Genomic DNA, 72,089 nt, shown 5'->3' on the forward strand with positions numbered 1-72,089 from the left:
GGATGGATTGGCCAGCATATTCGCCTGACTTGGCCCCAATAGAGCACGCCTGGGACGAATTAGGCAGGAGAGTTCGGGATCACCATGCCCCTCCGGCCAACCTTCATGATCTGGGTCAACTTCTTATGGCAGAGTGGCAGGCCATTCCCCAAGAGTTCTTCAGACGTCTGATCAACAGCATGAGGCAATGATGTGTCGAGTGTATTCGCGCCAGGGGTGGATTCACACATTATTAAACGAATGTTCTAATGTGTAAAATCCATGTTTGACAACGTTCAACTTTGACAGCATGTCATGTGACTTTCTTGTATACAGTGACGTTTATTTGTGTTTTTTTGTAAATATGGAACAATAAATAAAAAATTTGGTGTAGTTTACATCATCAATCTAATACACTCTGAAACTTATTTGGTTATAAATTTTTGACCCTTAAATTCTTTTGAGTAGTATATATATAAATGTAGGAAACACTAACGTTAGATAGCATAAGGTACACTGAGTTGTACGATACCAGGTAAGAGTAACTTCTATTGTTTTCTAAATTTATATATGGGAAAGAAAACAAGGCGTATTTAATAGAAAACATAGTTTATTGCAAATAGACCTAATAATTGGAGGGGTGGGACTGGCCTGAGGTTACAGTCATTGTAAGAAGGTTCCTACTAACAGAGCGACTAACATTACATATTCAATACATTTTCTTGTTTAGAATACCAATGTTTGTTTATCCACTGTGTGTGTGGTAGTATTCTAATGGATATAGCAGTCATTTATCATTTTTCATATATGTTTTAGAACATACGAAATTATTGTATGGTAAAATCTGGTTTGGACAACTACACACATTTAAACTAGAACAAACACTTTGTTTATACAGATACTAATATTCTAAACAGGAAAATATTTTTAATACGTAATTTTAGTTATCACAAATGATCTGTTAGTCGTAAACACATTACACTAGTAGCAAACTCTAGGTAGTTTCTTTAATAAATAATAAAAATAGTTGAGTGCTCGTTTTTCAACCAACGAGGTTTCTCCTAATTATGTACAGCCTAATATCGGTGAATGCAATTATATTCAAGCAAGAAACATTAAATTGATTTTAAGGTGAAATAATAAAACGGAGGAGAAAATGAAAGTAACATCTACGCAGATTTGATTTATGACATATTATTTTAATTACGTTATCACTGCATAATATATTAATATTTACAAACTATTTTCTTTTATATTAGTTTTGCATTGAAACGTATAAAGATAAATGCAACATTCTGTCATCATATTCTTAAATTTATTTTTGTAATATTTGATATTGCAGGTAAACCACAATGAATTGCTGTACTGGAGTTCTTTTGGCTATCTGCATATCTGTGATTTGCATAAGCAGTCAAGGTTTGTACGTTACGAATCCTTTTGAACCTTATAGATATATAATTAGTTTTTAAAGAGAATGGAAGTGGAGCTTCTTTCTCAAAACATGTTTCGATAGAAATTAAGATAATTATACAGATTTCACTTAGTGTCTCCCCTTAGAATAAAATTTAAAATGGTGTCACTCTATATATGTGTATCCTTCTGAGTTTGTCTGGTGTGGCGTGCTGTGGTGGTAATGATGGTGGTGGTGTATATGTGTGCGTGCTCACACGTGTGTGTGTGTGTGTGTGTGTGTGTGTGTGTGTGTGTGTGTGCACTTGCGTACATGTGTTATTTTGACATCTAGTTGCCTATTCTAGGGATTATGCTCACTAAAAGGAGTTCTGTTCGAAAACATGCTTAGTGAATGGTGGCAATAAATAAAGGGAATTAAACATAAATAGAAAGTTGGTGTTATGTGGGGTTGGAGTTCAATCAAGGGCAGTAACTCGAGGGCATACTGCCAGATCTCATACAATTTGACTTTTTCCACATTGACATTTTAACACATTTGTATATTTTGGTTAAAACTTAATTCACGTTTTACGATGGCTTTTAATGTAAGGAAATTACTATATATGTGCAAACTACTGAAGATTGATATCACACGAACTCCCTGACTTGAAATATACACTGTATGTATGTTTCTCGTCAGATAACTCTTGCTTAAATAGCTAACATTAGTTAAAAATTAACGATTTGTTTTTGTTTTATTTATGGCTACATTGTATTGCATGTCATTCCATGTAGCGAATTTAATTTATTCTGTTACATTTTAATAGAACATTTATGATTAACTCGAACTATAAGTTCACATAAGCTAATAAATGTTTTTTATGGTTTTGTCTTATTTTAGCTGCCGCAGATAAATGCCAGGTATGTTACCATATATTAACACTAATAATACACCCACTAGCGTTCTGAAGTTACACACCACACAAAATATTATTCATTAATTTACATTGTTATATCGCTTAGCTCCCCCGCCTCCCTCCCCATCCCCCCCTCTCTCTCTCTCTCTCTCTCTCTCTCTCTCTCTCTCTCTCTCTCTAATTTTGTAAAATTATAATTATGCAAACAGTATAGGGTATCTTTTGTTTAAGACATAATTATATTTAACCCTTAATCAATAATCTACATGAAAATCATACTCGTACTAAATTACAAATTACATTCATAAATGTACATAGCAAAGTGTGTAGTTGTAGTCATTGTTTTATTTCTTATTTCTCATTATATATTCCGGAGTATTTATCTCGAGCCAATTGAATAAATTAATGATTAATTGTACTTAATTGAGTATCTAGCGTGTATTAATTCGATATTAAAACAACAGCCTCCTGGTATCCATACATGTTTATTGCAATTTCCACAGCTAATTGAAAAACAAAATGCCCCTGTAGACTGATGTGCTTATGGGAAACTATGTTGTAACCATTGGAATTGACAGAAGATTAATCTACTCCATGTAATATATTTGGGTCATTAAACAATTAATTTTCGAAAAAATAATTTGAAGTTTTTTAATGTAAAGCATTTTATCAATAGATATATCATGGATTTCCTTTCCAGTTAAATAAAATTTGCTTAGTGGTGGGAAAAAGATGTTAAGGGAGAAATTATTGAAGGCAAACCTCTGTAATGAATATTAGAATGATCACAACTGCTGTGATTAAACATATAGTTCATTTATGTGATAAGGAAGAAAATATAAGATTATGTTATCAGGTGGAAAAGGTTATATTGACTGAAATAATTAAGTACAAACTCAGAAACGTCTTTAGTGACATTAGTGACATGTTTTGTTTAACAGTGAAAACTGCATCACTTTATGGGTTAGTATAGTTACAGAGTCATCGGGTAATATTGCTAACCAATCCGCCATCAGGCAATAGTTTTAACTTGTATATAACCTCGGCAATATATATAATAATGTATCAATGCATTATGTTGCAGGAAAAGTCGTGTCATGGCGGTAAAACTTGCAAACAGATCTGCGTGTCCTCCAAGTCAGGTAGGTTTATAGGGTGTATACTACCGAATCAAATCCCATAGATGACAATAGTAACATACGTGGCTAAAACTACTACCTGCAGCGTATCAATCGACATAAACGCCACGTATATAAATACTACCACCTCTCACCCTTAAAGTGAATTAGAAAAAATGGGGGTCAAGCTGCTCATTTCTGAGATAACGGGTAGTGTCTACCCTAGTTCTGCACAAAATTCGAATACTTTTTTACAGGTACCCCGTACATGTTTCAAGCACAAGGTTACTTGACACAGTGATACTAGATGAAATATAATTGCATACATTTTTTGCACAGATTGAACTATTTGTTTTTACAACCAATACACTCACATTTATCACCAATCACAGGACTTCCGGCGTTCACTTCTCTATCAAAAGTGCACCTCGAACTTTGACCCAGCCGGAAGTTATTTGGTTTAGTACTACCAGTAATGATCGTCTACAAACACACACATTCGCACGCACACACACACGTTGTAAGTAAAGTTTTAAATGAATACATACACACATGCATCGATATATATTTACCCACGTGCGTACACACAAACACACGCGCGCGCGCGCGCACACACACACACACACACACACACACACACACGACTTGACATTTAAAAAATTAGGGGAGTGCTTAATTGTTCCCATAATTTAGAATATGGGGATCCATTTAAGATATCATATTGATGCCATATGCTAAAGGGGGATAAAACATTACTCTCCTTGAATGTTTTGGTAGAGCAAGAGTAATAGCTCCCCTTAAACGTCGATGTCCGACATATCTACCTACGTACTTACATATCGAAGTGCATACCTAAATATATAGATGATTCACATGCAAACACACATGCACCCCCACCCCCTACACACACACCGTGAGGTTTGTTGCTATTTTTGTTGGATCGACGTACATGGTCGGTTAAAGGAATTAATGTGTCAATGAGCTTTCAGGGGTGGAGTTTACTCGCACGGGTACTGTGGGTACTAGTATAGTGAAACAATCAACAGGGACATGGATTCATGCAATGTGAAAACGGAAAACATGCATATGGAAACGTAGCCCGAGTACTCAGACCGTAAGAGAGCAAGACTGACATTTAGACAGTTGTAACGCTCTGTTTACTACTGAGTTATAACTGTCTAAATGTCCATCCTACTCTCTTACTGTCATGGGGCGGGACGTAGCCCAGTGGTAAGGCGCTCGCTCGATGCGTGGTCGGTGTGGGTTCGATCCCTGTCGGTGGGCCCATTGGGCTATTTCTCGTTCCAGCCAGTGCACAACGATTGATATATCAAAGGTCGTAGTATGTACTACTCTGTCTGTGGGATGATGCATATAAAAGATCCCTTGCTGCAAATCGAAAAGAGTAGCCCATGAAGTGGCGACAGTGGGTTTACTCTCTCAATATCTGTATGGTCCTTAACCATATGTCTGACACCATATAACCGGATATAAAATGTGTTGAGTGCGTCGTTATATAAAACATTTCTTTTTTTCTCTTACTGTTAGAGTACTCGGGCTAATGAAAACGTAGCTTTTACTCAGTTTTAAAATCTTCTAGGTAGTTTATGACACCATGTATACTTTTTTCATTATTTTATTATTATTCTTTTCTTTTTTTAAATATATTTTTATATATTTTATTTTATTTTATTTTATTAATTGTATTACAGTGTGTACAGAGTCCCGGGACGCTGGTCCATGTTTTGCTGCCTTCCGTCGGTTCTACTACAATCGCGTGACCAAGTCGTGCGAGGAATTCATCTGGGGAGGATGTCAAGAGAACGGGAACAACTTCGAAACTCGAGCCGAATGTTTCTTGACATGTGTCGACTAAAACTAAAGTTGAACAGCAATGTTAAACATTTCAACAAAACATTACATTTATTTATTCCTACAGCTTAACTAGCATTAATACAGGCTTAAGGCCCATCAATCTGATGTAAGGCAAAAAGAACGGTGTAAAACAAAAGAGTTAATTGCTTGTAATTATTGAATCTTTTAATGGACGATTTTCGAATTAGCAAACATTTTCACCTAGAGATTATCTTGATACTACCATCAAGACTATAGGGCAAGGCAGACATTTAATAATAAACGGAAAGAAATAAGATTGTTTGAAACATATTATATTGGACCTCGACATCCGGTTCTCAAAATGCTGCTGAAAAGTAATAGCAGGATTTTTAACAAAAACTGTTAATATGCTTATCCTCATCGGTTTTTGAACATAATCAGAGATCTTCTTCTTCTTCTTCTTCTTCTTATTATTATTATTATTTTAAAAGCAAATTATCACTTTAACCTATTGTACTATTATTGTCTATCATTAAAACATTACTAGTAGTGTTTTTGTTTTTGTTGTTGATAGTGATGGCTAGTTTTACATTGTTTATAGCCTAGTGTGCTCAGACTATCTGGTAGTACACTAAATGTAATTACAAATAAAAAATAAGAAAAACACACAAAAAACCTTCATAATTTCCCCTCCCCAAAAGTGCAAATATAACTACTAACTAAAATGTAGGATTAAAAATTAGAGCCGTGGCATATTGGGGTTGGGGTCACAGCACTATTTATTGTGCTGTGAAATTTAGGATTAGAAACATCTGTTATCTTTATAAAATGGTCATTTTGTCTTAAGATGTGTCTTGACTAACAATAAATGTAAATAATTTGTTGTCACCCGCAGTACATTTGAATGTAATACCATACATGTATAAAAATGAATTCCATGACCCGTATAAATCATGTTGCATACGTGTTTAACAGAAAACAAAGTAAAAACAACGAAGTCGGTAAAAGCATTTTGCTACAATTTGTTTTGCGATTTCTTTATAACCACGTATTACAGAATATTCTATATACAGCTAAATACATACAGTAATATATTGCGAAACGTCAAAATGAAACCATTTGTATTACCACCATTTTAAAAAATGTATTTGTTTAATACATTTGAAAACCTTTTTTTCTGCAAATATTATTTTGGTAATAATACGTTCTTCAAATATTAACTAAACAGGTTTGTGATATTCAGTTTTCCCAAAAGAAAACTCAACATGTGAATGAAATGCATGATGTAACATCTGGTGACAAAATGACCTAGCCGCATAACTGACAGTTTTATAAATACAAGCATGCTATGTGGTGTTCAGAGGCCTAATTCACACAGCTCTCCTAGGCTCGCTAAAGCAACATCACATTGTCTTTGCAAGTCCTTTTTGAAAAAGTTGCAGGAGTTTAGTGAATTGGGCCTCAGCGCAATAAATATAAGATCTGACATTTTGAACAGCACATATTATTATATTGCACAATGAGTCTTTGTTCTGTCTACCAACAAGTCAAGCTAGGTAAATTATTTCAATTTCCAGGTGTGAGTGCAGTCCAACCAATACGTTTGCTTATTATGTCATGTCTACATTTGGCTCTCGTTGTGCCGTTAGTGAATGAATGAATGAATGAATGAATGAATGAATGAATGAATGTTTAACGACACCCCAGCACAAAAAATACATCGGCTATTGGGTGTCAAACTATGGTAATGCAAATAAATAAAGTGATGATCAACATCAATATAAAAATTCAAGGTTTAAACAAAAACAGTGTAAAGAACTGTGCAAAAATACAAATACAAATATTACAGAATTTTACGGACACTGAATTTTACTCTAAACTTCAATTTGTGCTGTATTGGCCATTCTCAAAGAGAATGTTACACCCCTGCACCACAGTGAGGTTACAGCACGCGCAGGGGTGCCGTTGGTGAATGAAATATGTGGGCAGGGCACATTCTTTAAACATTTTGGCCTGGCATCTCACATCTGGACTAGTATATTGATTGGTATCAACATGTTACCAAAGGATGCACAGAGTATTCATAATATTGTTCAAATATTGATACAATGCTGATGACATCTGGGCTTGTGATCATCCCATCGCTGGAAGTAACCTGAATATTTAGTGAAATCAAGTGCACCACCATCTCCCTTGATTGATGCAATATTCTGTTCACATATTGGACAGATGAGAACTCCCATTTCGTTGTCTACACACTGAGGTGACCATATCTCTTGAGATGGACTGGGATCCAGAGAGTATCACAGGCCTGGTTAAAAACTGGCCCGTCATACTGAGCACACGTAAACAGGAATACACAATTCCAAATATATTACAGTTGCTCAGTATTAAAACCTAAAAGGTACTTATTAAAAACAAAAATATATAGTTTGAGGTAAAAAACTAAAATTCATTCTACAAATAGGCCTACATGTATGTATATAATTTTCTATTAACAGTTTTAGTGAGGTGGATGCTTTGTTGTTGTTGTTGATGTTGTTTTTTTCTTTTTTGTTTCTTTTATGTTTTGTATTTGTGTGTATACGTAGACGTGCTTGAACCATAAAGGAACGAAACTAGAATGTGCTATCCTACCTATATGAGTGCATTAATCCATAATTAACACGACGCCATGTTACCTGTCACTGATATGTTTAATTATTGCCTCTGGCTTTCCAATTTCTACCTTCATCTTTTAATAATGATGATAACATCGTTATGTAACAATGGCATGTATAATTGAAGGTAACACTAACGTAGATACCGTAAGACGGAGTTATCATTGCCACTCTGTGCAGTCTTCAGAAGTCCAGAAAAACACCATTAGTGAACTGTTTGATGCAATTTCGTCATGCCACGCCTCGGTTAAAATGCCAGATGGCAAGTCATAGAGATGCTTGAATCTGGGACCTCGCACGTCAATTCAACGTCCAAAGAAACACCATGTGGTACTTATGGCAACGATATCAATAAAGCAACCAGGTCAGGGACCTTCCCGTAGCGGCCGACCACCGTCACAACCCCTCGCCAAGACACATGGATCCAAACCACGCATCTGCAACACAATTTCCAGCCAGCAACTCTCACAGCCCGTACCATCCCTTTCTCTAGCGTTTAGTGGCCTGTGAGACGATATTGCCAGGCCTGTATCAATGTTCAAAGTGGACAAATTCGCTACTGTGTGAACTGTATAAATAAAATGAATTTGACAACACATATAAACCCTGTAGTATAAGTGTTTAACAAAAAACAAGGAAGAAGGAAATGTTTTATTTAATGATGCACTCAATACATTTTATTTACAGTTATATGGCATCAGACATATGGTTACGGTCCACACAGACATTGAGAAAGGAAACCTATTGTTGCTACTTCGTGGGCTACTCTTTTCGATTAGCAGCAAGGGATCTTTTATATGAACCATCCCACAGTCATTATAACACATAACACAGCCTTTGATATACCAGTCGTGGTGCACTGGCTGGAACAAGAAATAGCCTAATGGGCCCACCAACAGGGATCGATCCCACACAGACCATGCATCAAGCGAGTGCTTTACCACTGGGCTACGTCCCACCCCAACAAAAAACAAAGTCAGTAAAAGCACTTTGCTACAATTTATTTAGCGATTTCTTCATAACCACTTATTACAGAATATTCTATATACAGATAAATATATACAATAATATATTGCGAAGAAGTGTCAAAATGAAACCATTTGTACTACCACCATCGAAAGAAAATACTGTTATTTAAAAAAAAAAAATGTATCTGTTTAATAGTTGATAACCATTTCAAAACTTTTTTTGTCTGCAAATATTATTTTGGTAATTATCCCAGTAATAATTTCTTCAAATATCAAGTATACATATATTAACCAGTTTATCTCAACATGTATTTCACAAGACAGGTTCATGATATTCAATTTAAAAAAAAAAAAAAAGTGAATAAAATGCACGATGTAACATTTGGTGACAAAATGACCTAGCCGCATGACTGACAGTTTTATTCCAAAAACAATTTCCACCATTTATAAATACAAGCATGATATGTAGTGTTCAGGGGCCTAATTCACAAAGCTCTCTAAAGCTCGCTAAAGCAACATTATTGTCTTTGCAAGTCTTTTGGACAAAATTGCAAGAGTTTAGTGAATTGGGCCTCAGCACAATAAATACAAGATCTGACATTTTGAATAGCACATATTATATTGCACAATGAGTCTTTGATTTGTCTACCAACAAGCTAAGCTAGATAAGTTTGCTCAGTAAACCTAAAGGAGAAAACACAACAAAACACTCTGTTAATGTCATAAGACAAACTACTAAAAGAGTCCAACTTAACTGTACAACACCGTGTTTTGGGTTTTTTAAAACAAAAATTCTACATGTATTTACATACATGTACAAAGGAATATCATGTCAGAAATTCCAATGCTCAACTCAACGCCTCAACCCATAATGTTCTACTATTTAACTTTTACTTCTTTAATCATTTCACATAATTTTACTACTAATCTAAGCATTATGAACATTTTTATTAATATATTTATAAACAAACTCAACTTTTTAATTCTAATGATATATAATATTAATTTTTTGTAACAATGTTAGCACTTGTAAATAGAATTCACTGTAGTGCAGTATCTTGCCTGTCATATCACCTATGGCCATTTGTAGCTAACACTTTCAAGTCTAAAAGTGAATATAATGTGGCAACTTTACATACAGAAGTGTATGAAGCCAAGTTGACCTAGCACTTATGGTTTCTAACAACTAAATGTACAACCATCACAACTTAATACTCGTATACTGTGTTCAGGTAAAAGTGTTTTACAATGAAATAGACTAGAGATAAAACTTTCATAAATTTCACTTTAATAACTAAACATTAATTTAGTTAAATATGGCAACTAAGAAAAAAGTTTTGTTTCCAATTGTGTAGTACTAAGGATGTCACCAGGAAGCTATTAATTGGGTTCATCTTTTAAATGGTTAATATATTTAATTTTTACAAAGCAAAGAAATGCAAAAAAAACAAAACAAAACCCCACCCCAAATGTTTTTTAAAATGAAATAGTGTGTGTTTGCACCAAAAAAAAACCCATTGTGGTGTCACCCCCGAGTCGTAATTGATTTACCTTTCCACTTAATTTAAATTTTCCTGATATCCTTTCATCTTAAACAAGATCACAAAACATTATTTTACTAAACTTAATACATTACTAATCTTCTTTCCCACTACCCCCCCAAAAAACCCCTAACCAAGAACAACTCCGACAGATCATTCTAATACAAATTCTCTTGTGAACAACAAGCATTCGAACTCAACAACTATAAAACATTATCCTGCAACAAATTACAAGAAAACAATATTTCCACATTCACAATTTACTGAAGTCCAACAATACTGTTTTCACCGAGTGTGTACACATAATTACGTCTATAAACTAGCAGTTGAGAACAAATAGTGTTGTAATGTATACAGTGAAACCCATCTAATTGGATCACACTGGGAACCTAATATATATCCGATTTATACAGGATCCAGTGTTTAGAGGGTCGCGTTTTAGAATTTAGAAAATTTGGAGCCATGAAACTTGGGACGGTTTTGAAAGGATTCTGGTTTGTTCAGGGTCTGGTTTAGACCGATTTCACTGTATTCACTTGAATATATGAATATATTCACATGAGTTGTAATGAATTAACAGGCAGCTAAGAAGTCAAGCACTGCCAATAGACTTTGAAAACACAACGTTCAGGTATTTGAAAATTTTCAATTATTAATAAATATAGTATAAGCATATCCATATCTGAAGAAAATTAATGTATTGTTACAATCTTATATACTGTACAAGATTTATTAAAACTTATTTCAACACTGCCCTTATCAAGTGAATACAACAATTCACAACCTCATTTCATAAATAATACCATTCACATGGGGTAACAATCTGTAAATATAGTGTTAGCAGATTTACTTTCTACCATTGCAATTTTTTAATACTTTAATGTTACCAATAGATTAATTTTTCTTTGAAAAATACAATAAACATTAGGAAATTAATAATAACTTCAAATATTCTTAATCATAAAATATATTTTGAACTCTAGCTAATACAAAGAAGAACAGGACATTGAATGAAAGAACAAATGACTGAGTGAATGAAAAGGTGGATGGATTACACAACAGAAATTAATTTAAGTTCTAAAATCTACAAAGAAATACGACAATAATTTAATATATACAAAATATCCAGCTGCACAATTACATCTGTTGTTCAAGCGGAATGATAAAATAACAGCTGTAAACAACACCCGTTATAGATAATTCATTGGTGGATTTTTTTCCTTTATCGGGATGTAACATGGACTGATCAAGAAGTTGTCTTGGGAAATATCACCACACTTTTTTTTTGTAATACATAAATATAAAATTGCACAGACATGCAATCTACTAAATGCACCAATACAAACATGTAAATATCAAATATAAACACGCCTCATGTACACATAATAATGGAATGTACAATTTACTTTCTGTTTATATTATTTGATATATTATATCTGTCTGAAATATATAAACATTTCTATGGTAGACATGACACCTTTTCAAATATAAATTTTAAAGATTTATGCAAAGCAAATCACAGCAAAGCTACAAGCACATGGAAAGTGTAAGAGTGACAATATAATGTTCCTGATTAAGTGTATGTTCGATGTTAACAACCCATATAATGAATTCATCTCTTGTAGAATCTCTAAAACAATGTTTTAATTTAATCACATATGCTCCTTGTATGCGACATGCTAAATAAATATCTTATATTTGTTCAGCAAACCCCCAAAGAGTTATGTGCTAAATTTAATAAACTTAGTTCAGGTTACCAGGTTACCACATGTCAAGAACGATACTATGTTCTCTGTAAAATCATAGTAAATGAAAATTACACCACATACATTTTTTATCATTTGATTGTTATTTAAATATATAATACACATGCATACAGGAATTGGTACAAGAACAGTGACGTGAATGATTAAACACATATCTGTGTCTGTAAAGGATTTTGTGGTAATAACAATGTGAATTGTAAACTTGATGTGTCTAAGCCTGTAATTAACAATAACCTGTACATGGGTTACCATGTGTTATGCTTATTTCGATGCCTGCTAGTATACACGTAGCATTAAATTTAGAATCTACTAGGTGTATCGAACTACCAGGACCGATATAAGTATGGTAACATAGGCGATTCGTCGCATGCCCTTCGAGATAAACCGTCTCTTTTTCCTCCTGTTCATCTGCATTCACACACCGACTGTGCATCATGCAAGCGCTTTACCACTGAGCTACATCCCGCACCAATGGTGACAGATATACTGCTTTCCACTAGCATCTTGTTAGTATGTTTTGAATAATCTCGCTGCATATAAACAGAAACTGACTGAACTGAGTGGACTAAACAAAAACATTGCTACAACTATCACAATTATATTACTAGGGATTGCAGCAATGAATGTAGATGGATCTAACTATGACATTAACCTACAATTTGTTTTGTTTTAATGACAACACAAGAGTAAATTTATTTATTAATCATCTGTTAGTGGATGTCAAACATTTCGTAATTTTGACGTAAGCCCGCTACATTTTTCTATTAGTCAAGATAACCTTTGATATACCAGTTGTAGCTAACATTTTGTTAATATATTTTGAATAATTTCCCTGTGTATAAACAGAAATTGGCTGAACTGAGTGGACTAAACAACATTGCTACAACTATCACAATTATAATACTACGGATTGCAGTAATGAATGCGGATGTATCTAACAATGACATTAACGTTTACATTTTTACTTAACAATGTTATGGGTTATCAAACTTAACTGAAACAGTGAGTTACTGACAGTAAAGTATCTTCACTAATTTATTTCTTTTCACAACAATCATTTCTAATATTTAAAAAAAAAAATACAGTACACTATGTTTTGTTTTTCATCAGTTTATTTATAAATTTAAATGTTTGTGCACAGGACACATTTTATTAGAAACACCTATGTCAAATTCCAATTAATAATTTTAAGCTTGTATGTATCAAGTAGCATATAACACATACAAGAACACATCTATCAATTCAGACCACCATAACATTGTTTTTAGCTTGTAGTAAACAATCACAAATGATAACTTCAAAAACCATTAATCTTAAATACATTTTTAAATAAACATTTAGGATTATAATAATAATACGATCACCTACAAACAAAATAATTTTCACAGATTAAAACAAATAAAATGAGCATACCACCAATAAAAATAAGATATATATTTTAATTTGCTATTCAAAATAAAATCTGTGAATGTTAGGAGTAAAATAAAAATGTGCAGTTATCACCAGGCACCAAGGCTGCAAAGTAGCAGGCATGAAAATCAAGAATCCACATACCGGTAGTAGCATAACTTATTAACTACCCCCAATAAATATATTTTGGTTAAAACTTTATCCCCTCTACCCCCTCCCCCTATCAGGTTAAGTTAATTATCTTGCTGCCTGAATGGAAACATCAACACCTTGGCATGCATGAAAGACAAGAGGGGCAGTGAATCGATTATTCGTCGGGCTTCAGGGTTCAAGTTCTCGGTTTTCTTGGTTTTGGTTGTGGTGGTGAGTTTCATGTTCTTCAGAACGTCCTCCAGGGGTGGTAAAGACTTCACCGATGTCCTGTGAGTATCGAGCATTTCCGACTGGAACACTGTAAGTACAAAACCACAGTGATAGTTAACCATTGTCAATCAGAACTAAAGTCTGGTTGAGATTACATCTATATTAATAATCTGTGTTAATTTTATCCAACTTAAATGAATTTTTTAAATTACTTTTACCAAAATGTACTAAAGAGTGTGTGAGACTTTTTTATTTATTTATTAATAGTCTGTTTTAATTAGATCTAATTTTTTAAAATTTTGTTTTAAATAATGTTACAGCCACAATCTTTGCCCAGGAAAACAATCATTCAGGTTGCCTAGGTTTAGTTACTTCTAAAGCAAACAAGAAATCAAATGTTAATATTTGGTGAGTGAAAATGGCAAGACATTCTTATTCACGCCTTTTTCTACCATGTATATCCTGAGAAAGGATCGTTTTGTACATTTACATATGTAATGCAGAACTTTTTGATAAATAATATAAATTTGCAGTCCAGATTCGCTACGTTCTGACAGAACAAGCAGTATTTGTAAGTTCCAGTCATTTATACTGATAGAATATGTAAATACTGTTTTTTCATTTATAAAAATCACGAAACATATAATTGTGCATGTTACAACATTATTCAGTTGTTATTAAGCATGTAAAGTACTGGGTATGTCACCAAAAACACTAAATCTAAAGGTACATACAAGCAGTCAATAAAATGACAAAAACAAGTAACATAATCCAAAGACATCAAATTTATGATATAGCATCAGTGTTTCTGGGCAGTTTGATCTATTAATCATCGGCTATTACTATGTATTAGATGTCGATTTTGACATATAGTATTAGAGAGGAAACCCGCTACATTTTCCCATTAGTATGTGATCAAAATTGTGATGCCAGAATATGCACTGGGGAAAGGGTGGTCTTTGGTTAAGTATGCATGCCAAACAATACATACATGTACATGATTAGGCATCATTTTAAATGATGTTTTACAAACTAACAATTTCTTAGAATTATGGTGGTTTTGTCTGTAACTGCTAATGGAACTAAGAATTATATGTACTTATCAAACAGACTAACAATGCTGACTATGATTCAGTTTGACTGTTATGCTATATTCTGGTGCAACATGAAATTGTGCCATTTATTTTGGCACCTGGTCAACCGAAGTCACCTGAGTAGTTCTTTATTCGCAAGCCTGTTTATTCTGATGTTAAACAGACAAATATGTGAGATTCCAAAGAAGTGTTTATGTAGATCTGATATTTACTCCAAAAGACTAAATAAATATAGCCATATTTGTTTTAGCTAGTGCAATTCATTTTAACCACAGTACTAGAATGGTTAAATCTTATCAGGAAATCTCCAGGGTTCACAATATTTCTTCAAATATTTTTATTGTCATTTACAGAAAAGATGTATACAATATTCTGATTATTAGAGCAATATTAAATGCAGCAACTAATATCAGTGAACAATAAACTTCATCCCAAAATAAAAACTTTACAACATGCTCTGTCAGGCATTTTCAGGATACCGAGTGATTCCAGTTACTCACTAGACTGATTTTTGCACCCAATGTTAAATGAATGTGATATAATAGAATAGGGTGGAAATCAGTCAAACTGTTTGTGAGTGCTCGCCCTCCTGAATACACAGGTCCTTGTTTAGAACAATGGGTCTTGTAGTATTAAAAGAGCCAAATCTCCAATAGAAATCCATCACAGATTCTCGTTCAGACAGGTGCAAGTTTGGTCAGAGTGCTACATACACCAATCTGTGACATGTCAAAAAGATATGCAAACTATGCTCTATATTAATGCACAAATGATAAGTGAGTGATTAGTCAATGACTGGTTAATATCTTGCTTACTTATGTTAATTAAAATTGATGGTCTTCAATTTAAAAAAAATAAAAAATTAATACAAAAAGCTTGTCTTTTGTGGGTGTTTTTGGATAGTTCACACAAACCTCAAACATCACCAAGGACTCTTCAGTATTGATCAGGTTAGAAATAGATTAATCACAAGTACATGCATGAAAAAACTAAATACACAGTAGAAAGGAAGGTGCCAATTAGAACAAATAAAATAATTTTCAACTACTGTGGCTGTGGTGCATATTCTTCAAAATATCCTCTAGAAAACTGAGGATACCTGCACAAGGAACAAATCAAGCATAGTAGAGGGAGATAACTCAGAAATTATAGAAATGGCACAAAACATCTGGACTTAGTGATCAAAATGGCAAGCTTAAGAAATAACTTCTGTTATACAGAAAAACGAAACATAACAAAAGGAAACTAGTTCTGTCAAAAACCATATTAAAAAAACAAAAAAACAAATCTGTCAAAGACCTAGCTTGGCTCATGATGATTACAAATTTGTACATGTAGCTATCTTTATTCAGAAATACTGGCCAGAAGTCGCATTAAGTCAGAGATGCATGCAGTGCTGGTTAATTAATCTAATTATCATTGTCATATAAAAACTCAAAAGTATGTCATGGTATACAGGTACAAGTTTGGTAAAACAATGTCATCTTGACCACATTTTGCCGCTGAAAACACTTTATAAACAAATACAGTGAAAAAGACAACAAATAAAAAGAAAGATTAACACACACATTAAAGAAATATAAGTACATGCTAGGTAGAATATAAAAGGGAATTCTTACCCCAATCCCATTCGTCTATGGAAGCATGAAAAGGAGGGAGTTTGTTAGCATTTGCCAATATGCAACATACATGTACATGCACAGCAGGTTATCAACTGCATCATTACCAATAATAGTACAACACATGTATATAATAAACATTAAGTTAAATTATTACAAATGACTACACACAAACATATTTCTTCGATTTACATGTGAATGTACATAGTATGCCGTCAAACTAAAACTACTAAAACTACATGTAATTACATGTTCACCCTCTTACTCAGAGTACAGGTTTATCATGTTACAAATATGCCCTGTAACAAACAGCAGAAATATACAGATCTACTAATCTCATAAAAGTGAATCAGTTGAGTAAACATGCTTTTAAAAAATATTAGACCTAAAATAAATTGTACTGTAGGATGAAAAACAATAGTAGTAGACTTACGGAACACACCATACAATCAAACATAAAAATAAATACATTATGTATTTACATATTTAAGACTCAACCCATTCTTTTGCTGTAGAATATTCCTTGGTCAGTATAAAAACTGGGATTTCCAGTCTTCTATAACAAGCAAAGCAGTTTTAAGGAAATAAAATGCATTAATCTACTTTGATATATAATATACAAGGGATAACATATAGCCAATAAATTGTTTACCGTGCTTTACCAAGCAGGGTAAAATTATATTACACTAAAATCTTGAATATTAATGGATATATTTTTACAATTTTTAGACAGATGATAGTAAAAGAATTGCTGTTTAAAATTTGTCAAAGCACATGAACTACAATGTCCAATTTCAAAACATTTCAAACCCATAACCACCTAGAAGGGGAAACTGTTTTGCTTTTATTACGTAGGGTCGAATTATTTTCTGAAAGAAAGCCTGCCAGGTTCTGATTAGTGTACACTGTTCTGGCAACACACCTCAGCAATCTGAGCTGTTTGTCCACGATAAGGATTAATGGTGACAAAAACTTGGGTGTAGTGGCCTTACACATCTTTATTGAATCAATAAAGCTTAAACCAGTGCACCACAACTGGACAGACCTTGCTTTTTAAGGTGCACAGGTGCGATCGCGCTTGTACAGTGCACATAATTTCAATCTGACAAGTGGGGAAAACAGTGCACGTTACACTCAACAAACTGCGCACGTAAAATAGTGGGTATATTTATTTTCACTGTTTGTAAAAATCAAGTTTTCATAGCACACTAAGCTGATAGGAAGGTCCTTTTATTAAAACAATAAAAATTAAAAACATGGCAGTGGCTTCCATGCAGTCATTAAACTGGTATTTCTCTTTGTTGAACAAATTGGGTAAGAATTAACAAATGTTTGACATCCAATAGCCGATGATTAATTAATCAACATGCTCTAGTGATGTCGTTAAACAAAACAAACTTTAACAATAAAGCTTACTTAGGGTTGGAACTGGTAGAAGGCTTATACTGAGATAGTTTATCAATTAAACCTCAAATGCAATTAGAAATATTAATAACACTTAATATTACATATGTCAGTAAACACCTACTTCAAAATGTTTCACATTTAGTCTCTTAAGTATTAGAAACATTTTCACTTATTTTAGTAGATGTAAAACCCCCACCCACCCCACCCCCACCCCACCTTTTAGCTAGTTGGTTGGCCACAGACAACATATGACATTTGACTTATTAGTGGGATTAAAAAAGGACAAATAGAAACACTTTAAAATAGTAAATTTTGAACCTGTGCTTTACATTAGTGATTGAAAACCCCCCAACAAAAACAAGGTTCAATTTATATGGATAAGTTAAAAACAACACCTTACAAATATACCAATATATGTTTAGTTGTAGAGGATTAAAAGAAGGTTTCTTGTTAATTGGAGTTTCCGGAAAACCCCCACAGTATTCTACCAGAGTACGGGAAACGTACTACACCCACAATGACATGTAGGTTACACTTACCAGAACTTTTGCCCGCACTTTCACTTTCCTGCTCAGTGAGGAAGTCTAAATCAAGGGTCTTAGCTAAAAAGGGAGAAACGTGAAATGTGACCATGTCTCAACACATATACCGTCAAGACAAAAACAAAACAACAAAACCTGGATTATCACATTCATTATTCACGAGTTTAATATTATAGAGATACTGTATGTTTTAAAGTTACTGGAACTGAAAAAACTAAACAATTTTCATTGCCTGTTAAAAAGGTCTGTATTTCACACCTTTTATATAACCGAACCAGTGACAACTGAATACAGAGCCCACATGCAACCCTAACACACCAATGTCTCCAATTACTACAACCACAACCAAGAATTCATCTCAGAAACAAAACAAATGTTAGCATTTGTCCCTGCACCTGGAACCCCTCACCCCACTCAATAAAAAAAAAAAAAAAATAATAATAAATAAATAGTTTTAAAATAATATATTTTTCTGAGAAATATTCAGCTAGTGTTACTAAGCACAAAATCTGCTTCAGAATTTTTTTTATAAATGCAAAAGCCCACAAGAAAAATGGAACAAGTTGTGAAAAATAACTTACAGAAAAAAAAAAAAGGCCAACAATGTCTAAGTTGTCATGCACAAATTATAATGAATATAAAAAATATGAAGAAATGTAAGTATTCAAAACTGCTTTACAGGTTTAAGCACACTTTATGTTACTACACACACGAGTACCATCACAACACCAACTAGAAGGTAAATTAAAAAACAATACAAGTTAGAAGCATACGGTTAATCTCCTGGATGACATAACACTGCCCACAGTCTCTAGTTACTGGGACAACTGATAGTCCGTTTAGTCACAAATTCTAATTACACAGCTCAACAAGAGGAACCAATCAAACTGAAAATATCAACTGATGTTTCAAGCTGTAAATTTAATTTTATATAATAATAACTGTAGGTTATTTCAATTAGGAATTCCAATTCCCCTGTAGATTCTTCAAAAGTAGCATACATGTTTTAAATATACAAGTGAATGTGATCATGTCTGACTTACTAGTCATGGATATAAACAGCTTAAAATCCATCCCAAAAGTATGAACAGTGTTATCTTATTAAATTTTACACTTTCTTTAACAGCTTAAAATCCATCCCAAAAGTATGAACAGTGTTATCTTATTAAATTTTACACTTTCTGTACAGCTTAAAATCCATCCCAAAAGTATGAACAGTGTTATCTTATTAAATTTTACACTTTCTGTAATAGCATAAAATCCATCCCAAAAGTATGAACAGTGTTATCTTATTAAATTTTACACTTTCTTAACAGCTTAAAATCCATCCCAAAAGTATGAACAGTGTTATCTTATTAAATTTTACACTTTCTTTAACAGCTTAAAATCCATCCCAAAAGTATGAACAGTGTTATCTTATTAAATTTTACACTTTCTTAACAGCTTAAAATCCATCCCAAAAGTATGAACAGTGTTAGCTCATTAAATTTTACACTTTCTTTAACAGCTTAAAATCCATCCCAAAAGTATGAACAGTGTTATCTTATTAAATTTTACACTTTCTTTAACAGCTTAAAATCCATCCCAAAAGTATGAACAGTGTTATCTTATTAAATTTTACACTTTCTTAACAGCTTAAAATCCATCCCAAAAGTATGAACAGTGTTAGCTCATTAAATTTTACACTTTCTTTAGCATATTAAAATCCATCCCCAAAAAATATCAACAGCATTATCTTTTTAAATTTACACTTTTTGTAATAGATTAAAATCCATCCCAAAAAAATGCCTTTAACTGACCTGAACAGTGTTAAAACTGATTAAATGTCAACTTTCTGTAATCAAAATGGACTCTTGGTGTGCCAGTATAAAAAAAAAAAATGATTTAAAATGCATTTGTTTATGTTTTAAAGATTAGGGGGGGGGGGAGAAATCAAGACAATTTAAAAATTATTGTGGTTTACACTGCACAGACATGGCTGCTCAACTATATGTATAGGGTTTACATTTACAGCATGATTAATATTTTATTTTACCATTTTAAGTCGATTCAAATTGCATTTGCTAACCTGATTACCAACAGTTTCGAGCTCCTACTTGGAAGATACATGTATGAAAAGACTTTTCAAAGTGTCAAGATAAGTTGGATCACTTTTATACTAGAAAATGTTTCTCCAAACCCAGAGTTGTTAAGAATTATTACAACTAGCTAATTTATCTCATAGTGTTAAAATTACCAGATAAATCTGAAGAACCCTTGAATTATGTATAACATTAATTATTTATATATTTGCTAATGGCTTACTGTGTACTACTACTAGACTAAATGTATATTCACAACTGTTTTATTTCAAGCTCTACACCATTAAATCATAGTCTGCAAGACAACACTTGTTTCGTGACTCATTATAGGTGAAAACAACGAGATAAGCATATATCAAAAGTCTAAGACTACATGTAGTTGTAACTTATAGCACTTGGCTTAACTCTGTCAGCTAGTTATAATGGTAACCCAAGTTCCATAATGGAAACAAGTGAAACTAAACATAAATTTGGGGTATACACCTTGAGAAGCTGGGGAGGATAAGAGGCATGCAAGCACAAATTTAAAAGTGTAATATAAATCTATATTGTATATGGGCCTACCTGCCAAAGGATTAGTTAGTCCACTATTGTGCCAGTCAAATTCTACAGGAGGAATGTCCTACAATAGGTCATTGAAAAAAAAAAATGTATAGTTCAAGACACAATCTGAAAAATATTCAACTGAATTTGGATTGTTAAAACCTACCCCACATTACAAATACATGAATACATTGTACAAATTATAAGGGGCTAAGAGCCACAATATACAGATGGTGACCAATACACATGCTTATTAAAGCCAAGCTGTTTATACATTGAATATATATGTACGAACTCTTGATACTCATATTAGTGTAATAGTGTTATATAAGCAGTATTTGGATTATAAAACCAAAGCCATTAAAATTTCAGCTATCACTTGCATTTTGACTGTTGCATAATGATCCACTAATAATGCACACGACAGACAGACAGACCACGTTGACAGCAAACAAACAGACCCCTCGAGACCTTCCCCCTCCCCGGTGTACAGATAAGCACAGGACTACAAAAGCTACAATTAACATATTACATATGGCCACATCTACTAAGTGAAGACGTATTGTGTACAGCAGACACTACATGTGAAGGTCTACTTTTTAAAAATAGTTAATTTTTTGCAGCAGGATCACCAAATAATACAGACATTTTATGTGTCCCAAAAATAGAAGGTGAAACAACAACAAAAATACAAATGGAAAGAAATCAGAAAGCACATGAAATTGTAGACCAAATTTAATTAAATTTTACTACTAGCATAGCCATAGTAATATCTGGATTTCACACAAAATTGCAATGTGGGATTAAATATCAGTTGTGTTGAATTGCTACAATTAACAGTCAACTTCTGACAATATGGATCGAGGGTTTTGTTTCCAGGCACCATTTGCTGTCACAATTTGTGTGATCTCTTATATCTTTCCATCAGTATACTTGTATACAAACCCTAGGTTAATATAAGAACATTTCTGTGATCATGTTATGATGTTTCTACTATTTAATTGATGCAGTACACATGAAATAATAGCTTTAATGTATATGAGCCATAACATGTTACCTGGGTGTACAGGTATTTCAAACTGAGCCATTTTTTAAATAATGTTTTACTTCAAAACAAAGCCTTTTTAAAAGTATATAATACTGTGAAAAGAAAGTGAGCCACTTGGCATTATAACACATTTAAAACATTTATTTGATTAACAAATCAAGACGTTCCCATGAAAATTTATCAGCAAATTAAATTATTGGTGATGACAAAAATAATTAAAATATACAGGAACCTTAAAAACTACATGCTAAATGCCAAATTTAGACCATTTGGCACATGAAAAAGCAATACTAAGCCATCCCAAATTTAAGGTTTTTATGATAAGAAACAAACATTAATTTAAACTCAATAATGAAAAACATTTGTTAGTAATGAAAGAACCACCACAGTTAAACAGAAACTAAAAACAATAATATCACTCCCTTATAGCTGCACACCCTAGTTCCATCCAGCAAAAATAAATTATAATTTGGTTAATCTACAAACCTGTAACACACTTAGATCACGTTTTTATCAAATGGAGTGAAAAAGCAGGTTTTATATCGATAAATACCATGGGAATCCCCATGTCCCAATTGCTTGAAATAATTTTGAAAGTTAGTATTCTGATGTCACCGGTAGATGTCGCTCGAAGCACAACAATGCCTACGTCACGACAAATTTCACAGACTTGGGGTGCTTTCGTTTCACCTCTCCTGGACATGTTTCAACTGTTCTGTCCTGGTTGTATCCCCTCTCCAGATATCGTAAGACTTAGCAAAATTATTGGTTTTAAGGGTTTGTAATGTTTTGTATTGAGACACTTACTTGTCTGAACTTTATTGTTACTGAAAATGTTCACGAACTGTGAAGAAAAATCTCACAAATGAACAACAACAAATCGGATGTTGATTGCGCGAACCGTGCACGAAAAAACAAACCGAACCAAAATGATAACGGTCACGTGATATACCAACGTCTGTGACATTGAAATGGAAATATCCCCTCTAAAAATAGATTGGACCTCGCTTGCTTAACATTTTTTTCTCGACAACATATCTTGTGAAAAAATGCAAAAAATGCATTTCATGGTTTTACAAACATCAGGATTACCAAAAAGCACTTCAGGTGAATGGAAATGTGTATTCTAAATAATAAAATGTAAGTAAAGTGCAATTTTATTTGTGAAAAATGGGGTTTAATAGCGAAAAACAACGCCGTAATGGTTAACAAATAGCCGTAACTAGGGTGTGTCCCTTTAAAAGGAGAAATGCAGTTACAAAAAAGCGTAAACAGGAAAGCAATCATAAATAACTTAAGAAATGTATGCACTCGGGTACAACTTTAAGTAAAATTATAAATGTTATTTTCACCTTTTCAGTAGTACCACAACTCTGGGAAAGAAAAGTTAAATTTGTTTTGTTTAACGACACCACTAGAGCACATTGATTTATTAATCATTGGCTATTGGATGTTAAGCTTTGGTAATTCAAACATGTAGCCTTCAGGGGAATCTGCTATATTTTTACATTAGCAGCAACGGATCTTTTATATGGATAGCACAAACACTGGCCTATGATATACCGGTTGTGGAACACTGGTTGGAATGAGAAGAAACCCAATCAGAGAAAGAAAGAAATGTTTTATTTAACGACACACTCAACACATTTTATTTACGGTTACATGGCGTCAGACATATGGTTAAGGACCACACAGATTTTGAGAGGAAACCCGCTGTCGCCACTACATGGGCTACTCTTTCCGATTAGCCGCAGGGGATCTTTTATTTGCACTTCCCACAGGCAGGATAGCACAAACCATGGCCTTTGCTGAACCAGTTATGGATCACTGGTCGGTGCAAGTGGTTTACACCTACCCACTGAGCCTTGCGGAGCATTCACTCAGGGTTTGGAGTCGGTATCTGGATTAAAAATCCCATTCCTCGACTGGAATCCGAACCCAGTACCTACCAGCCTGTAGACCGACCCAATCAGAGAATGAGTTCACCAAGAGGTTTCAATCCTATAATCGAGATGAAATCCTTATTGACTGAGCTAGATTCTGACCCTGTGGGAAAGACGACGTTCACAAATTCCTTAACTTCCCATGAAATTTAGTTTTGCATTACCTATTTTGTTTTATTCATACATTAAATTTAGAACATAATTTATGTGGTTTTATTACCCATATGGGCAGTGAGATGCAGGTGAATATATTTTCTATATTTCTCAAGGTTAGTTTGGTGATGTCATTGGTTTCCTTGACTGTCAAGTCTCTCGTTGCTTTTCTTTTGTGATGTCATCAATTTCCTCAGACTTTCACGTCTTGTATATTATATAGTTTGTGTCATGTAAGAAGTTTAAAGTTTAAGTTTGTAAACTATTTACACTATGGATAATAAATACAATAACCCACTCGATACTCAGAAGTTATTGTCTATGTAACAAATAGGTCAAATAAAACTAAAATGGGCTATCTGAAATTTTTACTTAAAGGAAACATGTCACGTGACCTATATTTGGCACCAATCATGTACAATTAATTATAAATTGAATCACCTAAAAAAAAAAAAAAAAATTAAATTAATTACTTAAAATATCTCCGTAAAAAAACACCCCAGATACGAGCTCTTAGCGGAAATTGCCGATCTTTAATGAGCAGGGCAATCACGAGGTCCATGACGTCAGAGACGCGTCCCTTGATCTGAAGCCTTACACTTAAAAGCAGTAGTCTGTACCACTCATAAAGAATCTAAGACTTGCACAGCTTACCAAAACAATGAGTGTTCGTTCGCAAAACGTTCTGCCGTATCAATTTGAGCTGTTAGTAAATGAAGAAAGACACACATTTACTTACAACAGTGATACTGAAGAAAACACGGATAGCAAGTCGGAGGGTGGAGAAACCGATGGTGCTAGACCAGACCGGTCGACCAATTTACAGCCCGGAGCCCGAAAGTAATCCGGAGACAAAACCAAAACCCGAATGCTAATGCCGAGGTGTATACTGTTCATATTTAGCATAAAGATACACCTCGATATGATGTATTTAAATATGTAAAAAAATATAAATGTAGGACAAACATTTTTTTTTTTTTTTTTTTTAAAGAAAATTTTTCATGTTCTGGCTGTACATAATGAAATCTGTATGCACAGTGTAAACAAACGCTCTAATTTACGACAAGGCGCTTCACTTTCATTAACCTGACTTGTAAAACAACATAAATGACTTGCATCAATAGAACGAAATGGGGTTATAGTATTTTCCTCTCTTAAAAAAAAGCAGCATATTATTAGGCCTATTGGTAGGGTGCGTTAGAGTAAAAACGACCACTCACGTTACCTATGTGATAATTTTCTTTTCTTTGGTACTATGTAATTGGTCAGTTTTGTAATTTTAGATGGGAAAGTCTACTTAATCAAGGGTTTTACAGCATTATTTACAGTAATGAAGCAGGGCAGCTGATAATGTCCATTAACATTGTACTATAGTCGTGACAGGTTACACCACAATACCCTGTGATCTTAAAAAACTGGTAAGTATTTTGTACGTATGTCTAGACAGTGGTAATCACTTACCTGGTCGATACCCTGCAATGTACACCTGCCAATCAGGAATCACATGTGCAGGCCACGGAAAGAAAGGACCAATTAACAAAAACAACACTCCGATTCTCAAGTCAGCCCGTGGATGAAACATAATAGTTATTTCGACACCGACAGTAGTGGTTTATTTTGTATTGAACTTCGTGTTACTTTGGGGCTTCGGGTGATGAGGAACGGTTTTGTGACGTACTCCGCCCGAAGATTAAAAACATTATTTAAAATTTAAACATATTTAAATACATCGTACTGAGATGTATCCTCATGCCAAATCCAATGTTTGTATATGCCATATTTAATTACTTATTGACGTTTCCTTCTTCGGATGGTGAATACAGATTTTGTTATGTAGGCCTACAGCCCTAACATGAAAGATCTTCTTTTTTTTCTTCTTTTTTTTAAAATAAAATCATTCTACATTTTTGTTTTAACATATATGTTATACATCATACTGAGGTGTATCTTTGTGCCAAATATGTACAATGTACACCTCGGCATTCGCAACCGAGTACTGTTTTTGTCTCTGGGTAACGTTAGGGCTCCGGGCTGTAAATAGGCTGCCACCAAAGTACTATGCGGTGTTGGTGTCCAATCTTTTGTTTTGCGATAAAATACACGCGTCTTTCTTCGGATACAATCCTTTGGAAAACCATAAAAAGACAATCCCGATCGTTTAAACTGTTTATTTTTACACCCAAAGGCCGCGCAGTACGGCACTGTTGGACTGAAAAGATCGTAAGTCCCTTACTCCATATAAAAACAGTTAACAACAATGGAAGAGTACAGCGGCTCTGACGTCACTTCCCTTTTTTCTACGAACGCTCACGAATAAATATGCATAAATCGTACTTTGATACTGATTAGCATAATTTGTTCATTTTAAGTTAACTACGCGTATTTTATTATTATAAACTTATTTGTATATTATTTTTATATCATTTTGCTTTTAAAATGAGCTATAATATGGTATCGTGACATGTTTCCTTTAAAGCTGTAAGTTTAATCTTTTTTTAATATATGGAAGCATAATTTATAATAGATCATCTTAACATCTTCTTGCCATTACTGACTATTCTCTTAACTTATGTTGTTAATATCTTCAATCTAAGTCATAAAAAATACAAGGCCTAGATTTAAAAACAATTGTACCAGCTTTCATTGAACTGCAGTAGTACACCTACCTCACAGAAATCTTACCACGTTAACTTAAGGTTTGTAAGTAAAAAATACAATACAAACACATAACAACATAGGGGGGACATTGTTTGATACTGACCTGGTTTTCGTTTATCGGAATGTCCACCTTACTGGGGTCTACCAGAGCTGGTTCAGTCTTGATGGGCTCCTTCTTTGAGTCAACTGGTCCTCGAATGGGCTCCAGGAGACCCATGTTTGAGGCAAATATCGGCACTGACTGCTTCTTATGACCCAGTAGCTGCAAAATGAAACACATACAGTTATTCCTCCCCATTACTCTCTCGCTCTCACATAAACTATGCCATAAAAGGTAAAAACATTAGCTATCTTACAAAAATCAAATATTTTAAGTGTCATTAATGTATTGTTTATGTATGTCTCCAAACTATGTCTAAGTATACAATGAAATATCTTGTAATTATATGTCACTTTAAATATCCACACTAGGGCTACATGTATGCTAAGTATTAAAGTAAAGATTCTTGTATTATATACTATATGTCTATACTATTAGTTACACAGGTTTTTGACAGGCGTATGGGATTGTACTCCTCTCCAAAATCTGTATTTCCTGAGGTGCAGCCGAAGGAAATACAGATTTTGGAGGGGCGTACAATCATGTATGCCTGTTAAAAAACTGTGTAACAAATTTATTACCTTTCAAATCATTGTTTTATAATTAAACTAAAATTATACTAACAGTCAAACTTTTAAATAACACACATTTTGAGTTTGTGTTTAATAACATAATATCAAATTGCTCAAAATTTGTTGGATTTGTTTGTTAATAAATATACATGCAAGGTATTTACTGCTTTTTTGTTAGCCGTTTGGGTATTAAGAGTATCAACAAGGATTCTGGGTGGTTTCACCCTGAAATTAATTTGAACCCTGTTTCGCAAAGGGAGACAAACCGTAGCACCGTATTATCTTGTGTTTTAAACGTTTATGATTATGTTGTAACTGTATCGGGAAAACAAAATTGAACACCCGCAGCCGAACAAAAATATTTGTTGTGTTATACTAACTTGTAGAACCTGTAAAAAAAAAGCATGTCAAGTTATTACTTATAATATGTTTGTGATAATTAGCCCAAGTTCTGACATAGTAACTGTTACGCAATGCTATATTCTAGCATTAGCTTTCAATACGCGAAAAAATACAATCTAGCACATCTTTTGGCCAAACATGCTCATGAAATCTTCAAACAAACAGTAAAAATAAAATATACCAAATTGTGGTATTCCTATTCATAATGAATTCAAAATTTTAAACAAATTTAATCAGTGAGGCGTGCAGAAGAAAATGTTGTTGGTCTCATTCGCAGTTTATATTTTTATACAACCAGTCGAGCAAATCATATGACATTTTGTACACCCCGACAAAGTCTGTATTTCCCACAAATGACATGGTGTACATGTGGTATGCATTAGCTATTGACCAATCAAAACGTATGAAATTTAGCTAAAAGGTAATAAATTAAAGTATGCTGTATAAAAGTGACCATACTATGTTCTGTGTATCGATGCACAATGTCTTGAACATGTATGAGTTTCCTGTTGAAGAGCTCCAATGATACACGAGGGCCGGCGTCTTGTCCAGGTCTATCAGCTGACCCCAGATTCTCTTCGTAAATGATTCTAGTCCTGGATTCCTGCTAAATGAAATAAATAATCCATAATTAGCTATATGTGTATAAAAGCATTTTGGAAAAGATATTGTAACTGATAAAAAAAAAAAAGCAATTACAATTAAGCTGTTTCACTTTACGCATACATTTAATACACATGAATACTTACAATACATTTAACATAGCACAATTTGGTTGTTTTCAGTTTTACATATATAGAAGAAATATCAGGTGTATGTGCAGGAACATGAGCAGGGTGTTTGTATTTTGGTGAGCAAAGTTTTTAGAGGGGGTTGAGCCATGCTATTACAGTAAATATTCTTTATTTTAAATTTTGTTTGGAGATTTGACCTACGAACCCTTCACCCCCTGCACATGCACCTGAATATGTAGTAATACTGATTGGAACTCACTTTGACTGCTGTGACACATCACATGATATAACAACATCCAGAATAGAGGGTGTAACACTCTTCTCATCACTATGTTCTACAGACGGAGTTTGAAAACACCCAGACAAAACACCAGATAGCTTTTCCCCTATAACCTTGTGCTGTAATTAATGAAGAAATAAATGTATATGTAGGTAATACAACATATCATACATGAATGTAAGTAAGAAGGTAGAGAGAACACTGAATTAATGGAGCTAAAACTGAATAAGGTATTGTAAAATGTACAATCTGAAAACAATTAATAACACATTTGTTATTAGTATAATTACTAGTATTAATTATTAAACAGAGAAATGTTAAAACTAAATTATTATTAAAAACTTCTGTGAAATGTACCTGTTTTATCTTCAATTACTGTAGATAGAAAATATGACTCAATTCTTCACATAAAAAAATAATTTGGATTTGGTTTTATTGAAATTTGGAAATTCTGTAAAGCATTAAATACTTATAGATATTTGATGAAAATGTGTTCAAACACCATGATTATGGTGACAGTATGATCCACAAAATTTAAAACATATTACTAGTACTTAATGATACACTGCACAAACCTGCACAGTTGTTGCTTCTGGTATTATCCTAGACTCAGGCTGGCTAAATCCACCATCACCTTGTGGTTCCTCAAAATTAGCCCATTCTTCATCTTCACCATCTCCATCATCCATTCCACTAAATGTTTCCACAGTATGTGGACTTGAAGCAACAACTACTGAGTTTTCAACATTATCATTTTTCACAACCACATTGTCAATGAAATCACCAAAGTCATCATCATCATTATCTGCTTCCTGAGATATAGAAGGTAAGTCTAGAGGTTGGTCAGTGTCATGTATACTCTGGAAACTAGCCCAGTCATCATCATCACCATCATCATCATTCTCATTTGAAATACCAAATGTAGCAAATTCATCAAATGAACTGTCTGCATTGTCCCCACTTTCCACAACACAAGAGTTTGAACTCGGTTTTGCAGAAGCATTTTTATTTTCTGAATTCCACTGATTTTCTGACAGATTACATGTAGACTGACAATGATTTGTATCAGTGGTAATGTCTGTGTCATCACCAACAGCTGCTATACTTAAACCTTCATTTGAATGATTTTGCACAGGATCAGTATTTTGAGCACTGATGTCTGTTGACACATCACTGGCTGGTCCAACAGATTCTTGGTTTTCAGAACTTGAATCACTGGTCAATTCAAACTTGTTTTCAAGATTGGCATCAATATGTTGAAATGTGTGAGTATCTTGAGATAGATCTGTATCGGAAGGAATGATTTGTTCGTCTGTGGAATTTTTATGGTCTTTGGTGCAACTGGTTTTAACGGAATGCTGAGCAATATCAATAACATCAACATCATCACAGGTAGAAACTGGTTTGCAATCTGATACATGGTTTTCATTAGGATGGTCAACATCATTTAAACTCTCATTGTCAGTTCTATCTGTATCATCAACACTAGAAGGTTTACATGACTCAACAATGGAATCTCCATCATTCTCTAAGTCACTTTCAAAATTAATCTTAGATGTCAGAGGAAAATCTGAATCTCTCTCACTAGTAGGAGAAAGTCTGGACTCATCAGACTCAATAATTGAAGGAATAGATGTTTCATTTACAGCTGCAGCTCCCGCATCCACTTTATCACAACCTTCTAAAGAACATGAAACTACATCACAATCTTCATTCACAGCATCAAAAGAATTAGTCCTGTTCTCATTATCAACCCCATCACTTTCTATTTTAGAGTCTGAAGTAGGTGAACCATCAGCATCTACTTGTAGATGATCTGAACAAACAATTTGGTCATCACTGTGACTGCTGGCTAATTCTACCTTGCCATCCGGAGGCAAGTCTGGGAATGGTTCATCGCTATCAGCACTAGAGGTTTTATCACAGAACTCTGCCGTATCCTCAGACTTTTGAACAGGAGAAATGTCATTACTGAACATGCCAGAGTCTGTTGTTGAATCCCGCATGTTCACATTGCAATTTTTATTATGTTCCTTACTTTCTTGCAATGTTGCAGATTCCGAACTGACTGTGTCATCCTCTATAAACTGAAGTTCTGTGATTTCTTCTAACTCACTGGTCTTGCCCAGTGGTAAGCCAACAATGTGTGGCCGAACTGGAGTTGATACATGCAAATCAACATCTTCGATATCAAACTGAGCAAAATTACTATTTCCATTGGTAACATTATCTGCATTTCCACTTACAGCATTGGTTAATTCATTGGAATCTTCATTTAAGTTTTGATTAAAATCATTCTGATAGTGTCCAGCTACGTCGACTGGACTGTCACATAATATTTTCTGAGGAGTTGATCTTGTTACATTTTTGTTCACGACATCGTTGTTCTGTGTCTTATCTGAAGAGAGAGCAACTACATGTAGATTGGGTAAAGTTGAGTGATCATCATCTGCCCCAGTAAAGTTTCCAAAATCATCATCTTCCCCATCATCACAGCCATAAGAGTCATCAAAGGGTGGCGGGGATGATGACACAATGGGGATCATGTGGGACATGGTGACATCTAGCCAACATGAACCCAGTCAATGTTCATTGAATACATGTGGACACTAGATCTGAAACAAAGAGAGAAAATACATAATCTGTCAAATAAAAATAAAAACACATGCTATCTCCAATATTGTAAAATAGTCAGTTTACAAGTGTAACACTAACACTGTAAAGACATAACATATGATACAGTATATACAGTGGCAACTGTCAAAGTGTCTCATATATATCCACTTTCATATACTACTCAAAAGAATTTAAGGGTCAGACGATATTTTCGACATTATTTTCTGAATGTCAATTATATTAGCCAGACCATAATGTCACGCATGGTATTGTTCCATTTTGATGAAAGTGGATCTAAGCAACCCATAAATGAATTAAAATCCACTGTCATTGACACTGTCGACTAGTTCTAATGGCGAAAACATGCTTACATTTGCACGTAAATTAGGGCGAAAGCGAAAAGTCTGCTAAGTGCCCATAACTTGCTTTTTCACAAAGTGCTTCATTTGCACACTTTGCACGTGTATTCCATGTTCCCATTGCTGAATTTCCGTATAATTGGAGCTTGCGTTCGTGTACGGTGCACACTCCAAATTCGACAATGGTACGACTTCAACTGACTATCGAAGATCGAGGAAGGGCTATTGCTTGGCTTCAGGATGGCAATACGCAAAGAAATGTTGCTCTGAGACTTGGTGTCAGTCAGAGTGTCGTTGGCCGACTGTGGCAACGGTACCAAGCAACGAATTCTGTTCGAAATCGTCCACGTTCGGGAAGACCCCGAAGCACTACAAATAGAGAGGACCGCTACATCACCAATATGGCTCTACGTCAACGCACAACCACTGCACGCCTATTACGTGACAATCTGCGGACTGCGACTGGAACTCGAGTGTCTGATCAAACCATACGCAATCATCTGAGAGCCAATAATCTACGCTGCCGTTGCCAGGCTGTTCGACCACCACTCCTACCACGTCACAGAACGGCCAGACGTCACTGGTGCACGCTTCATCTGCGGTGGCAACGTGTTCAGTGGGGTCGAGTGATGTTCACTGATGAGTCCAGGTTTAGTCTCCAGTTCAACGACGGTCGGGTTCGTGTCTACAGACGTCCTGGGGAGCGCTTCGCTGACGTTAACGTTAGACAACGTCACCGGTTCGGTGGTGGCAGCGTCATGGTGTGGGACGGCATCTCTATCCACCACAGGACCCCCCTCTATGTGGTGGATGGCAATCTGAATGGAATCCGCTATCTGAATGAGATTATCCGGCCATTGGTTCTCTCAGGCCTTCAGCAGATTGGCGGCGGGGCAGTTCTGCAGGATGACAATGCCAGACCCCACCGCGCCAGGGTGGTAACAGACTTTCTCAGACAACAAGGTATCGCCAGGATGGATTGGCCAGCATATTCGCCCGACTTGGCCCCAATAGAGCACGCCTGGGACGAATTAGGCAGGAGAGTTCGGGATAACCATGCCCCTCCGGCCAACCTTCATGATCTGGGTCAACTTCTTATGGCAGAGTGGTAGGCCATTCCCCAAGAGTTCTTCAGACGTCTGATCAACAGCATGAGGCAACGATGTGTCGAGTGTATTCGCACCAGGGGTGGATTCACACACTATTAAACGAATGTTCTAATGTGTAAAATCCATGTTTGACAACCTTCAACTTTGACAGCATGTCATGTGACTTTCTTGTATACAGTGCCGTTTATTTGTGTTTTTTTGTAAATATGGAACAATAAATAAAACATTTGGTGTAGTTTACATCATCAATCTAATACACTCTGAAACTTATTTGGTTATAAATTTTTGACTCTTAAATTCTTTTGAGTAGTATATATGAACTGCAGGAAATGAACCAGTAAGAAGAATATAGTACATGTTTATCTATCAAATTTGAACAAGATTTTTTTTTTATTATGACTCTACAGCTGTGTTATGTGACAAAAAAATTATTCTTTATTTATTATACATTTTAACAAGTTAACAAACAGTTTAACCTATTTACAAAAAAAAAGGTATTATATTTTATTACTTCATAAGATTATATTTTATTAACATCATAAAATCTGAAAATATATGTAGTTGCACAAGCACTGGTGACAATATTAATATGAAGTTGAACACCATTCAGTGATGATACAAAACCATCCCCAACCACAACAATATTTTAATTAAATAACTCAGGTAACAGTTGTTACCTTCTAGAGAAAGGTGAAGAAGTAATTTTGCACAAAAGTATTACACACAACTTTCACACACTTATACTTGTAAAACAGAGTCCTGTGATAATTGTATAGGGAAAGTAACAACACTAAAATGGTTTCTCTAATTTACATAAGGAGACTGATATGTAATTAATATTAATTTACTTTTGTTTGATGAACAAAATTCATTCCACCATAAATATTAAAATAGTTGTTATAAATTTATAACAAAATTAATTTAGTCATGTAATAACTTCTTCAGACAACATAATGTAAAAAGCTATAATCATGGATTTTACATAGAAATTTACTTCGTCGTCAATATTAAATTTTATTTTCATAAATAAGACTTGAACTAGTACAAAACAAATTAAGTCCAGTTATCAATACACAAAGGAGTACACAAAAATCATAACACAATATCTTACATACATGAATACAGGTACAAAAATTGAGGTAAATGTTCAATGTATGTAATTTATTTTGAATGACTCAGGCTAGATAGTTAATTTGACCTCCAGTGTCGAGAAAATTAAATTGTCAATCGGTCAGGGCATAAAATTTAACCAGGTACCGTACTCCAGTGTAGGGGAAAATTAAGTTGTCAATCGGTCCCATGTGATGTTATCACTATGAGGGGTGTGTGTGTGTGGGGGGGGGGGGGGGGGGGGGGAAGAAAGAAAGAAAGAAATGTTTTATTTAACGACGCACTCAACACATTTTATTTACGGTTATATGGCGTCAGACATATGGTTAAGGACCACACAGATTTTGAGAGGAAACCCGCTGTCGCCATTACATGGGCTACTCTTCCGATTGGCAGCAAGGGATCTTTTATTTGCACTTCCCACAGGCAGGATGGCACAAACCAAGGCCTTTGTTGAACCAGTTATGGATCACTGGTCGGTGCAAGTGGTTTACACCTACCCATTGAGCCTTGCGGAGCACTCACTCAGGGTTTGGAGTCGGTATCTGGATTAAAAATCCCATGCCTCGACTGGGATCCGAACCCAGTACCTACCAGCCTGTAGACCGATGGCCTGCCACGACGCCGGTAGGGGGGGGGGGGGGGGGGGAGAGGGGAGAAAAAGAAAGGAATAATTTTTTTATAAAAACATTTTAAAATTGATATTTGTCATATAGTTTTAAACAAAAATCAGTCACTAGCTGGGATCATTATCATAGTGAGTCATGAATCGTGAAGAGAAACATCAAAACATTAAAAAAAAAAATGTTTTATCATATCAGCATCCAGTGACAAGAATAAATAAAACTGAGAATTGCAGTCAGAGCTCAACCTGTACATTGCCAACATAGGCAAGAATTACTTTTTGTACAATGTGGCTAGAACATTCGCCTTTTCTTCTTTATTACTGAAATTAATTTATACGCTGAGAACAAGGTATAGAGAGAATGATTTTTTTTAAAGTTTGCAATGTCCCTTACCAAATTAGCCCATTTTTATATAACTGGCTACAACTTTTAGTCTTTGGCTGAAAACATATTCCTTAAAATTAACAATGACATTTTAATAATTTTCAAGGAAATACATTATATATTTGAAACCTGGCTAAACAAAAATTTGTTCCAGCATGAGCTCTGAATAGCACATGTATTTCAATGGCCAATGACCTATCTGAACTTGACTGTTCAGCACATAAACTCTGCTATTAACCACAGAATGACAGCTTATTGAATTATACTTGGGCTATGTTCATAAATTCCAATACTAGTATCTTGTGTAGTAAGAGTTATGGTCCGATGATCAAGACAGTGGTATAATTTACATATATATAACATTGCAATTGTTCATGCAAATTTTTCAGTCACATTAGTTTGTGGGGGTTACTTTGGAGTTTTATACAAGTACCGTATTTCCTATAAAAAGAGAGTGCCGGGTCTGTATAACATTTTGCAACAAAATAAATGCAGTTTCCAATAAACGCAGGGTAAGACTGCCAAAAACTGATTACTCCATGGCATAATTAAAAAACGCACAAAATAACTTATTAAAAATGGCAGGTCCCTTTTTATCACTTCCAGTCTCAAAACGTTAAAAGTTTTGTTACAGTTTGAAATTAAGAGTTTAAAAATAAATAAGTTAGTAGTTTTTAGCTTTAATTTCTAAAATTTGTTTTAAAAAATAAAGGATAAAAATAAGCACTGGGTCTGCGGCGCTTTTGAAATGAATAGGTGCCTGGGTGCTTATTAGAGGAAATACAGTATTAATTATACAGGGTAGTACATAGCACGGCCTTTGCTATACCAGTCGTGGAACACTGGCAGGAACGAGAAATAGCCCAATGGGCCAACCAACGGGGTAAGAATGGAATGACGACAATGTAATAACAAGAGCAAATTGATGCACTGTTAGTGTTTGAACACAGTGTAGGCTACTGATCACGACTACTATCACAACAGATATACACAATCAATGATTTTGATGAGCTGAGTTTGCAAGACGTGTGCCCTAGTGTTCATTAATAATAAATCAACACTGTAGTAGAAAAACAATATCATGAAATTGCAGAACTTATCAGGTCCTCTCGAGTCTGAGATATTTTTGTAATGGTCACAAAACATTGTACATGTGTCAGACGTTACATGAACATTCATGATTACAAAAATGTATGTGTGAAAATTAATACATTTTTTATAACGATGACTTTATATACAAGCACAAACAAATATACAAGTACTCTTTATTAGAAGCTACATATTTATGGGTATGGTATAATGTATTACCAACAAGTCAATATCCTATGCCATCAAGTGTTACACAAAACAGCAGAGCCAGCACTTGCCGAAACGATGAATGACCCTCTGTCCATGTCGGTTTCTGGCCAAAATCCCAATAATATAGAATAAAGTACAGTTACAATTGCTCCCATTTCCCTTGGGCTTTTAACTAGCACTAATGTGTGAAGATAATTAATTACTCTTAGTCTGCCAGTAGAAATACACATCCTTTTGAGAAGATCGACCTGTACAAAGTGATCAGGTAACACAAGATCTCCCATTCTCCTAGAATAGAACTTTTATTGCCCCACTTTAAGGTGATATTTAAAGACTTGCAGTGTTTGTAAATTGCCGGTACTTGTGCCCAGGACAGGTGTGCGCTACAACAGCTTGCTCTGAATGTGTACTTTAAACACTTTGGTCTTGGTCTTGTAAATTGCAGAAGTTGATATTACATGAATTATTTTAGTTCATTTAATCAAAATACATATGTTGTTTTTCAAGTTGGTTTTATTGCACAAACTGTTTTAATGTACATTGTACGATGGCACAAATGTCCATCAGTTACCTGGGGTTTTAATTGGTCACAATGACTAAATTTATCTGATTAAAAAAATGTTTTAATTATAACTTATTAATACTTCCAAGCTTCTTGAATAGGGGCTTCATCAATTCTGGAATAGGGGGTAAATCCATTTACCTCTCAATGAGTCCATTCACAAATTAAAAGTAAACATTTGGTACATATAAGAGAATACAAATAACATCCACAGATGACAAAGACGAAGTGTTCCAATTTTCAGAATTATAAATTTATTTAAAGGTGATGAGTAAATAGAAATAAAGTTAATGTTCACAGGTAAGTTCAGCTCTAGTTATATCAAACCAGTGAGATTGCATCTCCAATAAATGTAAACAGCTTGCAGGTGCTTATAAATATTGCTTCCATAAAACAAGTTAATTAAATAAAGATGGTAAAGTTAATAACATTTGACTTTAAAAATATAAGTAAAAGTTATTCCAGTGTCAATTTAAATGTATGCAATGTAATAAATTTGAAAAGTTGGACAAGGGGACATGTCTTTAATGTTTGTTTGTCAGACCGCGAACAACCGTCGACGTCCATTGACGTCAGCCTTTTATACTTTTTCTTAAGTACCCAGTGACGTCATAACAGCCAATCAGAAATTACATCACGCTAGGAAGAGATCTACCTTTACAAAATAAATATCATTTCATTTAATAATTATGTTATGCACACAATTGCTCAATAAATAAAGTAATTGCTTTCTGGTCCAGCTTCCGTTTGCAGTTTACAGTTTACAACTTTTGTAAATACGTCAGTTTAGCCCATAGCAAAAGCATTACCAACTTGAAATAATTAATTCTGCGAATCTCTAAAGTGCATAAAGATAAACTAACATTTCTTAATTGCTTTTTTAGTCTAAAATTTGCGTAAAATAATTTTACAGAAAAAGCCTTTAGAATATTTATAAAAACAACATTATTAACCAGGCACAAAACACGCTCATTTTGCATAGAAAATACATTGGGAATTCAAGCTAATAATACAAACAAATTCTAATGTGCATAAATATGAGACTATTATTACACAATTGCTTTTTTGGTCTAATTTCAATATAAAATAGTTTTAATGAAAAAGCCTTTGGGATTATTGAGAAAACGACATTATTCACTAGGCACAAAGACACGCTAAAGTGCATTGCAAATACATTGGGAATTCGAGCTAATAATACAAACAAATTCTAATGTGCATAAACCTGAGACTATTACTACACAATTGTTTTTTTGGTCTAATTCCAATATCAAATAGTTTTAATGAAAAAGCCTTTGGGAATATTATAAAAACAGCATTTTAATACTGTTGTTTACAAACATTGTGTACCAATATACCACACCTTAGCAACCAGTATGTGTAAACAGGTTCTCAGCGTACAAGGATATAGTTCCTAAAAACACTAATAATTAGTTTTACAGTTATTACCTCACTTAATTAATAAAATGAGTTGCCATAATGTACAAACAATATTAGGATACGTTTAACTAAGAAAATAGCTAATCGATCGTACAAGTTTTGGAGGAAAATAAACTTTACTGAAGGGCAAGGGCAATCCCGGCAGCCATGTCAAAACAGTCGATCAAACGGAAATTTATCCCCGGGTTATTTATGAACCCATGGGGTGTTTTCAGTGTGTAAGTACACACACTTTGCAGTTATGGAAATATTTACATCAATAATATTAATGTCAACGTTGTGTCAGACCGCAAGACCAAAACACGGACGTCAAACATTAAATTAACACATTTAGCGCTAGTAATATACCATAAATAAATTACGGCAACTATCTACAAACATAATTTCATACACTATAAACATATTATTATGAAATACAACTAAATGTAGCTCGCATTGTGCATCCAAACGATCACTAATCACAATAGTTACGCAATTTTGTTTTTGCATATAGTGCGCGACACGACAAACGGCACTACTAAGAATTTCATTAAACAATAACTATAATAAATGGAAAAGTTCCAGACATTACAGAATACAAGCAAATATTTACTACTAAATGTAAAAATAAATATAGTGTTTTGTCCAATATTAAAATTACTTGAGAAAGGTCCATGTCACAGCAGTTACAAAAACTGTTGGGACAGCCATGACAATATATATATATATATATATATATATATATATATACACACACATACACATACATGTATATAGTAAATTCATATTAGTTACTCAGTCATATTAAAAGTTCATGGTGTTAGGTAATTACCCATATATTCAAAATAACCCTGGTATGCAGGTACATTTGTAAACAACACATCAAAAACACTTATAATATTTAAGTGAAAACATTTAGCTAAATGTGTAAAGTAAAGTATGTTTTACAAGTTAAAGTTGTTTAATAGGTCTTCTAGATCATTTTTTACTGTCTAGTATTGTGTAAAAACATTATAATTTTTTTAATAAAAAGATACTCTTGTTTAAGTCTAAAATGTGATTTGCTAAAATCAGCATCACTTTTGAATGGCTAGGTGTATCGAAGAACTGTAAACAGTTTTTCTAAACTAGACATTACCTTTGTGATCATACCACACAAATTACTGAATTCACAAATAATTTATTTTCTTAAATGTGGCATTTTGCTTGACCTTGCTGCTTTGGTACATTGATCACTTTCCGAGTTTGCCAATAACAAATATTTCACGTGCAGTAACCACTAATATACACACTACATGAAGAAACCTGTCAGCACCTACATATTTAACCGGATTATTATTACAGGGTTCCACTTAGCATCTGGAAAATGGGAGCCATCTAGGATATATGTCTTAGGTCTCACAATTAACTGAATAACTGTCTTGTTTATATCATATGCATTAATATATAGTATCCACTATTCTATCTGTATAATATACATGTATATCCATTGTTGTTCTTGTAAATAATTTAGTGCTTTTTTCTCTCCTTTATGTACCAGGTAACAAATGTGGCATGCCATAAGCATTGAACCATTATTATATTTTAATCATGTACATAGCCATTCGTCATAAAATACTTGCTTGGTTATTTTTGTTTTTCTTTTGTTACACACAACTGCCGAACTATCTGATTCGTTCTGTTCACATTGATTAAAATTACTACTTGTAGTGGAAGTAGGTTTGAAAAAAAGAAGTGAAAAAGGAGTCCAGCCTCCTCTGGGGTTTTTGGCATAAAAATCTCCACCAATGTCTTTAAAGCACCACAGCAAATGCATTGATTAATTAAACTTACAAATTTGTGCAATAAATATGACTAAGTCCTATTATGAGATATGCAAAACCATCTATGTGTATTAAAAACAATAAAGAACAATAATAAAAATAAACAAAAAACTAGATATACAGACTGAAATAAAAACATGTGGCTGGTTAACTATTCTCTGATATTCATAAACAGACTGCGCAATCGACATTGTTGCGATGATCTAAATTTAGACAAAGGGACTGGCACATTACATCAGCCACACTGTTTTTTTACAATTATGTTACGGTAAACGTATTGATATGGTTGGGAACCAGTTAAACCATTCTATTTTTGTTCTGAAACTTCGTAGTCATTAGGTTTTTAGGATTTCTAAAAAAAAAAAATAAACATTTAATGTGCAAGCGATTGACAGCGGAAAAAACAACTATACATATAGAATGAACTGAAAACGTGCGGCTGATTAACAGGCATTGAAATAAGTCGAGAACGATCGTTCAGGTTACCACATGTAAGAAAAGTCAAGAACAGTGTTTCGTTCTCAAAATAGTTTCATTTCCGAACGTAAACCAGGTAATGCATCCAGACTTCCACGTATGTTTGCATGCACTTGTGCAATTATCGTCATTTCACATTTAAACAGCCTCCACTAGATGAATTTACTTCTGCATTTCGTTTTATCGTATGAAATTGCACTGATGTTCGTGTGCACTTGTGCAATTTCGGCAATCCGCGTTTTAAGCAGTGCCCAGATAAATTTACTTCCGGATTTTGTTTCTCGTACCGATGTATATTACAATAATTATCTGGCACACACCTACGGGTGTTAAAAAGTAGTATTAACAGGAGTTCAATTCTAACTTTCATATACTTGTGGTAACCTACAGGTTGCCAGGCTATATTTTGTGGCAACCTGTAAATGGGTTACCAGACACAATGCTTATTTTGATGCCTGATTAAGTATTTTGATATCCATATACAGACAGCACATTTGACATCGTCACGATGATCTAAGTTTAGACACAGGGACACTACATCAGAAACACTGGTTTTTACACTTATGTTACATTAAACTTATTAATTAATACGGTTGGGAACCAGTTAAACCACTTGTCTATTTTTGTTTTGAACATAGTCGCTAGGTTTTCATGTATTTAAAAAAATTACTTTTTAATGTAAAATCGACTGACATCAGAAATAGTTTGCATCAGGGTTGAAAAAAAATCTTTTTTTTTTTAAAATTCAAAAAAATCTTTTTTTTAAAAATGTAAATCAGATTTATTAGATTTTTTATATTTTTACTTTAATTTGGAGCTTCTGAATTGAATACTTGCTCCCTATTAAATACATGATTTGGAAGCTTCACTGCATTCTGAAAGGAAATACCTCGAACATCTAGAAATGAGGCAACAAAATGCATTTTGGGGATTATTGAGTTAATGTTTAAGTACTTGGTGTTTAGCCAGGATGGCTATATAAGGTGATTTGACACGTGAAGTCAGTGACTTCAAGTCACATCTGTTAGATCTGACTCTAGAGCATCCCCAAATTCGTCCAATTTACCACATTGAAAGCAGAGTGGCTTCACTTGACACCTTCTATTGTGTTGATCTCCCAGGATCATCCCAACCATAGATTTGGGGGAATTGTCACTGATCAGTATGACTTCATGGTGTTGAAATTTAATTGCAATTCAATTATAAATATATGTAAAAATAATTATCTAGCGTAAGTAACAATTGATTTTAAATAACACTTCATTTTTTGTACTTCAAGTTAACTGATAAATCACATGTTTACAAAATAATCAATAAAAATAAATGCAATAATCATAAAAATCAAATGAAACATAATAAAAAAAATAAAAAAATTTTAAATGATTTAAATCAAACAACTCTGGTTTGCATCAACCATGACGGACACAGATTTTATTTAGGAGTAGTTGAGGTAAATATTGTATCAAATACGATGTGAAACTGTGTTATGAAAAGGGGGTGCTGACTCGCTATAGACTAACCTCTGATTGAGAACCAGCGCATAAAATTTGGCACGAACGATTTTGCCGTTCGTCTGTCGGTTATGCAAAACCAATATCAACATAAACAATGGATCGTTCGTGCAAAAGCTGTAATCGTTCGTCATAAAATGCATTAAAAAAATATCACTGTTTTTGGAAGAAAATAAGCCTACATTGCCAGTGTGAGAAAGATACAATGTAACCATTTGAAATCAGCATCGCAATCGATAGAAAGTCTGCACCGCGGTAATACAATTTTTTTTTTTAAATCGAAGTCTCGAAATTAGTATTATAGTTATATGTTCCCTTTTGAGCATTTTGCTACATGCACAAAATCATATTATGCTGTTCGGAAATTAAAGGGGCTGTCCTGAGTTTCAGCCATAGCAAGAGTTCTGTCTCCCCCTTTCCCAACAAAATAAACATGTATCCTACTTTTTTCTTGATTTTTCAAACAATATCTTACCTCAAACATGTTTTAAATGTAAAATACTACACGCATAAAATCATTTGGGATTTTCTATGACTTAATTATTTCAAATTTCGTTTAGCAGGTGGAAGAAAAATAAATTGCAGTGTAGTGTATAAAATTCTGTTCGTCTGTAGGTTATGCAAAACCAACTGAATATCAACATAGTTTAATCGTTTGTGCAAAAGCTGCAATCACTCATCAGAAAATCCAAACAAACGTCACGTGTGTTGGCTAATATCACTGTTTTGGAAAACTGCATGTAGTGGGAAATCCCTGACCTTAGTGTACGTCATATGTGCTTGATGGTTATGTTCTAACCAGCTTTCTCTCCATCATTCAACGTGTCCAGACCGGCCTCGGTGGCGTCGTGGCAGGCCATCGGTCTACAGGCTGGTAGGTACTGGGTTCGGATCCCAGTCGAGGCATGGGATTTTTAATCCAGATACCGACTCCAAACCCTGAGTGAGTGCTCCGCAAGGCTCATTGGGTAGGTGTAAACCACTTGCACCAACCAGTGATCCATAACTGGTTCAACAAAGGCCATGGTTTGTGCTATCCTGCCTGTGGGAAGCGCAAATAAAAGATCCCTTGCTGCTAATCGGAAGAGTGGCCCATGTAGTGGCGACAGCGGGTTTCTTCTTAGAATCTGTGTGGTCCTTAACCATATGTCTGATGCTATATAACCGTAAATAAAATGTGTTGAGTGCATCGTTAAATAAAACATTTTTTTTTTCCCCAACGTGTCCAGCTATTTCCTTCACGACCATCATCTACTTTTGTTATAAAATGCTACCTGCGTTAGCACGCCATCAACATATTTACAATTTACGAAAGTTTGCTGAAATTCTCAGTCCTGACGTCACGATATTCGGTGTTTGAAGTTCGTCACAGAACCTTTATGGGTAGTTTCTTACAATATTATATTATATACTGCTATAGTTAGATTTAGTTTAAAGGCCATTTTGCCTGTCAAGAGTATGTAGGCCCCTACCTTGTATTACAAACATGCACCGCAGTGCGCGAGATCTCATGCCACTGTCGCGGGGAAAATCGTGTTCTCGTTACTATGAATAGCATTTCTAATTTCCAATGAATCCAAACTGACGTTAATAAATGTTTATTAAATTATATCGAGGTTTTAAAATATCATCTACTGATCAATATTATACTTGTTCAAGCCTACATTAAAATTGGTTAAATATTTTAAAAAATAAAAAAATCTTCCCCAAAATGTTCATGGGTCGGTCTGGTTAGGACAAACAAACCTAATTTTTATTTTCGCCTGGTAGCTTTTAAGTTAGTCCTAGCACACAAAAACTGTATTTTCGTATTTATGATAGAAGAAAAGCTACGAAAATTGATCATTTTAGATTCTAGTTAGAATAGAAGCCACGGTGACGTCACATGTTTTGATCACGTGGTACCGCGTGAGCGCTGGTAGGCAAGAAACCAGTTGACAATACTGACATTAGTAGTAATGAACAATCGAATGTTTTTCCGTCAATTAAATCAGTGTAGACTAGTTTTGATGAATGGTATTTTGTCATGGTAATTTCATACGTTGTTGTTAGATGCACAAGTCACTGTAGTAAGGATTATGAAATTAGTTTCATCAAATACAGTGGAAGCGAAACGTTGAACAGTTAAAGCTGACAACAATCAACTTTGCCCATCCCACAACGGAGATCGTCATTTTATACAAGGTTTGTTGTATGTTATTCATTCGTAATACTAATACACGTCAGTATTTATTGAAATGAAAATTGAAAAGATAATAAAATAAAAAATAATAATAATAAAAGCCCCCACCAAACTGACATGGAAACAAAGTTACCCTGTGAACAGTAGGCCTACCCAGTCAATCGACAAACAACGTTTTATGTAACTTTTTGTTTGTATTGACAGATCCATTATAGTGGGTAAAACAAAAATCTGAATATATTTTATATTGTATTATGCCATAAAATATGTAGGTGGCTGGAGTATTTATATTTTTAATTAAATAACAGGGAGCTGTGTGTGTGTGCGTGTGCAATCAAGCATATATATATTGTTTCATATGAAAATGGTTGTGAAATATTTCCATTTATTAATTATATTATATGTTAATTATAATGTTTTACTTTTTTTATTGAAGAAGTGATCCACAGGTGTATTTGTAATGTGTAAGTTGATTTTTTAATAATAAAATAAAAGGTATAAACATTTCAGGGTGGGATATCAGGTGTATGAAATCATTTGTTTGGGATTAAAAATAAATAAATACTAATAATAAAACTGGATATTGATCCACAAGTTGGTGATAGCCATTATATTTTATTAAAAACATAAATTATGTTACATGCATTTATTATATAAGTTATCTGAATTTGTTTGCAGCAAATAAAGAAAGAAAAGGGGAGCTGATTGTATTTATAAGTATTATTGTCATCAGTGACAGATGTCAATATGTCTTCACAAATACATTTATGTGTATTCAAATATTTCAATAATATTCAATATACACAATATAAAACTTTCATACTTATATATCATAGAAATTTACCAATTTTCTTATTTTTTTCTAGGTATCAGTGATCCCTGTTTATGGACAAAAAGAGAACCGGCAACTCTTGGATGAAAAATGGGCCTTTCACAATGAATTAAGGGCGTTTAAGTTTTAGGGTGAATTAAGGGATGCTAAGGAGAACACTGGTATCAGATTCGGCGATTCTTTTCTACAGTATCTCATGTTTCTGTGCATAAGAGGGATACCAGAACTTTTTTCACTGACTTTCCAAACTACCATGTGCAATATTATTGGGGCTATTCAGTATGTGATGATGACATTGATAACACACTGACTTTCCAAACTACCATATGCAATATTATTGGGGCTATTCAGTATGTGATGATGACATTGATAACACACTGACTTTTCATATGCAAAATTGGGGCTATTCAGTATGTGATGATGACATAACACACTGACTTTCCAAAACACCATATGATATGATTGGGGCTATTCAGTATGTGATGATGACATTGATAACACTTGGATTTAATCTTTTTTTACCAGGATCTCTATTTTCTAATAAAAACAGACTTTACAAAATCAATAAAATTATATCGAGAAACAGTAGACAACACATATTTATTATTTTCTTTTTCTATTATCATTATAAACCAATGATCAAATGATATTTGCATTGTGTTAATGTGTGTCTTACATTAAAACATTGTATTGTTACCATTTACAGTAATTTGTTGTTTTAACTGGTTTATTAATCAGGTTGAAAGTGATAGCCTTTGAAACTGTGCCTCTTGTCAAAGGTAACTGACACTGTTTTAGATTTGAAAGGAAGGAATCTTTTATTTAACAATGCACTCAAGTCATTTTAATTACGGATATATAGAGTCGGACATGTTTAGGGATCACACAGATAATATTAGGGAGGAAACCTGCTGCTGTCACATAATGGATTACTCTTTCCGATTAACAATAAGGGATCTTTTATATGCATCAGCCCACAGACAGGATAATAAATAGTGTAGCATTTGTTACACCAGTTGTAGAGCACTGGCTGGAATGAGAAATAGCCCTATAGGACCACCAACAGGAATCAATCCTAGATCGACTGCGTATTAAACTATGTCCTGGCCTGCATGGGATTAGGCGATTAAAATATTAATGGCAATTTTTATGTATATATATATATAAAAATAATGCTACAAAATGTTCTGAAGATGGAACCACAAAGGTGAGGGACCAAGTAACTTTGAGATGTATCCGGTTTAAAAGGCTAAGTTCTGTACTAATATTTAAAAAGGGACGCTGTAGCTAGAGGGAGCAATGTATGTGTGGTCATGGAACATGTATGGAAACTAAATTTAGGTTCCTCCATTTTAATACAATGTGTTAATATGTATCCGATATCAGCAAGTTTAAGGAATAAAAAAGGACTTGATAAAATTAATAGTTTTAAAGTTTTTGTAAAGTTTTCTAATAAGATACTTGCTTAAATTTGTTGTTGATGAAAAGCCTTACAAATGAACCAGTAGACAAGTCTGATGTGTTATATATATATATATAACTACTGTCTACTGGTTGTTCATTTGTAACAAATGTTCATATATATATATATATATATGTGTGTGTGTGTGTGTATCTATATGTACATATATATGTATATGTATATATACATATATGCATATATATATGCATATATATATATATATATATATATATATATATATATATATATATATATATGGGTTATTTAAAATTGTTAAAAGAAATAATTTCCTTTAACAAAGTGTAGGCCAATTATTTCTTTTAAACAGTTTTAAATAAAAAATATAGGCCTACTCGTTTTATTTTATTATTTTTATTTGTGTGCGCGCGCGCTCGTTTGTAATGCTTTACTTGAAATATGGACCAGACGCTTTAAAAATACATGGACTAAAAATATTTATTCAGGTGAAAAGAAAAAAGAAAAAAAAGGAAGTTTGCTATAGTTTTGAACTCGGTCAATCGTCAAATTTTATGGGTGGAAAGAGTACATGTATCTCCTCCATACAGGAGCTATGTAGAATAGCGTTCCCGTGCTACAAGCGGTAATTTAAGCACGTGTTGGCCATTCTTTGCTATTCACGCTACGCTAGTTCGCTTTGTTACTAATGGCCATTATGATAGACTTCTGCCTACCAGATGCGCGCGCATGCTGATACGTGACGTCACTTCCCTAAACACATGGCTTCTCCTATATTGTTGCCCATTAACCTTTTCATTTGTATCCGAACTACTGAAGAAATTTTTTCGTGTAAACACCAAAACCACACGAACGACATATTGGTTGTCTGAAAAATTCTAATTTTATGCCCTGATAACCATACAAATGTCAGAGTAATTCTAAAAAAAAAAAAGACACTCGGGCTAATCAGCATGATTTTGTGTTTTAAAAAATGCCATTTTTGGGATCAAGTCCAAATTATAGTGACTTTCTTTTATCACTACTGCTAACAACTGGACGAGTGGAGATAACGTTAAATAGATATGTGCATGATTAATACGTGCAGTAATTTAAGTAACATGGTTTCGATTTGTTAATAATAAATAGGATGGGAAAATATTGAAAGAAAAATGTACACAATTGTCATACGTCACGATTGTGTTTTAATTGTTTTTCCTTTCTGACTGCTACAGTGACGACGTCGAGACGAACGTCAATAATGTATGCCATGAAAATGTATGCCATGAAACAGAACTGTTTTGCAGGTGAAACGTAAACAAATCGAATTGCAATAAAATGAAATGTCAATCTGCTTCCATTTCGGACACGAATCGAGTTGTACAGTAATGTGAAGAAACCAGTCTATTTTTGTAACTTCTTACCTGGTTAAAGTTAAACTATTGGTCTACTCTAAATCATCATATTAACAATATGTTTTCTTTAAGTGTAAATTTAAATGATCTACATAAATCTTCGATATTTATTCCTCCTCTGATGTTTCGTCCCAGAATTCAATGTATAAAGCGACCTCTTCTTTCCAAAATATGAAAAGGGCGACTACTCTAGCTGCTTTCGTTTTTTTTAGGTCTCACTCCGTAGTTAATATTTCATACTTATAATTTATCTATATGCATTCTTGTATATTAGCATTATTGTATGCATGAATGCATGCATGTGTAGGAGTAGCCCGAGTACTCTGACTGTAAGAGAGCTAGACGGACGTTTGGACATAAACACGCTCTCATTACAGTCAGAGACCAACCTATGTCTTTTTTTGGCAATTCCTGACTACCAAACGGTAGGCAACGAGTCCCGCTCTAATACCACAACAATCCTATGTTTGACGTCAAATACCTTTACATCAATCATTTTCGAGTTAAGTGATACAAAAAAATCCACATATTAATCACTAATACACTTACTACAGAAAGAAACCCGACAGCACCCACATTCAGCTACGCTTCGTGACACTCCGTCGCATCAATTGCAAAGCTCGGCGATCTATTTCGAGACTGGGCGATTCCGCCTTGTGCAGCAGTTACAGGGATCATCTCATAAGAGGAGGCAGTACGTAGCACATACTTTTGCCGTATCCTGTCGATAACACCCCAAATGTATCCTTCAAATTCAAAATGGAATCAATAATGTGTAATTGTTTTGGTTTAATGACGTAATGAAATCCAAATTCATCCAAAACGGCATTAGCCAACTCTTCCATGTTGTAACTTCGCTTGATATGAGACGGCCCCTGTAACTGCTGCACAAGGCGGAATCGCCCAGTCTCGAAATAGATCGCCGAGCTTTGCAATTGTTGCGACGGAGTGTCACGAAGCGTAGCTGAATGTGGGTGCTGTCGGGTTTCTTTCTGTAGTAAGTGTATTAGTGATTAATATGTGGATTTTTTTGTATCACTTAACTCGAAAATGATTGATGTAAAGGTATTTGACGTCAAACATAGGATTGTTGTGGTATTAGAGCGGGACTCGTTGCCTACCGTTTGGTAGTCAGGAATTGCCAAAAAAAGACATAGGTTGGTCTCTGACTGTAATGAGAGCGTGTTTATGTCCAAATGTCCGTCTAGCTCTCTTACAGTCAGAGTACTCGGGCTAGTGTAGGAGGTAAATCAATATTCAGTGAGGTGATTTGAACCACGAAGTCTCTGTATAAAAGTCCAGCGCTCTACCACAAAAGTTATGAAAATTCCCGCTAGCAGCTACACAAATTAATAGTAATATTGTTTGGTCAGTTATGTGCACCAAAAGCATGAAATCTGCACTGGGGATACTTCAGGAAACTGTTAGATGACTTGTTAATACCCATGGTTCAAAAATCAAATTCCCATACAACACCACAATTTTAATAACGAGTGAAACCATCTCTTGCTCGTAGTCAGACAACCCAGCAATGTCGCATGTTGTCGCCGAAACAGCTGCTGCGGTATAACCTGCCACTCTACCTTAAGGCATTGTCCCTGTTTTGAAACACTTGCAGGTTGCCTATGGTTGTTCCAATCGTGTGCCCAACTCATCTCAGGCATGTTGAATGGGTATCAAATCTGGTGAGAATGCTATAGCCAATCCCTTCGTTGGAAACTATTTTGTATCCGGAAATAGGTTACAAACCCGTTAATGGACGACAGTCACATTGTCTTGCAAAAGTGTCCCAGGACCAATCTGGCGAAGTAACGGAAGAACTAAAGGCTTAAACAAATCTCGTCCCTATTTCTGATACCCGTCAAGTTTCCATGGATGATGTACAGATGAGTCCTGTAGTGCACGGAAATCCCACCCACAGGTGTATAATAGTGTTGGGTATTGCGCTTCCCTCATTTCTGACGCCTATGATATTTTAAAGTAAATCTTTGAGGTTCTTTTTAGAATACGCATGTGATTAACTCGATTTGTCTCAACGCATTTCTGGCAATAGTCCATCCTTGATTGTGTTCGGGGTAAATAGCCTTTGAGACAAGTTTGAGTAGTGCAGTTGTGCTGGACCCCAATAATATATATTTGCTTGTATGTATTCTTATGAAGTTTAAGTTTCCAATACGGAATGGGAATAAATATAATCTCGATATTTTGTATTCAAACCGAAGTGCAAAATATTGTTATCCTGGCATCAGTACTTTCCAAGTAATTTAGTAGTAAAGTAGGATACAGGTGTTGTTGTTTTTTTGTTAGTTTTGTTTGGGTTTTTTTTTTTTTTTTGGGGGGGGGGGGGGGGGGGGGGCTACTCGATATTATGCGTCTTCTTTCGTTGTTTTGTGTAGTCGTCTAATGATCATACCGGTAGCCTATCACTTGGTTAATCCACTGAAAGAGACATAATACGGTTCATTGTCATGTTTGATCCATTTATTTTAGCATAGTCGTTCCACCAAATACATGAGGCTGGGGAACACAATTTTCGTTGAGTTAGATCTGACACTTGTTTTTGACTAACTTTTGGCCTCTGAATCCAAAAATGACCCACATTTTCTCTATCACATCAACATTTTGAGCTACAGGATACCCTCGCTTTGTCTCAAAAACCATAAAAATACCGCAGCTAACAAATTTGTGTTTATTTTATAGAATGTTTTAAACATTTACATACAATGGGAAAAAAATAAAAAAATTGCTTGACTGTAATGTTTGTTTAAAGTTATTTGTTCATACAAAGGATATTGTTACTGTAAGTCAAATTGTGTGCAAGTAGTTAAGGTAAATTTTTTTACGTTTATAGCTTTTCCTTGAGTGTTCAGTCTGTGGACAATACCGCTTGATGCTCCAACAATAGTCAGTCATCATACGTACAACCCATCTACCCTGATACCGTTCCTCCATGACCTTCAAATCTTAGTGGAATCGTTCACCTTGCTCATCACTGACTTCACCAAGATTTTCCGGGAAGTTAGCAAGATGGCTATGCAGAAAATGCAACTTGATGATCATGTTGCAACCGAGCGTTTTGTAGCTCTCCAATAGTTTCTGGACAATTTCGGTGTAATTCTTTGCTAGTGTATTTCCAAGAAAGTTCTTGACAAGGTCTTTGAAATGATAACCAAGCATTCTTTTCGAGTTCTGACATTGTCCCGATGAAATGTTCATCTTTGATGAGCTGCCGAATCTGTGGACCATCAAACACACCGGCCTTGATTTTTTTCAATTGACAGGCCAGGAAATGCCAAAATGAGGTACTTGAAACAGATGCCTTCAGTTGGCAATGCTTTAACAAATTGCTTCATGAGACCCAGTTTTATGTGCAGAGGTGGGAATATAATTTTCTTTCTGTCAACAAGTGGCTCATGCAGAATGTTGGGATCACCAGGTTTGAGGTCAGATCTTGGAAGTCAATTCCTCTCCACCCAATGCTTCTTTCGAACTCTGCTGTCCCACATGCACAGAAAACAGGGATACTTGGTGTATCCGCGTTGCTGACGCTGACCATTTTAAGGTCAACACAGATGATCCAGTTGTGTTTGTGATATTGCAACAACTCAATGACTTTCTTTATGTCTCCATATTCTTCACGAAGTCAAACTGAATGCCAAATTCAGACTCCACCAAATAAATTGCCATTATGGATGACGACACACTTTAAGCTCCGCTTTGAGCTATTGATGAACAGTCGCCATTCAGTTGAGTTGTAGATCGGAATTCCCAATTCCTCCAGTAAACAATGTATGTTATGGCAATACACAAAGCTACTGTCACTTCGAAAGTACTGCAGAAATGCACTTTCTCTGGATCGAAAGTATGATACCTTCGCTCCTTTTTGAAGCAAGTTTTTCTCATTCAGTCTTGATGCTAGGAGTTCTGAAGCCTTTTTTGATAGTCCCAAATCTCGTGTCAAATCATTTATCTCATGCTGATCGAATCCCTTACAAACTGAGTCATCTTCAATTTCAAAATCTTCATCATTGCTGTCACTGAGTTCTTCATCATAACCCAGATCTTCAAGAGAGGGTAGTCGAACGAATACTGGCACTGGGATTTCAGCTGAATGAGGCACTGGACGTATAGCTGATGGTAGACTAGGATACTCGATTTTATTATTTACGGACAAACAATGCAATTTTGCTTATTCAGAGGGTCAGCTGTGGAGAAAAAACTTGACGTGGTAGGAGAAAACTGACTGTAGTTTTGAAATCAGCATGCCAATTTTAGTCTAAATCAAGTGAAAAATCAACTCAACAGAAATTATGTTCAAAATTGTTCCCCAGTGTTATCATCAGTATTACTTGAATATTTTATCTCTGAACTGAATTCGGTGATGCTTCACTTAATTGATTGCCATTTAATCACCCGCAAGTCACATTTGAGTCATAATGTCACTTTAGAAGTACAGGCGAATTTCATATATAAAAGTATGCATAAAATGTTATATCTCCTTCTGATTAGAAATAATTACAATTCTGTCAAGGAGTTTAGCAATACATGTAATTACTCCTGTGAAATTTATTTTTTTAAAGGGCGCCTTAGCGGGCGAATTATTTGGTACTAGTATTCGTGTCTCCCTAAGCGTATGAAGTGTGAAATGTGAAGTTTTCAGGTCCTGTCCTGTCCTGTCCTGCCCTGCCCTGCCCTGCCCTGCCCTGCCCTGCCCTGCCCTATTCTATCTCATCTTATCTTATTCTATTATATTCTATAGGAGAGGGGAGGCGGGTGTAGCCCAATAGTAAAGCGTTCTCCTGGTGCACGGTCAGTCTAGGGTCAATCCCCGTCGTTGGGTCCACTGGTTTATTTCTCGTTCCAGCTAGTGCTGCACAACTGCTGTAACATAGGCCGTGCTACGAGTATGTAGTATCCTTCTGTGGGATGGTGTATATGAAAGATCCCTTAATGTTATCAAAAAGAGTATACCATGGCGTGACGGCAGCAGTTTTCATCATTCTCATAGTTATGATCCCTTAACTACATGACTGATGCCATTTAACAACACTTGGGAAGTTGGCACTATTATTGATTGGTTTAAAATATTATACATTTATTTTAGTTTCATTATCTTGTAGTTTTAATGAATAACTCCAATTTAAAAAGAAATATAGGATTGATGGTTTTTACTTCTTGATTTTTTAAATTGTCTCAGCTGTTTTAACTGCTTTTATTAAAGATGTAAATTATATAGTATTCGATCGTATTTGAAATTTAATTATAAATGCTTCATTGTTTAAAATATACCTTATTCGTCCATTAGTTATAGTATAAATATGACACCATTTTAATATAAGTTTTATAATATATGGGTTTTTGGTAAATAGTTTTTTTTACTGTTATACCAAATACTGATTTTGACTATTTCAGTTTTACTTTCAGAAATTTCTTTTTGTTGAATTAAGCACCAACTATGTGAAACATTTTCTCCAATTTTTTTTATTTTAAATTTGTACTCTTATTTCGATATACAACTCATTTTGTAGTAACTTCAAATAATATTTTCCTTTTTGCAATAGATCATGAGTCTACTAATCCATATAAAATTCAAAATATTTATCATTTAAATGCCGCCATTTGAATGGCTTTGAGTTGAACTTCCAGTTTTAATCTATCTGGTTTATTTAGTCATATAAAATTAAAAGCCATTTTATTTTTTGTTTATTCTTGTTCTGGACGATTAGGCACAAAATTGAATAGGTGAGTTATTTTACGAATTATCTAGCATTTAAAAGCGACTATTCTACATAAAACTATATAATTTTCTTATAGAGCAGGTCTTTTTTAAATTTGGCATTTCATTAAGAATAATTATTTTCATTTCAAAATTGATTACAGTCATTTGGAAAACGTTACTTCTAACATTTCAAAATGTTCTGCAACTCATTCTAATTTCCATGATACGTGATGATAAACATCTGTTGAGTATTGTTTGCTGCCTACCCATGGATATCACTTTTGATTTAAAATAGTTTAAGTTTATTAAGATATGTTCAAAGGATTTGGGAGATCTATGTAGATTAAAGGTTGTGATATTAGGAATTCCTCTTCACCTATTCTTTAAAGATAAATATTGAGATGAACTATATGGCGGAAGGTGATCATTTTGCCTTCATCGACGTTCTAATTTGAAACTTTCGGATAAAAATCCATTTTGGAGTACGGTACTTTTGATGTTGAATTATTATATAAAGTTTTTATCCATTTTTTTTTTTTTTAAAATTGAACAAATCTGAAGGTTATTCAATAAAATTCCAAGAAAGGGACTCAAAAGCCTTTTAAAATTTATTATACTATTAAAATATTAATGCTACAGGATATTTTGTTCTGTGTGCTGCATTATGTCATCTATATATCTGCCTTTTATGAAACCAGTTTGATCACTTTGAATAATTATGTCAAATATATTCGGTTTGCAATGCGACCAGATGCGATTTTATTATTTAAAAAAAAGGCATTTCTTCAGAAAAGCTACCTTCTAGTTCTTGTGCGTCATCATTACTCAGTTTGCTAAAATGTATATATATGTTACATTTTCAATAAAGTCTTGATGGAATTAGTTACCGGTATTTCTGTTTGAGCAAAGATTTTGATCAAATCGTTTTGTTTCTTCTGAAATATCATTTTAATTAGTTATTATTTCCCCCATTATCTAATTCCATTCTAGAAATTAACTTACTAATATAGATATATTTAGGTTTTTCTTCTTCTTTTTCATTCTTGGTGTTATAACCTTACCTTCAACTTTCCAGTAGTCAATGTCGAGCAATATACCTTCTCCTCCAACTTTCCAGTAGTCAATGTCGAGCAATATACCTTCTCCTCCAACTTTCCAGTAGTCAATGTCGAGCAATATACCTTCTCCTCCAACTTTCAAGTCAATTTCGAGCAATATACCTTCTCCTCCAACTTTCCAGTAGTCAATGTCGAGCAATATACCTTCTCCTCCAACTTTAGGTGTCTACATATCACAACTCTTGCAGATTTATTTTTGTATTGCTTGAGATGAAGTGAAGGGCTTGACACCTATGGTGGCAGTACTCATGACGGATGCCATCGGTGGGACAGAATATGCCCACTTTCCGCAAACACCTGATACCATCACTGTTTTGACAGTGATTCATGAGTGCTTGTCATAACAGCAATATTTATTCCAATGAGCTCTGTCCAGTGCACATTTTGATTTGGTAAACTGGTTTTGGAGTAGAAGGTCTGTTTTTGATGGTGCAAGAATGCAACAATGATATATTGTCCGGAAAAGGACCTTTTCAGCAGTGGCTGTCCTTATATAGACGAGACACTAGATAGATATTCATGGAATCAACCACTACTTTGCCAAATTCCCACTCGACTCTGCATTGTGCAGATATAAGGTCTTGTTCGCTGATAATGATTTTGTCGTTCAGATTCCTTATTTCAAGAAATTCATTTATTTTTTGTTCTAATCTTTACGAGTAATTCAAATTTTTATCTTCTTGTAATTGTTTTTTCGTCGTTTAATTTAGCCTCTAATATATTTTCTGTTTTCCTTTTGAAAGCTGAAAAAGATGTTGTTTTCTCACATTTTCCATTAGTAGAGTTTTTATTGTTAACGTTTTCTACATTACAAACAGGTAGCGCATACTGACTTTTAATACCTCTAATTGTCTCTTTAACTATTGTAACATGTTATTTCTAAATAACGAGTTATTAAATTTTCACAATCCTGTATCTCTTTGAAAATGATAGAACTTTAATTGTAGTACTAAACCTAAATGCTCATATCAATAACTGCTTTCAGTCACCACTTTATCCAAGTAAACCTTTAGATTTTCAGATACATGTAAAAGAAACAAATCCATCCTCGCTGGTTTAACTGGCTTTGTTTTTAGTCTAAGTATATATTTTTTTTCTCTCAGGTTAGACTCTCCAAATGGATCTTTAAGACTACATTTCTCAAACTTTTCTAATATAAAATCTCTAACATATAAATAATTTCTAGTATCCAAAATCATGATTTAATGTTACGTTAAATTCTCCACAAATAATTTAAGAGTTGGTCTGTGTGCCCAATAACAAGCAGTTAGCTATTTTAGAGCCTGCATGTTGGTTCTTCCTTAGGTAGATGTCGAACACAGGATTGAATGTATACACATAATCCACATATATTAAATATATGTCTAAGAAATATCGATTTGCATAGGTTTCTTCCCAGATGAATCTATAATGCACATTACTGACGTAATATAATGTGTTTCCATCTTCTGGGCAGTTCAACAATTACATAACTATCATGAGGTGCGTTAGGAAACGTTATGGGAGATAGGGAGGGAGTGTTTGTCAAGAAATACGCAATATTTTAAAATCATTTGGATTTATATATATATATATATATATATATATATATATGTGTGTGTGTGTGTGTGTGTGTGTGTGTGTGTGTGTGTGTGTGTGTGTGTGTGTGTGTGTTAGCTATTCTGTGGTCACTACACTCCAACATAGTTTGAAACTTTGTTGTACAATGTATCTACTGTTAGAACATTTGACTCGTATATGCTTGTTTACATGTATTACAATGTAACAATAGCAATGTTAATGTGACAGTTATATACCGTCACTATAATTATAATTATTATCTCGTTTAATGTCAAATATGCAATTTGTTCGTGGTATACATTTTTTATTGTTAGAATTGTCGTGACGTCATCGAAATTACCTCCCGCTGTAGATGACGTCATGTATATGGAACTGATGAACCCGTTACGGGTTACGCTTATTTCATTAAAACGTTGTGAAAGTCTATATATATATATATATATATATATATATATATATATATATCAAAGGCAAAAGTTATTGTGACACGGATTGTTTGGAGTAATAAATTTGTGAATGGATTTATGGATGTAAACCAGAGAAAATGTGCATGAAACAGCTCAAAGAAATGCAACCAAGCAGTTATTTCAGTGATTGCATGCTTTGTGCAACAAACATGGAATATTCGGGAGAAATGCTGCCCAGTGTTCGCCATAAAAGACCAGACATTCAGTCGCAAATCATTGCCACTCTGTGTAGCCTTCAGAAGTCCAGAAGTCAGAAAAACACCATAAGTGAACTGTTTGATGCAATTTCGTCATGCAACACCTCGGTAAAATGATAGATGACGAGTCATAAGGTTGTTTGAATCTGGGACCTCGCAGCGTGACAGAAACACAATATGACACTTATGACAACGATATCAACAAAACAACCAGGTCAGGGACCGTCTCCGTAGCGGCCGACCACCCGTGACAATCCCTCGCCAAGATACATGGATCCGAACCACGCATCTGCGAAACAGGTTCCAGTCAGCAACCCTTACAGCCCGTACCATCCCTTTCTCCAGCGTTTAGTGGCATCAATGAGACGACGGTGCCAGGTCTGCATTAATGCTCAAGGTGGACACACTCGCTACTAACTGTGTGAACGTCGCTTTGGACCCCTTCAGTGATGTGGCTCATTTGCATATGGCAGGTGCGCCCTTTTCATAGACTATTGCTCATTTCGATACCTTTGGACATTTCTGTTTTCATGTTATAACGTTTCATACACGGCAGAAACAACTTATCATCAATTATCTTTGTTTTTTGTGCGTCACAATAACTTTTGCCATTTAGTATATATATAATAAAAGGCAGTTATGGCCTTTTTAAATACAATTTGTTATATTTGTATGTTTATATATATGTATGTATGTGTGTGTGTGTGTGTGTGTGTGTGTGTGTGTGTGTGTGTGTGTGTGCATACGTGTGTGCATACGTGTGTGTGTATGTATGTATGTATGTTTGTTCCTTTCTGATGATGAATTGAAACATGTAAAAGGAAATTATTTCTTAAAAATTGTTTTAATAGATATATATGTTTTCCTCTCTCAGTTTCATCTCTCAATCTGTGTGGTCCTTAACCATATGTCTGACGCCCATATAACCGTAAATAAAATGTGTTGAGTGCGTCGTTAAATAAAACATTTCTTTCTTTCTTTCTTTTATAATATATATATTGCAAGACTAACTACGATGCGCTCTGAGCTATTGAAGCATCCATGTATGTATGTATTATTATGTATTAATACCACTGAAAAAAAAAACGAAATGCACGAATAAAACTGAATTAAGTCATGGTAACAATAAAACAAGGGAGGTTTAATAACAATAGCGTTATGCATGTTTAGAGGATGGTGATCTGAGATGATAAAATGGCCAAATTTTCCATTACGTAATTATTGAGAGGCCTCTTCGTAAAGACTCCGTTATATCACACGTCCGAAAATAATGATAAGATGGTGCTTTAGTTTTGTGACATGAATTTTAATAGGGTTTTTGTTTTTATACCATATAGAATAATGTGCTATCTGGTTGTCATAAACTTCACATGTGTACACCAACATATTGCAGCGTGTTAAGAACACATTTCATTGTGTAATTAACAAAGAATCTATAAAACACAACAAAAAAGTAAACTGGTTTAAGACATTTTATTTGCAATATGTGTTTGCATAGTTATACATTCATGTCTTTATACAGCACAACTGTGTGGTATTAAACAGTAACCTGCTACATAAAATAAACTATAATATCCGCCTAGCAGAACAAGGTAAATGTTAATAAAATAACGTACACACCGGTGGAACATTCGGGGTTTTGAGCAACTGGTATAACAATAAAGGAACACGCATGATGCAGGTGATAATACGATGTGCCCTACAGTGTCAGGTGTGGTATTGACTGCGTATTATAAAATATCTTAAAGATACATATTCTCAATCATACAGAAGTTATACTGGCGTCTTAGGGGAACATTGGCATATTTTACAGGCCGCTTGTTGGGTAGATGCCCAAGTATGTAATATTAATAGACCTCGATAATCATAGCTGTAGCTGCCTTAATTAGAAGGGTTTTTTTCTTAGAGCTAAGTATATAACAAACCCATTTAGGTATGACAATAATTTGGATTTTGTGGGGGTGCAAGAATTTGGAATAAGGAATTTTGGAGTTTGGACAGCTTAAAACACAATTTTATAACAGTTGAAGCCAAAAATGTCGTCATTGAAATCTTTTTGTTTTGTTGAAAAAAAACCCATTATATTTTGGAAAATGTTGTTAATTATGGCCATGTTTATAATCTTGAAATGCAAGTCAAAAATAGCTATTGGTATATCTCAAATACGTGATACATTTATAATAACAATTTAAAACATTTCAATACTTTTCACATTCTTTGCTTAAGCACCTAATAGCAGACATATTGGTTAGTTGTTAAAGTTTCATTCATTCATACATTGATTCATTCTTTCATTCATTCATTCGTTTATTTATTCATTCATCCATCCATCCATCCATTCCCACCTGTTTTGAGCTCTTACGAAAAGGAAAACTTTAAAAAAAGACATCTCGGATATGCAGAAATTAATTTTTAAACAGATGAAATGTTAAGTACCATTAACTAGTATGATTGAAAAATGAAGTGACACGCTTAATATAGGGCATTCACGTACCAAATGATTAGATCTAATCAAACTTGAATTTGCATTATTTAAAAAAAACATCTTCAAATTACGTAATAATTGCCTACACTGATATTTTAATATATATATATATATATATATATATATATATCATGATAAAGTTAATTTGCCAAATAGATTATTAAAATGGACCTACATGTTTACAAGATATTGTTAAGTTTTATAGGCACAAAAAGTAAAGGGATTGAAACTGAATAATGTTAAACATTTCGAAGAAAACTAAATTAATAACACCCAGTGTTCTTTTGTGTGTGTCAAAATGAATCGTGCGTGTGTAGCATATACATTCTGTCTAGAAACGGCTGTTATATATAGTCGTTATATATAATTATCTCTTTTAAAGGTAACAGCTCAGTACACTCTTAAAATGTTTTTAATCTCTGAAAGTCGTGTGTATATACATATGCGATCTTTGCTAATATACATATTTACATGTAATACTGATTTGTTATAAGTTATTTTTTCAAAATCCCATAAATACAGATATACAAAAGTTTACAAAGTTCCAAACAAACCAGGTCAATGTCAGGTCATGGTTGTGTAGTATGTGTACTATGCTTCAATGATGAACGTTATACCCACGTACTTGGGTGATGGGTGTTATATCCACGTACTAGGGTGATGGATATATCCACGTACTAGGGTGATGGATGTTATACCCACGTACTAGGGTGACGGATATATCCACGTACTAGGGTAATGAATATATCCACGTATTAGGATGATGGATATATCCACGTACTAGGGTGATGGATTTATCCACGTATTAGGGTGACGGATTCTATTCCTATGTACTATGGTGATATTTGTTATATCAACGTACTAGGGTGATGCATGTTACCTCTTTGTACTAGTGTGCACGTGATGAATGTTACACTCACTAAGGTGGGGAATATTACAACCACGTACTAGGGTAAATAATGTCACTCGACTTGTACTAGGTGTAATATTTACATCAACATACTAAAATGACATCCAGCTTGAATAACACGCTACACCCTTGTGCTAACAGGATGCATGTTATACCCACATGGTAACTGTTACATCCACGTACCGGGATAAATGTTAAGGCCACATTACGATAAATGTTACAACCACATACACGGATAATGAAAATTACCACCACGTTAGCGGGACGAATATTGCCCACATGTACAGGGATCAATATTGCCCACACGTACTAGGATTAATATTACAACCACGTAATAGGATGAATATTATCCACACTTATTAGGATGAATATTACCCAGACGTATTAGGATGAACATTACCCACACGTATTAGGATGAATATTACGTATTAGGGAGAATATTACCCATACATATTAGGATGAATATTACCCATACGAATTAGGATGAATATTATCCACACGTATTAGGATGAATATTACGTATTAGGATGAACATTACCCATGCGTATTAGGATGAATATTACCCATACATATTAGGATGAATATTACCCATACGAATTAGGATGAATATTACCCACACGTATTAGGATGAATATTACGTATTAGGATGAACATTACCCACGCGTATTAGGATGAATATTACCCATACATATTAGGATGAATATTACCCATACGAATTAGGATGAATATTACCCATACGAATTAGGATGAATATTACCCATACGAATTAGGATGAATATTACGTATTAGGATGAACATTACCTACATGTATTAGGATGAATATTACCCATACGAATTAGGATGAATATTACCCATACATATTAGGATGAATATTACCCATACGAATTAGGATGAATATCACGTCTTAGGATGAATATTACCTATACGAATTAAGATGAATATTACCCACACATATTAGGATGAATATTACCCATACATATTAGGATGAATATTACCCATATGAATTAGGATGAATATTACCCATACGAATTAGGATGAATATTACGTATTAGGATGAACATTACCTACATGTATTAGGATGAATATTACCCATACGAATTAGGATGAATATTACCCATACATATTAGGATGAATATTACCCATACGAATTAGGATGAATATTACGTCTTAGGATGAATATTACCTATACGAATTAGGATGAACATTACCCACACGTATTAGAATGAATATTACCCATACATATTAGGATGAATATTACCCATACGAATTAGGATGAATATTACCCATACGAATTAGGATGAATATTACGTATTAGGATGAACATTGCCTACATGTATTAGGATGAATATTACCCATACGAATTAGGATGAATATTACCCATACATATTAGGATGAATATTACCCATACGAATTAGGATGAATATCACATCTTAGGATGAATATTACCTATACGAATTAAGATGAACATTACCCACACATATTAGGATGAATATTACCCATACATATTAGGATGAATATTACCCATACGAATTAGGATGAATATTACCCATACGAATTAGGATGAATATTACGTATTAGGATGAACATTACCTACATGTATTAGGATGAATATTACCCATACGAATTAGGATGAATATTACCCATACATATTAGGATGAATATTACCCATACGAATTAGGATGAATATTACGTCTTAGGATGAATATTACCTATACGAATTAGGATGAACATTACCCACACGTATTAGAATGAATATTACCCATACATATTAGGATGAATATTACCCATACGAATTAGGATGAATATTACCCATACGAATTAGGATGAATATTATGTATTAGGATGAACATTACCTACATGTATTAGGATGAATATTACCCATACGAATTAGGATGAATATTACCCATACATATTAGGATGAATATTACCCATACGAATTAGGATGAATATTACGTCTTAGGATGAATATTACCTATACGAATTAGGATGAACATTACCCACACGTATTAGAATGAATATTACCCATACATATTAGGATGAATATTACCCATACGAATTAGGATGAATATTACCCATACGAATTAGGATGAATATTACGTATTAGGATGAACATTACCTACATGTATTAGGATGAATATTACCAACGCGTATTAGCAAGAATATTACCTACACGTTTTAGTATGAATGTTATCCATGCGTATTAGGATGGATATTACCCATACGTATTAGGATGGATATTACCTACACGTTTTAGGATGAATGTTACCCACATAGAAGAAGATGAACATTTCGCCCAGGTTGTGATGATGAATGTTACACATTAGGATGATCTATCCATAGAACACTCTTCTTGTGATTCGTCCGTACTGTGGACACTGCCGTCTGACTCATCGGAACTTACACTGTCCTCGGGATCTTTGGTACTCTGTCCAGATCCATTTGGAATGTAGCTTTTTAACAGGTCTGGAAGAAACTCCGTACTTAGCTTAGTCACTGCGGTAAAGTTACCGAGATTCTCCTCCACGATGATCTCGCTGATGATGCCGACTGTGTGGATCAGGTCTGTCGATGTCAAACTGCTGGTGGTTGTCCGGCTCAGGTTGAGGGACGAGTTCGAGCCAGGCAGCGTGCCGGATTCCGACAGAATACTCGGTCGTCTCGGCACAGATCGGCCACAGTGGCACGACGGGAAGTATTCCTTGAAAATGCGCTTGAACGCAGCTCTGAATTCGTTGTTCTTGAACGCGTACACCCACGGGTTCAAGCCACTGTTCAAGAGAGCCAGAAAGGAAAGGTAGTTCCTCACCCAGTCGTTCACAAATAAATCTGATATGATTTCGAAAAACAAACAAGTCAAATATGGGAGCCACAAAAACAGAAACACGCCCATCACCAAGGCCAGAGTTTTGGCATACTTTGTGTCTTTGATGATGTAACGCACTTGTAGATTGTGTTGCACGGATATTTCCACCGCGGCAATTGCACGTGCATGATGTCGTGCTACGATATAAATCCTAAAATAACAGAAAAATATTGCAAAACATGCTGGGGCAAATATTGCGCTCAAAAATATTGTATGAGCTTTGCTGTGTAGGAGTCTGAATGAACAAGGATGCGATTGAGAATCAATATCTATATGCCAGTGGCCGAACAGTGGAATCCATGCAATGCATGCTGAATACACCCAGGACAAAGTTATAACAACAGCTATCTTCTTCATTGTCATGATGCTGACATACTCCAAAGGATTTGCCAGAGCCGTGTATCGGTCATAGGCAATGGCGGCAAGTGACAAAATGGACACCCCACACGCCATCATCAGTATTCTGTTTGGCGCGAGGCAGACGTAAATATCCACAATGTCGTCCTTGTGGATTTCTGCTGCAAGGACAAACGGAATCACAAGGGCTATGATAATATCGGCTGCTGCCAATGATACAAGAAAATAGTTTGTAGGAACTTGCAGTCTTTTGAATTTACGAACTGCGACAAACACAAGTAGATTACTTCCGAGAATGAACGGCACCAGTAGAGAAATAACGAGCACGCCGAATATCTGTTCCACTTGCCAAATGTCGTCTGCGGTTTTTGCGCCAAATGTTGGTGTAGGGTTGTTATCGGGAGTATCCTTCGGTAAGACAATGTCATCTCCAACAGGAAACAGGAATGGGTTGTCGTTGCTGATCGAAATCTCTTCTACAAATTCCCTGACGATCACCATGTTTGCGGTTGTATGATGTTGTCGTCTGTGATATCTGAATATCACACGTGCCTCTTTAATAAATGCATTGTAAATGAACAGCACTTGCTTTCTTGATTTCTAAAAAAACACAAAAAAACACAACAATATTGAAGTTAGTATCAAGGATTCTGGATTTTGTAATTTGTAACATAATAACTACAAAATAATAATATAAAAAATCCAAGGTTACAAACTGTTTATCATAATTACCATATGATAGGTGTATGGTGAACGTGTCTGAACGCTATGGTGTATTTGTCAAATGTAACACCTTTATCAAGGTACACTATGACGACCTATATATCATTTTTATCGTTGTTTTGGGAACAGACGTCTGTGAGAAAAAGTCTGTGTTTATCGAGACACTTTTTCTACATCTGTGGTTGTAGATCAATGGTCGTAATGGCTTATATTCATGAGCAGTTATGTATATATTCATGATATTGCCTTTCGCATGTACCGGTTCTTACCTATAGTCCTTCCCACAGGGATCGCCTTTTTCATACTGTGGAATTTACTAAAGTTATTTATTTCTGAGCCGATTGTTTTTTAAATTGCACAGAAAAATAGGGGTTTTGTTTCCAAAACACTTTTACTTTTCTTCGTACGTCAAACCAAACAGCATTTGCCATAGTTTGACACCCAATAGCCGATGTATTCGTGCTGGGGTGTCGTTAAACATCCATACATTCATTCATTCATTCATTCAAACCAAACTGAAATTATTTACAAAAACATTTTTGTAGGAGGATGGGTCGGGCTATAGATTGTATTTTAACTGCATATTGAGGTTGAATAATGCAACTACACAGACGTTAATCTCACACATGACTAAGTATCAACGCCTGCCTCAGACAGACAGCCCATATAGTAGAGATGTACACCCAAATTGAAGAGAAGTGAATGCATGTGGTAAATTGTTGTGTTACTATTCTTTGTTAACGCATTGTGAAACGTATTTAATCGAGAAATGTTTCTTAAATTTCAAGAAACTTAATTTTAACAGTATAACCCCGTATAACCGCTGAATATTTAATTACTTTTAAAGTAATAAGCTGTTGATCGGTTAATAAAGACAGACAGACAGATAATATTTATTAACGTCTCACATTATGTACATCATATATATATATATATATATATATATATATATATATATATATATAAAAGATGGGGAACTCTAATAAGAATTTACAATTGCCAAATTGTAAGGTATATTAGCTGTGAGCAATGGTTATATGATAGTAGCGAATTAATTGGGCAAACATTACAACCGGTAGTTCAGTATTACTGTAGGTTTTATGACCATCAAAGATCTTGAAGGACGATTGGGGTTAGAAGTGGAATTTGAAAGTTGACGGGGTTTTTTTCAAACAATAAATATGACTTGAAACAAAACAATAATAACTGTATGATCAACAGAATGAAAACGATTGACAGACATAATGTTCCACAGTTATTAATGGACCTTCCTGGAAATGGTCTACATCGAGAATGATACCCTACACACGTGTACGGGGCAACTGGATTGTGTTTCGGTGTGTTGATAAACAGAAATGAACGTTCTTTACTAGGATGTCTGTGGTCAAAAGGCATGTTCGATCTAATAGTTGATATTAACATTAATATTTCAGGTTCCCCAATTTTTTTTTAAGAATATATATATATATATATATATATATATATATATATATATATATATATATATATATATATACACACACACACAAAATAAAACAAACATAAAAGTACATATAAGCCATTCCTTATGGAATTATGAGACACAGTATAGTTAAATAATACAAGTATGCACAATTAAAATAATAATAATAATAGCAATACTGTGCACATAAAAAGTCTTAACAACGTTGTAAAATATAAAAACAGGTTTTGGCTTTTTATAAATGAATTTCATTTGTGAAAATTCGACTCGTGAAAATAAAATTTCTTTTTGTAATCTAATTTATTTAACATTATTGTTCTACAGACGTAACTCCTAAATCATGAATGTTTCTTATTCTTGTTATTTTACACCAACTATTTAGAAAAATATAATATTTTGACATTTAAAATATTTAAATATTAATCGGTAAAAATGTTAACGAGACACAACCGACGTGTGTGCACCGAAAACTTCAAAAAATTTTGTTGTAAGAGAACCGTTTGTAAGAAAGCAGTGTAGTCATATGCTAAATTAATACATGTGTTTTCTTTTAATTAGGAAAGGCTACAGCTAATGATCCATATGTAAGAATAAAAAGTTACAAACGTTTATTTTTATATTTGTACAGTTTTAGCCATTACATTCTTTGAAACAAGAATCGTTAAAATAACAGTAAAGTCGTATTGTTGGCATGTTGTTCAGTGTGATGTATGTTTTTGAGTACATCTATGTCGAAATCTGGTGAACACATATCCACACTGCAGTAATCTATATTTGGCACGCACTGTACTAAATTTAACTGATAAATACTTATATATTCCTATTAATAGTATTTGTATCTAAAATTACTTTCTAATCTAACTTGACCCTGTCCTTGGTTTATGCGTTTTACTAGTTGCTTTGGTACAACAGAACTTGAGTATAAGATCAGGAGAACAGCTGAAACAAATTAGTTATTTTAAAGGCGTATCAAGATAAGAATTATTTTGATTAGTTATATAATTATTATTTTCTTAATATTGAAAGTAGCAAGATCATGTGAAAGAATGCGCGTAGAATCAAAACAGTAAAATGTTAGTGTAATCAAATACGGAGTATACAATAAAATTCAAATATGTATATTTTTCTGCTTGAAAACATTGGAAAGACATGACAGTTCCACAAGCAACTTTACATTAGAAGCATCGGTTTACCTGTTATATCGTCTTTGCAGTTTTCTCAAATGTGGTCCAAATGGTACTGAAAGCAGAACAAATGCAGAATTTAATTGACGAAACTACTTCATTATGCATTAATACCAAAAACCCCCATAAAGAACCCATCAAAACGCAAACAAAATTTAATATTTTAATAATTATACTTGCATACTTTAAATTATTATAAAAGTGGATTTTTTTGTTTTGTTTTTTATCACGTAACAAAATTCGAGAGAAAATGCTATGAATCATATTATTTCATTGTAAACAAATGACAGAGCATTATTTTTAGCATTAGGAAACTTGGAGCAGATTTTATTGTCTCAAAAGCTGACATATCAAAAGTTGATATTTATAATAATAGGATATTTTTGTATTGCAACATGATACCTGACACTTTTCCTTGTTTATTGCAAGTCCATATGCCATGGAAGCAAACCTGTTTAACATGTAATCACAAGAACACAACAACACATCCATTCATAGCATTATGTGTCACCTACTAGAAATAACCTTTAGTAAATATAATAGACAATTATATATGTGAAATAAATACTGATATTTAGTAACCACGAGAAAGCTTACCGAATTAAATAACGAAACCAGTTTTTGTATGATGAACTATTTATATACCATCACTTCTGGAATAGATGTCTTTTTCCCCCCAAATACTTCAAAATATTTACTGCATAATTTTATTGTAGTTTAGAATGATTGTATCAGTTCTAAATGTAAATCATATATCTAGGTCGAGGTTACTACAAACTCTATAACTGTATATTTGTAATATATATATATATATATATATATATATATATATATATATATATATATATATATATATATATATATATATATATATATATATATGTCATGTTACCTGTGGTTTTAACTTACGTATAAGTTTCTGCTATTCTTAAACTCTTGATGTCACCACGTGCTCAGGATTGTGCTGAAAAATATACAATATGCATTAATTACCTATGCATTAATACACACAATGAAGATTTACCAAGTCACCGTATATCCTTGTTGAAGTCTCCACGTATTGTCTCCATGCAGTGTTGTTATTGTTGTTTGTTTCTGTTTTTTCTTTCTTTTCTGTTTTTCCCTTTCTTTCTTTCTTTTTTTTTGGGGGTGGGGGAGGGGGGGGGGGTAGGGAGGTTGGAAGTAAAAATAATCCTTTGTCTCTCTCTCTCTCTCTCTCTCTCTCTCTCTCTCTCTCTCTCTCTCTCTCTCTCTCTCTCTCTCTCTCTCTCTCTCTCTCTCTCTCTCTCTCTCTCTCTGGTATTTTAGTAATTTTACATACTGAAAATAAATTTATGACCATTTTCACTGTTTTAATAACCGATTGCTATCTGAAAAACAACTACGATCAAAATAGAACAAACAAACAAATGCTCGAATTTTCATATATGCTGTAAGGTTATTTGGGGAAGATTCCAGTCAAAATAATCACAAAACATCGCATTCTTCATTTAACTCACTTTTCTGCTTATATCCAATTATGGTACTGCGCAAACCTCTATACGGCGATTGATTTAAATAAATGTCACCGGAAATAATCGTATTAATGTCACCGAAATTTATTCAGCAGACGGATTCTCAGAATTTCTGAGGAAACGTGTTTGGAAACTTCTAAGTGTTTCTGTCTACCATTATTGAATGATCAAGAATCTTTAATCATTTAAGTCGGGGCGAGGAATTTCGCTCATTGACAGAATTTCCGCTTCGAGTGTGACGGGCTCATTGGTCATCAACGTTAAGGTTTGCAAGTTCTGGGTATACATCCCGGTACCGGCTTCTACCCATAGTGAGTTTTAAAGTGACTGTCGTGAGTTTATTGCCATTGATAAGATGTTGCCGACTAACAGAGACATTTTAATGTCTAAAATTAAATTAAAACAGTTCTACATAAAATATCAGTGGCTGTATAATAAATTTGTTCCTGATCGTCCCACTGTTTGTAATATATCCTAATATATATTGGGGGAGGGGGGGGGGGGGGGGGGCGTACGAAATTACTGGATTATTTACAAGCATTACAAGGACCCGAAACACACTGAATGTACAGAAACTGATATTCTAAACAAGAATCTCTATTTAGTATGTACTTTTAGTGAATGCAAGATTTTATTACTGGTAAGCACTAACTTTTAACCTCAGGGCTTTGTCCGGATGGGTTATGTCCGTTGGGGTTTTGTACCGGATTCATTAGAGGCCATGGTATGTGCGGTTCTGTCTATGTGCAAATGCATATAAAAGTGCTAACTGGCAGCATTACCCATGTGGCAGTACCAATATTTGTTTTTCCGAACAAGAGTCATCTACATGTATTTTCAGACATTATACAATGTACTAATGGGTCGTTAAGAGCATTCCTGTCCTTTATTTAGTAGACAGGTTCTCGGGCGATTCCTTGGTGAAAAAATGCGATAAATATCCTGAAAACAGTGCTGTTACTGTCCACCAGTGCTGAATAATAAGCAATTTGTAGCCAGTTAGATTCAGCTGGCTAGATGAGATGAAATAAAGGATGCCCGTTGGTCACATGTGTACTCTACGACGCGGCAGTTCCATGTCTTCGCAGGTTAGGCTTCATGTTTAAAACTCCTGTTCATGTTTGCGAATATTTCAATTTAGATATAGCTGGAAGCGAAAATCGGGCTGTTCCAGAAATTAAAGTTAAAGTTTGTTTTGCTAAACCACACCACTAGAGCACATTGATTAATTAAACATCGGCTATTGGATGTCAAACATTTAGTTATTCTGACACGTAGTCATCAGAGGACTGACATGTAGTCATCAGAGGAAACCCGCTAAATTTTTTCATTAGCAGCAAGTGATCTTTTATATGTACTTTTCTACAGACATGAAAAGACATACCACGGCCTTTGACCAGTTGTGCTGCACTGGTTGGAACGAGAAAAAACAATCAGTTGAATGGGTCCACCAAGGTGGTTCGATCCAGAAATTATCACATCAGTAAGGATGCATGTTGGAATTAATTATGAAAGAATTGTTGTTTTTTCTTAAGATCATGATGTGCATGGTAGGGACAACCAAATTTAAACTGACATTATATTATGTTGATGTTCTGTTTTGTGTCACCGTTGAACATCAAGTCGTGATGTATGCAAGTATATGCATATTTCTTTTTTAGATGACGTGCATTTTATTTAAATATATTTGTAAATAAGCATTGGCTTCTTCTTTGGTTGTTAAGTAACGGAAAACAATTGCTTTGCAATTCCAAGTGAATTAACAATATCAGTAGTTCTTGAGCACTACCCAGCTGTGCATGACCATCAGAGCTTAGGAGAAGGTTTCGGAGTATGTAGAGATGGAATTATTTAAACAAAATGAACATAAATTGCTAACATGACGCGACCAATGTTGATGCTGCTTTAAATCTCTATAATATTCTTTGGTTTGATTACTGAAAGTGTACATTCTTTGTTCTCCCTAAACCCGCGCCTGAGTGGGTGTTTTTCATGTTGGCAAAGAGAAGTAATATCTTGTTTTTCCTCTTTCTGGCTGGTTCGCTTGCAGCTATGGCGCGAACTGCTATCGTCTGCACGAGTGTTTACTAATGACTGTGCCGCACTGCGGATGTAGCGCTTAATGCTGACTATTGATTGGACTTAAAGATACATGTTGAAACCGTGGTGCGTCGAAATACAGATCTCTTATTTGGAAATATTAAATAATGTACAAATAATACAGAAAAATACTTTAATATGTACAATGATATAGATTTGTAGCTGTAAATGGAACATAAATTTATGTTATCTTATAGTAGTGTATACAGTTTAATGAGCCATGTGTCCCTCGGTTATGTAGGGTGGGGTTTTGTTTCTATCATGGTTTCTCCTTCTCAACCCACCTTTATATTATGTATGTATGATGACATCGAGTTGAGAATGGTTCATAAAACCGCAACCATTTATACACAGAGACTGTCAACACATTTTACACACATCCTGTCATTTGACATTTGTATTGACACCGCGTATGTCAATTCGGTATCATGAAAATCAATGGCACAGATTTCAGCACGGTGCATCACACAGCAATATGGTGTTTGGTGTAGTCCCGCAGTTTGACGTGTGTGTTTGTGATAACTTTGTTTTATAAACAGAATGGACATTTCATGTTCGATCCCTGTCTGTAGTTATTTAGTTGTTACAAACAGTTCTCCATAAATGGAGCTGTACTTATAAAACTTCAGTCTAGATCTTTAACGACGTCACATGGATCCAATTTGTATGGCATTGTCATGACGTTAACGTCTTAGATTTTATTAGAGTAGTGAGAATAGACTATAAAAGATTTATAAGCACGGGGTCTGGTATATTAATGACTTGTCTTTGACATGTCATTTTGTTGTCTCTGTAATTTAAAGTCAATAAAGGGGACTCACTGATGCTTATCAAAAAGAGCTGAGGCCTAATTCACTAACTTCTCACAACTGCGATCTAGCAGTGCGATGCGATGTTGGTTAAAAGAGCTGAAGAGAGCTTTATGAATTAGGCCCTAGGTTATCTGGCAAAAACAGGTTTATTTTTATTTACCGCAGTCTGGACCTTTATTTCTGACATTTAATAACGCATGAATAAATAATGTGTTGGGGTATCCTTTTGAAATGTTCACTGTTTTGGTTTAGAAAACATATGTTGTGTTAATAATAACTGTTTTCGTGAATAGTACTGGTAGACTTAAAGTGACAATGCTGTCAACCTTTTACAGAAAAACTTTGAGACCTGTA

The 72,089-nt window shown here is 34.3% G+C and overlaps 2 protein-coding genes across 9 annotated transcripts; one reads left to right on the top strand and one right to left on the bottom strand.

The window, feature by feature from the left end:
* Positions 1–464: 464 nt before the first annotated feature.
* On the top strand, positions 465–5,794 carry LOC121371526 (tauPI-stichotoxin-Hcr2c-like). Its single transcript, XM_041497479.1, has 5 exons — positions 465–514; positions 1,322–1,395; positions 2,273–2,292; positions 3,373–3,430; positions 5,119–5,794. Exons 2-5 carry the CDS (start codon positions 1,332–1,334, stop codon positions 5,280–5,282), a joined length of 306 nt encoding a protein of 101 aa, XP_041353413.1. The 5' UTR covers positions 465–514; positions 1,322–1,331; the 3' UTR covers positions 5,283–5,794.
* A 3,094-nt stretch (positions 5,795–8,888) lies between these two features.
* Positions 8,889–48,412, bottom strand: LOC121371528 (serine-aspartate repeat-containing protein F-like). 8 transcript variants are annotated; one of them, XM_041497481.1, is made up of 10 exons: positions 48,274–48,412; positions 29,702–31,741; positions 29,106–29,245; positions 28,572–28,716; positions 27,142–27,300; positions 23,637–23,657; positions 21,258–21,315; positions 18,610–18,672; positions 16,664–16,678; positions 8,889–14,038 (listed from the first exon to the last, which is right to left on the bottom strand). In XM_041497481.1, the coding sequence occupies exons 2-10, from the start codon at positions 31,679–31,681 to the stop codon at positions 13,821–13,823; spliced, it is 2,799 nt and encodes a 932-aa protein (XP_041353415.1). In that variant the 5' UTR covers positions 31,682–31,741; positions 48,274–48,412; the 3' UTR covers positions 8,889–13,820. The 8 variants fall into 8 exon arrangements, with proteins under 8 accessions (XP_041353415.1, XP_041353414.1, XP_041353417.1 ...); XM_041497480.1 differs by having other exon boundaries at positions 28,572–28,719; XM_041497483.1 differs by lacking the exon at positions 23,637–23,657 and having other exon boundaries at positions 28,572–28,719.
* Between the last annotated feature and the right edge of the window lie 23,677 nt (positions 48,413–72,089).

The sequence above is a fragment of the Gigantopelta aegis genome, chromosome 4, assembly GCF_016097555.1.
Source record: "Gigantopelta aegis isolate Gae_Host chromosome 4, Gae_host_genome, whole genome shotgun sequence".
Lineage (NCBI taxonomy): Eukaryota > Metazoa > Mollusca > Gastropoda > Neomphalida > Peltospiridae > Gigantopelta > Gigantopelta aegis.

Excerpts from the sequence above, each read along its gene's own strand:
- LOC121371526 (XM_041497479.1), top strand. The coding sequence starts at position 1,332 with ATGAATTGCTGTACTGGAGTTCTTTTGGCTATCTGCATATCTGTGATT. Across the intron at positions 1,396-2,272 it reads GATTTGCATAAGCAGTCAAG|CTGCCGCAGATAAATGCCAG; the intron begins GTTTGTACGTTA and ends GTCTTATTTTAG. Across the intron at positions 2,293-3,372 it reads CTGCCGCAGATAAATGCCAG|GAAAAGTCGTGTCATGGCGG; the intron begins GTATGTTACCAT and ends ATTATGTTGCAG.
- LOC121371528 (XM_041497480.1), bottom strand. The coding sequence starts at position 31,681 with ATGTCCCACATGATCCCCATTGTGTCATCATCCCCGCCACCCTTTGAT. Across the intron at positions 27,301-28,571 it reads GCATCGATACACAGAACATA|CTACTGGGTCATAAGAAGCA; the intron begins GTATGGTCACTT and ends TTCATTTTGCAG. Across the intron at positions 23,658-27,141 it reads TTCCGATAAACGAAAACCAG|AGTTGTGGTACTACTGAAAA; the intron begins GTCAGTATCAAA and ends TTTCTTTCCCAG.